At 37.8% G+C, this 64,902-nt stretch overlaps 1 protein-coding gene across 2 annotated transcripts; it reads left to right on the forward strand.

The window, feature by feature from the left end:
• Positions 1-15,155: 15,155 nt before the first annotated feature.
• plppr1 (phospholipid phosphatase related 1) lies at positions 15,156-59,811 on the forward strand. Of its 2 annotated transcripts, XR_008398152.1 has the most exons (9): positions 15,156-15,344; positions 32,160-32,248; positions 48,490-48,678; positions 52,218-52,350; positions 53,905-54,155; positions 56,344-56,520; positions 56,770-56,901; positions 57,650-59,005; positions 59,106-59,811. XR_008398152.1 is itself a non-coding variant. In XM_017488299.3 (8 exons), the coding sequence occupies exons 2-8, from the start codon at positions 32,189-32,191 to the stop codon at positions 59,136-59,138; spliced, it is 975 nt and encodes a 324-aa protein (XP_017343788.1). In that variant the 5' UTR covers positions 15,167-15,344; positions 32,160-32,188; the 3' UTR covers positions 59,139-59,811. The 2 variants fall into 2 exon arrangements, 1 of the variants encoding a protein (XP_017343788.1); XM_017488299.3 differs by lacking the exon at positions 57,650-59,005 and having other exon boundaries at positions 15,167-15,344.
• Positions 59,812-64,902: the final 5,091 nt, after the last annotated feature.

Consider the following 64,902-nt stretch of genomic DNA (forward strand, 5'->3'; position numbering starts at 1 on the left):
AACAAGGACATAAACTGGATTCCTGGGATTTTTTACTTTCAACAACAATAGAGGAAGGCAAAAGGCCACATAGACAATATGGAGCACCAACGGACGGAGATTTAATTATTTGTGAAAAGGGGAAAATTCGGTGTGCATAATTATATCTAGAGTAAACTGGAACAATGGCAACCCCACAGGCCGCTTTGGAATCTTCTTAATGCAATGTTTTTATATGTGGGAGTTTCCTAGGGATTTCTCCAAGGTCAAAAGACATTGCATATGACAACACTAATCTAACTATGCCTTCAGACCTGGTGGAGTTAAACTGTAATATTTGGAAAATTATGTCTCCAATATAAAATATAGAACATGGCCTAGCCCTTTTGGTTTTCCCTCAGCACTTACATGCAACATGTTTAAAACATGGAATGAAACATAACAAGTGATACATAGATAAGTCAAAAACTGAGGGTGCTAAAATCAAATATTTTATTCTGATGATTCAGACGAGAGCTTGTTTGCACGATCCACACAACAGCACATGCCTCATCACACACACTTTGATCACTGTGAGTCATCTATAAGAGGAGATAAAAGGAGGAGAGGAGAAAGCACTGTACATATTGCAAACATGCATCTTGGCACTACAATTTTGTATGAAATGCGTCCTGGGAGACAGCAACTAACAACCCCCCCCTTTCATTACAATATAATGAGTCAATCTGGGGTTGAAATATTTATGTGGTACAGTTCAATGGTTCAGAAATGGTGTAATAAAAAAAAAAAGAGAGAGAAAAGAAAAAGAAAGAGATGTAGTGGCAGGTTTCACACTCACTGAAAGTGGCTGGTGTAGCATCTGTGTTTGTAGCACTGTTACATTTGTGCTATGAGAAAATCAGATACATTAAGAATTTTGGAAATTGGAAATAGTAAAGTAGAATAAGAATTGAAATTTTGTATTAAGTCAATTGTGAGGGACTATCCTATTATTGTCAGTGCTAATAATCCAAGGACATCATATAATCTCTCTCTCTCTCTCTCTCTCTCTCTCTCTCTCTCTCTCTCTCTCTCTCTCTCTGTTTGTGTGTGTGTGTGTGTGTGTGTGTGTGTGTGTGTGTGTGTGTGTGTGTGTGTGTGTGTATGTGTCAAGCTACACATGCTACTCCTGAAATACCAGTGATCCTGATACATACTGATTCCCTGCTTCTAGTTAGTGTTCTCATCACCTGAAAATCACTCGCTGCAGCTGGCCCCACAAGGACAGCCTAAAGATCACCATGAGATTACTGTAGATGGTACCACATAGAACCCATAAAGGTGGCTTTGGATGTTCTTCCTTGGATAGACTGCAATTACTGCTGACAGTTTTGCACTCAAGCCTTCATCACTGAACAGTTAATAACATAGACAGAACTGATTCTGATGCACATATTCATAAATTGCTCTTAAGCTCCTAAATTCCTTGTTAAACAATTGCACTTTTGACTAAACATTATACAGTTATAGAAGGGAAATTATTTACAATCACACGATCCGGTCTCAGGGAGTGTTTCTTTGCCACTGTCGCCTTTGGCTTGCTCATTAGGGATGAATTAAAATATTTAAATCTGTATTTCTGTAAAGCTGCTTTGGGACAATGTCCATTGTTGAATCTTTATTAATACTATCAATGGCTAGAGATATTTAACAGAAGATCAGAATAGATTTTTTTTTATTATTTGCTAAATGAGATTTGCTAAATTCCCAGTCTTAAGTCATATTAAAGTCACAATATTATTTTTTTTATTCATCTTCAGTAACTACTTTATTCTGATTAGGTCCATGGTGGAAGCTAGGGGAAAATGTGGAGTAGCCAATGCATCTATTTGCGTGTCTTTGGGAAAGAAACTGGAGAACCCAGAGAACTGGATCATGCTGCCAAAATATTATTGTAACTTAATATAAACCAGTTCCAATCTTATTTTAAGAAACATAAACTTTCAGAATACAATTAACAAACAAACTACTTTACACTTCCTAAAGGTGTATTACGCTACTGTCCCTGAACCATTCCAGATCAAGCAGCCTTAACTTACACTATAAGCAATAAATTAACAACAGATTTATCATGTAATTACTACATCAACAGATTGCATTGTTTGTCATATACATAATTATCTAATGAAATAAGGAGCAGTGTTAAATATTCGTGTGATTTTATTCAGGCATATAGAATTAGGGATAAAAACCTGAAGCGAATGACCCACTGAGTAATCTCAAGAGAAGAGGGATAAGGCAGCTTTAACACACAAATAGTGTGATACACACTTAATCCCTTGAGGCCAAATGGAAACCTCTAAGAATGAAAGCCCATTAAAGCCTTGTATAAGATTTCTTTTTAAGCCGTGTGGTAATTCTGAAACCAAGACACATTCGCTAATGTAGATCAAAACAGTGGATGGTGAGGAAAGGTGTGCTGAAGGGTAACTGTATCTGCTGTAATGGTCATACAAATAAAGCTCATTGAATCTTCAGGAAGATGATATGGTAAATGAGCTAAGTTTATTTATGAAAATATACACAATATACAATGAGACATCAGTCTACAGGTAAAAACTAGTAAACAGTATGTTGGTGTGAAAATACTGGGCAGTTGTGTCAATTTGGTGAGGTGCTGTAATTGTTCAAAAATACACTTATATTATTATATTATATATACAATTATATTCTGCTCATTTACATAATAAAATGTTGGCTATGGTAATGCTCATATGGTAGCATGATATGTTTTGTCAGTAAACCTGGTACAGAAGTGCCTACTTTCACAGTAAGACAATAATAATGACATGACAGATGACCAGACACTAACTACTTCAAACAAAACTTCCTAATTGCTTTGAAGATGGGATGTCGTTCATTCCAGTGAACATATCTTGCTCCTAAATGTTCATCGTATTTGAACAACCAATTAGAAGAACCAATTAGAAGAAAGCAGTCAACATGATTCTGAAGCACGCAGCCAGAAACGCATCCAAAAAACAAAAGATATTAGATGCTCAGTGAGCTGTGGGTGGAGTGTCTAAAATTCGATTAAACAGGCACCAAACATAAATAATGTAAGTTAAAGTAACTTTCATATAAAGCATTTATATGATACATTATCCACACTTTTTAAGCCTTAACTATCTTTTAAAAACTTGTTCACGATTGCTGCAGTTCCTCTGTATTTGAAATAATGCTTCCATCTTCTTCCATGATACACCCATGTGATACACCACAAGCTACAACAGCAGGACATGCAGTAACGAAGCAGCATGTGTGTGTGTATGTGTGTGTGTGCGTGTGTGTGTGTGCGTGTTTGAGAAACAAAGCTTCACAATTTCCATTCCCCGATTCAGCAGTGTTTTGTGAAGAGCCCCTAGCTGGTTGTGGTGTTACCATGGCTACCTCCTCTCGGTCCAGGTTATTTATAGCATCTGCCAGCATTCGCCACAAGCCGATATTTTCACCTCTTAGAGAGGTGTACTCGTGCCAAAATGGTAGCCAAAAATGGAGGACATGGGAATATAAAGAAGAGCAATGCAAACAACACTGGAGATGAACTGAACTGTGCCCCACTTAACTGAGGTTGTAAAAATATTATACAATAAAGTACTATGTTCATGTCATTAGTGTAGAACCTAGGAATAGTGACTAAAAACTAGGACTAAGGACTAGAAACTAAGAAACAAGGATAAATGAAACTGGGTAATGTATGAAAGCACAAGTTCATTCCCATTCATGTGCCAGTAGGAAAAAGGGGTGGAGCTTATTGCAGATAACAGATAAAGCAGACACAGCTACTTTTAGCTCTGTCACCTAACTTTAGCTGCTAGTGAAGTGCATCCAAGTAAAGACAAAAATGTACATTGCTGCCAGAATTAGCTAGCTAACATCAGATAGCGATAAAAGCAGTCAATTTTAGTCATTTTACTGTCAATACATAATTAGCATATGAATTGAACAAAATTCCCATGAGATAATTCATTTAAAAGTATGTTGTGTGTACTGATCGTTCAGTAAAACATTTTATTAGATCATAGTATGGGATTTGACAGACAAATACAGTATTACAAAACTACACTGATGGAAAAATCCCACAATTTACATGAGATCAGTTTCTCACATGTGATTAATACATAATCACATGTGAAGGTGCATATCTTCAAGTTTTGTATGCATGCACTTGAATTCAAGTAAACATGCATTGTAGGTTGATTGGCATCTCTAAATTGCCCATTGTGTTTGAGTGTATGTACGATTGTACCCTGAGAGGGGTTGGCACCCGGTCCCCTGGGATGGGCTCCAGGCTCCCCCATGACCCTGTGTAGGAAAATGCGATACAGAACATGGATGGATAGATATGTGATATAATGTGAATAACGTGCTCACATGTGAACATGAATGAATCAGACAATTCACATAAGAAAAAAAATCACATGAAAAAAACAAACATATGTAGTGCATATGAAGGTCCATGAAACAAAGAGGGAAGTGTGTAAAAACATGTTTCACAGGTCACTCATGTGATTATTCATGTGTGATGTTCAGTTTTCTGTAAGGGTAAGGGACACAGAAATTAGAAATGACAATACGTAGCTCAAAGTTACTTTTACATATGCAAGACTGTCCAAGAAAGAACAACAAATGAATATAAATACACTGATTAATGAGACTTAACAAGACTAATTATAAGGAACAAGTATAATAATGACTGGAGGTGGAGCTGGAGTAAATCAAACAGGAAATAGGAAATGTTCATCCAAACACATATTATACACATACATATCAGCTTAATGTATATTAAAATTCAATCATAAATAAAATATAAAACATAAATCTAGTCCCAAGGTTTTTTTGTTTGTTTGTTTGTCCTTAAGTCTGGCTTAATGATCGGCAGTAAAAGAAAAAGCTTATGCTGTATATCAGTTACCTCAGAGTAGGCACTGGAGTAATCTTGTTTCAAATTGTCACGTGATGTCTGATGTTTAAAAACCATTAGAGTTACATTGCAGAATTGAGTAGAGTTAATTTGTTTTATTGCCAACATTTATCATGAAGAAACAAAGCCTCTCACAAAACAATAAATCAAATCCTTTTATTGCTCCTGTTGTTGTTTCATTTTTTTTTTAGGAGAAAAGACCTGATTTTGGTGTGAAAATTCACTCAGCCCTGTTACCTGAACAATTCACCCCTATGAAATATTTGGAATATTCATCAAGTCACATGCTCAACAGGAAGTTGCATTGTCCAAATTTCCTTTAGATCATGGGAAGAAGAAAATGAGATTTTCAGTGATATTGGGTTATTGACTAACTATAGCTTGAAAGGAAATTATTAACTCTTTTTTTTTTTTTTTTTTTTTTTTACCAGAAGCCAGAAAATGGAATTTCTGCCTGTTTTAGAGATGCCAGCATTGAGTTTATTTGTGATATCACACTCCACTGTAATGGTTAATGGCTCATTATATGAAAGTAGACACTTAGGGCTGTCCATTTTATGTCTGTACCAATGTTGTTGTGTAGAGGTGTGAATTGTACGCCCAGCAGGGTGCTCACACCCCTCCCCTTTCCCATCGCTCTGCTCACCATAGCTAAACACAGAGTCACGATACTCTACACACAGAAACCCAACAGTGTCCTGACTAATCTTGTAACAGACTCACAGCAAAATAATAATTGATTTGTTTATACTGATTGAAAATGTCCGATAAGTCAATTTCTATTCCACCGGTGCAATGGAACAGCAGTGTGCTGCTAGAAAGGGTTCATTATAATATAATTTACAACTAAATCATTAGAATGTCCTTAATGACCACATGACATTAGAATGGATGCTAGATAACCACATTTTTGCATATTTGCTAGTTATAGCCTGAAAAAACTCCACCTTGTTCATTTCAAGCCCTCTTATTCAGTTAAGACCAGTAGTCATTTTCAGAAAAGAAACCTTGTAAAAATGTGTGAAACACGGTTTGTGTTGTTATGCATGTTATGCGTGTTGTAATGCCTGTTTTCATAGATTTTAATGTTGAAAAACGATCAGGTTGAATTTCAAGGGCTAAGTGGCACCCACTTAGGAATGATGGAATCACCGTCTAGATTAGTGTTTTAATTTGTTTTTATGATTGCAATTTTGTAACAAAATGACAAAAATAATCACTGACAGAAATATGTTTTCTACTGTCTTGTTCTCTTCTTTTTCACTCTTCCTCTAATGAAATTTGGTTTTCTCTTCTTTTCACATGATCTGACTCCTGCAGATGCAGCAGACGCAATATTAGTCACACAGAGGTTTGTTTGTTAGTGGATCATGGGAAAGTTCATTTATTTCCATGGCATGTTTTCTTTCCCATATGGAGACATTTCTTTTGCCATGATCTTTGTTATTATATTATGCTTTTCATTTGTTATCTAATCATTGGAATTATTTATTTATTTATTTATTTATTTATTTATTTATTTAAATTGGATTCATATTGAATTTAAGTCTGACATTCTAGTGTTCAACCAACCAATAAAATAACTTTTTAGCATTGGTGTACATACTAATAATAAAGAATTATTCAGTTTGTTAAATACTATATAATAATACTGTAACACATCCTCAGCAACTATTATATTTTACATATTAGTCTAGGGACAGGTTCAACAGCAAGATAGTACTGAAAAAAAAAATCGAATATACTGCGAATGTTTTGTTCTATTAGCTTGAACACACAGTAAGGCATTATAAAAGACGGACCTTTGCAAAGCTGAAAATTCTTTACAAGCATCAGGACAGCATGTGAAATGTAGCCCTGGTATGAGGGAGAAAATGTGTGTGAAAAAGAATCCTCATTGTCATGGATGACCGGCGTCTCCAGAGTCTCGTTTGCAAAATATTGGCTCAGCCAAACCTGTCTTCACATTGATTTAGAGCCGAGGCCAGAGATCCCTCAGCCCATGCCAGCGTGTATCACCATAGTAACCACTTAGCACCGGGACCGCTGAGATCCACACCATACCCACTCGATAGCTAAATCAACACTAACTACACTGAGTATAGACTGATTATTACTGAGTGCTGGGTTTATTGTGGAAGTGCAAGAGCCATTTGAAAGCAACATAAAAGAGACTACACTATGCGTATAATACAAACAATATTTTTTAGATGGAGCGAAAAATGAAATGGGTTGCACTGGACCCCAGCGTGGGAAAGAAATTTACTCTTGCACTATTGTTCTGTTTCTGTGCAGCTTCTGACTGCCACAATTTACAAAATTCTTAGAGAAAGTAGAGACAATATAGACAGTCTATGGTGGGGTCTGAGAGCAATAATCAAAATGCTTCTATTTTACATTCCTTTATAATTTAATGCAACAATTTTCATAACAAATTATGTTATTGACTACTACTTCAGTGAACAGTAGAATCTTTGAAATGTTTACATGAACTTCAGAGTTTCTTAGTATTTGGTGTGTCCCAAAGACAGTGTGCACCCGAGCTGTCATGGACTCCACAAGTTTGTGCAAAAGCTTATAATCCATTTTTAGATCTAATCTATTGGAGTGTCATCCAAACACACGCTTCAATAGAGAAGATTAGGAAAATCTGACCTTTCTACAAAGCAGGTAACATGGTCAATATCACAGAATTGCTTACATTTTAATAGGGACCTAGGAAAGTACAAAATCTTGAAAATGAAATATTCAAGATATTAAACATTAACTTTATTTGTTTGAGATATTTCAGAATTCTAAAACCTTCTGTTTATTTCCAATTTTATATCCCAGATTTTCAATGTTGTCTCAGACTTTTGCACCAGACTGGATGTGCCACACTGGCAGAAAGCTATATAGTAATTGGACATTCTTCTAATTCATTCTAATCATCAAGCTGTAGACAAAACTGGACAAGTTAGCAATGTGGATTGTGTTTGGAAGATAGATATTGTTAGCTAATATCAATATTACACTTTTAGAAACTGTAGGATTACCATATCAATGTCTTGTTTCTTGAAAAGTCAGTGGGCGATGCCATGACACCATTCTACTTCTACTTTTGCTGGTTTCCTATTTCTGGGATTTCTAGTAATATTTGTCTATAGACGAACTGTACTAAGCAAAGAAGAACATCACATATATATTTCATAAAAGAAGTTTGAACGTGTACTGAAATATGAATGCTTAGTGAAGGCATTAGCATTTTTGATCATTATACATAATATTCATATCATGTGTGGGGTTCTGTTAGTAGTACCTACTGAGATTTTAAAGTAAATCACAAAGTATGCGGTCACATAAGCGGTTGTGATGAAACACAAATGAATAAATAACAACTTCATATTGATTACATGGCTGGGAAGTGTAATGTATTATTTTACTTTTTTATGTTTGCAGGAAAAAGGTCAAGTGTATGAAATATTGAATGTATGGAATACTATGCTGTACTGTGCAGTACAGAAGGGTTCAAATAAACACTATCTGAAATGCTGTCACTTAATTGTAAGCATGTGTTCAAATTGATACAGATGCATACTGAATGAGTCTTTTTTCCTCTTAAAATCCCCACCGTTCCACTAGCCTACTACAAATGACAATGTAAACAATGCTATGACCAGAAAGACAAAACCCCCTTACAAAATGTAGACATGGATAAATATGACATAAAAGTAGCTAATTTCAGCATTTGCTGATATCAATTTAATGAAGGGCGGCTAGCTAGCAAAGATTCCCCTTGCTCTTTAGTTAAGTTTTCTGTTATAAGAACACTTTGCTCTCAGGAATATGAAGCTCTTTTTTTGTACACGTTTTGTTTGGATAATGTTCATTAAATAAATCTGTAAGTAAAGAGCTCTGAGGCTAAAAAAAAGTCTGAGAACCCTTTGCTCGGTTGATGCCAGACCTGTAGGTTATTAGCTTTCTGTCATGGTTTAATTTAGTTTGGCTTTCAGCATTGTACCCTGAGGATCTTTTAACTGTAAATGGACTCAAGTAAATGTACTGCAATGTAATGCTGCCCAAAATGTGTGATTACAGTCAAAAGCACACTCAAGTAATGTAATACAAGCTGCTGTAGCGTAATTTACCATTTAATTAGTCTGATATTATTATATATTATACATCATCATACACATGGATTTTTTGCTTACTACATAATGGAAGCTCAATACTCCAGAGAATGTTTACAACTTTAGAGGCTGGAAAATAACTATGTTTATTAATCACATTATTTAAGGATATGAGTATTGTTACAGTATATAAGCATCCAAAGTGCTTTCTAATATGGTTTTTTAATATAACAAACCTGGACAAATTCACATATTATTTATATTTTCATGAAATATGGACACCACTCAAAAAGTTAACTTAAACTATAAATTACGTTAAGACTATTCCATCATTCCATTACCCATTTGGCCTTGCTGGCCCAGACATTGACAAAGTGATTAATGATACTGGTTCACTGAATTTAGTTAACTTTCAATGGAACAATTTATATTCATTCTGTGCTAAAAGCATGCAGATCATGTGTTGGGATCATTAAAACATAGAAATCGTGAACACATCAATAATAATATTTTTTTTAAAAAAAAGCATGGCTGGCATTAAATAGAACTATCTTTGTTTGTTTTAAATTATTTTCCTCTGTAATATTTGTAACCTTGAACATAGTGCATAAAATTATTTCTTTTGTATTCTGCATACCATCAACAATCATCAACGGGTCTATTCATGTTTCCAGTAAACAATACACTTCTACGGTAACTGTGTGCTAAATTTACTTATTTACTTACACTTTTTTTGCACATTATACAAAAGGATCTGTCCAAAAGTATTTTTTTTCCATCTAAACAAATATCCTTAAATGTTTGACCATCAAAAACTTAACATTTCTCTTTACACTTTACATACATACTTGACTCTCTCCAGTTCTGGAACCAGTACTTTAAAGGGTTATAATACATTCAGACGTATAACTCAAATCAATGTATGTCAGCTGCAAACATTCTGGGATTTATCTCCAAATAGCCATTGGCAGGTTGTTAAAGTAGGCTTCACCACACAAGTTGTATAGTTGGTTTGGTAAAAGTCTCTATGTGTATAATTGTTACTATAGAAATAACAGTGCATCAGAATGAACATGTGATTTGCCTTGGAGCGGGCACTAATGTCAGAAAATTAATAAACAGCTTCTGGCCAATCAAATTTGAGAATCTAATATGGTATTCTAATATGGTACACTGGAGAAGTCTTGATGTTAGAGAATGGCCTGCATGTTAGAGAATGGCCTGTATTTTTTTCTTTACCTTTTGTACCCCCCCCCCCCCCCCCTTTTTAATCTCTACAGAAAGACTCATCAGAATGTATCAGTACATTCACAGCTCACACACAATATTTAATGACTGATTAGAGGGCTCAGCTGACTTCTGTGATACTGATCCAATAATAAAGGCAAAAATATTGCAATAATACGCAAATAAATTATTCTGCAGTGTGATATGGGCATTGTGATGTATGAGTTTATACTATTTAATAAGCATTTATGCAGTATTCAGCATAGCCTTAGGATACAATAAGTCACCAGCACTAGGGTAATGATTAAGCACAAAGGAGGGGAAGCCCCTTTTTAAGAGCCATCGTAAGCAGCCCTGGGGGCGTGGCCAGCTCAAACAACAGCAACACGCGCTAATCTGCATTCCTCCGCTCTTTGTCCTCGCGCCTGCTGCAGCCATGGGCAATCCGACTCACTTTCCTGAGTCGACTCTTTCACGAGTTTGATTCGTTTGAATCACTCAGAAATACTAGTAAAACTAAAGGCATGTACATTTCATAATAAGAAATAGGTTAAGATAAAAGTATTACTCATATGTTTAGAACGGCAAGTAACAATTATTAAAATCGAATAATCAGTCAACTATTAAAAAAAGACTATTCTAGTGATTATACCTATTCCAGTAACAATAAAAAGGGAATTGTGAATTTGACCATTTTAAATAATGACAAATACATTGAAGTTTAAGCTTCAGAGGGATCATTTTGATCTCTTTCACTCTGTCTGTATCTTAACAGAAATCCAAAACAAAACTAAAAACTCAACCACAAAATAAGATACACAGCAGCAAATTCAGAAATATGACAGCAAGATCAAAAACACAAGAGTAAAACCTAAAGCTCAATATCAAGACCAAAAATACAACACCTAAAGCAAAACCCTGTGGTTAAGACATTGGACATCTGATTGCTCCCTGGGATAGGCTCCAGGTTCCCCGTGACCCTGAAAAGGAGTTAGCGGTAGAAGATGGATGGATGGATGGACATCTGATTGCAAGCTCAATTTCCAGCATCACAAAGCTACCACTGCTCGGGAAGTCAGTACAGGATATCATTGGGTTTTTTTGTGATTGCTGTGGTCAAAAATGCTTGATTTTGCTTCTGCTTTTATCAAAATTTGCGATGTAACTTGCAGAGTTTTTTGTGCTCTTTTTTTCTTCAGAAAACTACCTGAATTGGCAAAATTGCAGTTGCATGAAATTGTTTTGTATGGCCTTTCACAGTAATGTTTGTTGGTAAATGAGACCTTTTAGCTGTTCTCATGTTCAACGCACGTCAATCGAAGAGGGCTTTGGTTGAATGCGCGATGTGGTAATTTTGAAAATTTGCAAGCTCCTCCCAATATTGAGGACTTTGCTTGATTTTGGTCTGGATAAGGGAGTCTGGTCTGGTAAGGTGGTCTGGATAAGGGAGTCTGGTCTGGTAAGCTGGTCTGGATAAGTGAGTCTGGTCTGGTAAGTTGGTCTGGATAAGGGAGTCTGGTCTGGTAAGTTGGTCTGGATAAGGGAGTCTGGTCTGGTAAGTTGGTCTGGATAAGGGAGTCTGGTCTGGTAAGTTGGTCTGGATAAGGGAGTCTGGTCTGGTAAGCTGGTCTGGATAAGGGAGTCTGCCAAATGCTGCAACTGCAAAAACTCTACAGCAAAACTCAGAACACATCAGCAAATTTGTAAACACAAAAGCATTTATGGCTTTGGTTTTGTTGTGTTTTTTCTGATTTGCTGATAATTTCTTGGTGTGTTAATGTGTTTTACACTTACAGGCCACCATAAGGTCTCTTTAATTAAACTGAATTAGATCAGTAGCCTACACACAGACACCTTACCTGTTTAAATCAATTAACCAGACTGATCTCATTAACCCACAGTATGAAGTTTCTACACATCACATATTTTAGTACTTTGACAAAGTCATAAAAATATCATGTCCCTTTCATGAAACTTACAATAATGCTAATGACATTAGTCTGTTTCACTTACCAAAATAAGTGTTCATGCATTTGGGGGCACAGTGGCTCAGTTGGTAGAGTGGGTTGTCCACTAATCGTAGGGTTGGCGGTTTGATTCCCAGCCCACATGACTCCACATACTGAAGTGTCCTTGGAATGCACTGAACCCCAAGTTGCTCCTGATAGAAAGTTAATGCCTTGCATGGCAGCTCTGCTACCATTGGTGTGTGTGTGTGTGTTTGTGTGTGTGTGTGTGTGTGTGTGTGTGGGTGAATGAGACACAGTATAAAGTGCAGTGTAAAGTGTATATAAGTGCAGCCCATTTAGTGCAGACCATTCACAGTGGCTTTATAGTTAGCATGTTTGCCTCACACCTCCAGGGCTGGGGGTTTGATTCCCACCTCTGCCCTGTCTGTGCAGAGTTTGCATGTTCTACCTGTGCTTGGAGTGGGGGGTCCTCCCACAGTCCAAAGACATGCATTGTAGGTTGATTGGCATTTCCAAATTGTCCATAGTCTGCAATTGTGCCCTGCAATGGGTTTACACCCTGTGCCCCGAGTCCCCTGGGATAGTCTCCCTGCAGGGAGGATAGGCAGTACAGAAAATGGATGGATGTTCAATCATCTTTAATGTGCTACAATGAAAGGTCACAGCATTGAATCGCACTTGTACCTTTTAAGTTAAAATTTCCCACTCTTTCAACATTCTAGGTTTTACCTTATTTGACTGCCCTCTCACTCAAGTTCCTTTTGTATGTTTTCTTCTGTGGTACTGGACTGGGCATGTGGATATTTTTTCTCTTATGAAGGTGGTAAATGATGATCTTGATGATGATGATGGTCACGTGTTAAGGTTCACCATGATTAACTTTTTCTTCCAACCCGATCGCCTCTGGCTTGTTATAATTTGAGTGAATAGTTTATGTGTTGCAGGTTAAATGAGTTGGTCTGTTCTTAAGTCTATTAAAATGACAAGAAACCAAACTGACTGAATTAAAACAATGATATATAGTGCAAAGGAACAATAGAAACACTACTATCTATAGTAGTCTATTATATTCTGCACAAAAATAGAGGCCTGTGGAATTTTACCTTGTGTATTTTAGTCAATAAGTAAACAACATAACTACTATTAAAAAAAAACACCATCGATAAATCTTCCTAACTGAAAAATTCATTTTTATTGACTAATCGCTAGAGCCCAAGTCTAGACACACACATTTTTTTTTGTAGATGATAAATCTTTTGCTGTGGCTCAAATCGCATTGAACATTTTGTACTGTTAAAACATATTGTTTGAACTGTTAAATGTGTTGAAATGTATGATTTTTGCATAGATTATTCTTAAAGGGCCTTTAAAAAAAAAATAAAATAGATGACTAGGCCTGATTGAAATTCATTCATTCACCAAGGGTGCTAGCTGGACTGTTAATAATTTGGGGACTGAGCCCAGATTCTGTGTTCCAATAAAAACTCTTAAAAACATACTTCTTTTTTTTTCTCCATGCATTGTTTTTTTCTTGTATGTCAAAGCTAATTGCTTAAAAAAAATGGACAAAAAGTTGGATTTATTCTAAAACTTGCCCCGTGTGTTATCACTGTTTGCAGGACTACCAGGCAGATAAAATATAAAACCTTTTAGCTATGCAACATGAGACTAGGCCAGTTTGGTGTCACTAGCCCAGGGGAGGCACACCTAAGTTATCATTGTATGGGTTTAGCTACTACAAAGCCATGCAAAGTACGTTAGCTGTCCTTATGGTCTGCCATATCATATTCATGTAACTTGGAACTCATACAGACATTTACACACCTTGTTTTCCTGTTCAGCATGAGAGGATGTTAGTGTTTCAGTTTCAACCCCTTTAATGGTAAAAATAAAATCGGCATATATCCATTTCCCCCTCACACAAACTGCAGAATTGAGAGCTGTCAGCCAGTAAGACACAAGTGTTTCCACATTTTTTCCTGTAAACTCTGTCTGATTGGTCTCGCCTCTGTTCACTGAAGATATAAAATTACAACACTTCCGTCTTCTTTTACTGACCTTCAGTTACATACTGACAAACCACTCCAAGTGGAGAATTATTCAGGGCTACAGCCCCAGATGCCCAGGCCAGATTACACCCCTATCATTCAATCATTCATTCTTTCATTTATTCATCTTCAGTATCTGCTTTATGCTGGTCGATCTGGTGCTACACTTGGTTTGTAGCAGGAGAATTCACCTCATATGGGACACAGTCCATTGCAGGGTACCATGCACACATACTTTTACACCTAGGAGCAATTTAGTCTGCAAACCTGCATGTTTTTGAGAGGTGGGAGGAAACCAGAGAACCAAAAGGAAACTCATATATATTTTAAAAAAATATCATGTATCAACCAACTTAAAGGCATGCTTTACACCACTATACAGTAATATAGTGTTGGGTCATAGCATGGATGGAATGAGGCACGACAGTTCCTCGCACTGGAATTGAACTGATTCAGAAAGTCGTTCACAAAGAACCGACTCTTTCGCGAATCGAGCAATATTAGTGCAGTATTAGTCTGATGACCAACATTAATCCTGATTAATCCGCATTTATATGCTAAACCGACGCGTGACTTTCGTTTGCAGTCACGAGCTGGTCTCTAAACGACAGCAACCAAACCGGAGAGTCTTTTAAACCAAGCCTTTAATTCACACGTCGTGATCGCGTGCACGGTACCAGCGCGCCAATCAAAAGTAACAATAATAGCACAAAAATTCAGTCGCTGTGTAAACGATTATGCACTGGGAAACGACTGGTCACTTTCAATGCTTTTTCATCAGGGAAGGCATCGCAGGGATGTTCTGGTTGTATGCCTGAGTGAGCAGAGTGCGTGTGTGTGTGTGTGTATGTGTGCGCGCGCCCGCGCCCACCCCCCCACACACACCCTCTCTCCTCGTGCTTGTGGGTGAATATCAGCTCCTCTAGCGTTCACCACGCTCAGACTCTGAGGCAACACTGTGGCACCCAAACCATCATGGAGTAGTTCCTAATTTTTCTTGGATGGATTGTGCATCCTGCTTGGAGTGTAAGGAGACAGCAATAGCGCGGTAAGTTGAAAGAGGATATAAGGCGGGAGCTCGGAGGGACGAAATGATTCGCTGTTGTGGTTCTTGCAACCTGCCATTGTGCGTCGCGTGCTTTGCTTGTTACATCTTATTTCCGTGTTAATGCAATCGGGAGACTTGTTGTGCACGAGACTGTAATTGCAATTGCATCATGTGTGCTATTAGATCTGGGAAGGATGATAAAGCAGGATCTTAAAATCATTTGTTTTAAGGGGATAACTGTAGATTGCATGTTAGAGACAAACATATTTTCCCAGGAAGCTTCCTCTGTATGACTTAGGAAGACACACACACACACACACACACACACACACACACACACACACACACACACACACACCTGTCTCAATAGCATGCAAGAGTTCCATATATCACATGAAACCTTGTATATTTCCCACTTATTTAATCTTCTTTTTTTTTTAACCAGCATGTTTCCCCAAACATTAGATCATACATAGAAGGTTAAATATAACATCCTAAGGAGTTCCTTGGTGTGGCTCAGTGAGGAAACCCTTAAAGGTCTTGTCAGGAACCTGATAATATAAGGTTTCCTTTATACAAAAAGGTTACATGTAGAATATTTACAACGCTAGAAGCATTGATCAGTCTAAAGAACCATTTTCCCCCAAGTGAGTTGTTAAACCAAGCAGTGTGTTGCTGGATGTAAATGTGAAGATTGTAGATAATTTCTGGAAATATTCATCATTCATTCATGCTCAGTCACTGCATTAGTCAGGGTTGCAGTGGATCCAGAACCCATCGGGAGAACATTGGGTGTGAGTCAGGGTGAATGGGATAGGAGGTCCAACACAGGGCACCATACACACACATACCGGCATGTTTTGGGAGGTGGAAGGAGAATCCAGAAGAAACCCGCACGGATGCAAGGTGAATATGTGAAACTCCACTCGGATAGTAACCTGTGCTCGGGCTCGAACCAGGGACACTGGAACTGTGAGGCAATAATTCTCTACTGCACCATCATGCTGGCTTAAAAAAAAAAATCCTCATTTAAAAACATTTGCTCTTTAAATGTCCTTTTGTCAAATGTCGAGATCACTAGTTTCATGTTTAAGCCTTTTAAAGATGGCTGTGTCACATATGATCCATACCTGCCACACTGCGTGGAGTACCGTCAATGCCCACTTTCATGTTTGGATTGCACTTGAAGTAGTGGTGGATACCGTATGTTAATCATTAGTGCTTAGTAATTTTGGGGAAATACACAATTGTCAGAATTGTGTGAGAATGGTTGTGATGAGGCTAATAATTGGTGGGAGGGCATAGCCTGTCTTGTGAATGTTTCCTTCATCGTTCAGAGGGCTAACTAATGCACCAATCCCACTTATTCCATTTTCAGTATTATACCAATATCTGAGTCCTGGAGATTAGCTTGTGTCTCATACTGCCATCCTCTTAGCTACAGAAGCTTGCAGAGACTTGGCACAGTTACTTGGCACAAGTTTGGGAAAACATCATGAGTATGATGCTAGTGTGCGTTAAGACAGTTTATGTCCTCTATGCATGATCTGGTCAAATTTTCATGGCATAACACTGGATTGGATCGAAAGATGCCAATCTAAGCTGATACCAGTCCAGCATTTCAGACCAGTATCGGCCCCAATTCTTGTACTTATCGGATCATAATCATTCATGAAACCTGCAGCACTGTTCTCAGACTGGTGGTTCTGGCAGCAGTGTCAATCCCTGATGATTAAACAGTGGACAACCTTACCAGAATGTCCGGTGTTGGCTGTAAAGGTACTCCCAGAACTTCGTGACCACCTGACTTTGTAAGGCAAGTGTTCTCAGTTTCACTTCTGGGGTCCATTCCAGCACGAGGGCTTGCAAAATCCTAAACTCTATCTGGAATTACTAGTTTACTTAGCCAAATTGAGTGTTTCTGGATTAATTAATTAATTAAAAAACAGATTACAGTTAGTTAACTCAACCCCATATAGGTCAGTATTGTGCATGTTCACAGTGAACTTTTAAAGTCCTTTACCAGTGAAGAAAGATCAACTTTTATTCCCAGCAGGAGACCAGTAGGCTTTGTGATTTCTTACAAAGACTACGTAAGAAATGGTTTACAACATATAGCCTTTTTTTCAACAATTGGCTGGCAATTAATGCATAAGTAAAGTTTTGTCTTCCTGTTTATCTTGCATTCAGTATTTAGGTCGCCTTTATTGCACATATACATGTACAGTACAGTGAAACTATTCATATAGCCCAGCTTGTTTGGAAGGGTTGGAGTAATTTGGCACCCTTGTAGCAGAGAGGGATAAGGGCCTTGCTTAAGGGCCTCAGCAGTGGCAGCTTGCAAGCCAGGGCTTGAATAGCCACCTTCTAATCAGTAGCCCTGAGCCATGTGCATTTTACATTTTGGCCTTCCACCCACACTGAGACGGCATTTTTGTCCAGTAAAAATGGAGCTTTTCAAAAATGCTCTCCCAAGTGGATAAATTTTAAAACACCATTTTTGCGTTTTATTCAAAAACAGTGACGTCCTTTTAAGTAAAGGGATATATACATTTTCAGATGTTTCAGTGTGGACGAGCAATTTTTGGAAAACGTTTGAAAATGCCAGTGTAGACGGACAGCATTTTAAAATGAAAATGCAGTTTTCAGATCTATCCTGATTAATGTACACGTTCAAGTAGACGTAGTAATAAAGTTCTGTAGGTTTTGTTATAACAAAGTAATAATAAAAAAAATATATATCCCGTAAAATCCTGTAAAAAAAACAACAAAACAAACAAACTAGTAGATTTTCTTGATCCTGTAAATGGAATTGAAATGTAGACAATATGTAGACTAAACAATCTTGTCAACACTATGGGGGGAAAAACATTATTTTTAAAAAAGTGTATACCATACCTTTATAAAATAAAAGCTACCACATTGATTAAAGCAAAAATGTGAAGGAAAGCAGAACATTAACATGGACGCTATGTGTTAAAGGTTATTTATTATTATTATTTTATTTATTTTTTTTGGTGTAAATTTCCAGTGCTAATTAAACATATGCTTGGAATATTTTTACCGGTTAATTTCAGAGCATAGACTTTCAAGGTAACTGATCTTGACTTGGTTTATTCCTTGTATCTGGTAGACAAATCTCAGGATTTTGGCTAATCTCAGTATACCTTATCAGGCTAAGTCACAAATCCTGCTTTCTGGAGCAGACCCGTGGAGATTCACTGGCCTATACGGTTTCACTGTTTTCCTACTCAGAGCACATCCAATGTAACCCAATCTAGCTCCAGAATTGAGTTCCAGCCTGAATCTAACACACTTGCTTCAGCAAATCAGGTAGACTGATGATCTGGATTAAGAGTAGTGAAAACATGAAACACTAGTAGGTTCACAGGAATGCAGGTTAGAAACATTGGCTTTTGTAATGGCTTAGTGCAGTAGTGACCAACCTAGAGAGCAGCCATTTTCCAAAATTAAATTTTTAACCCAAATTCACAAGCATATTGAGTAGCCACATATTAAATGTGATGTGTTCAGTTTGGGTTGTAACTAAACTCTTCATGGTTGCCTTGGTGGTCATTGGTTTTCAGATATGACCCTTCAGGGAGGCCCGGCTGTGTGTAGCAAGAGATCAGCACAGTTTATTTTTTCCTTGTCAAACACACCTGCTCTGTGATAATCTGCTAATGATCAAGTTTCTTAACTGTGTTTGAGAAGGGCAGCCACCAAGCTTTTGAACCATGTGGAAAGGATCACTTAAGGATGAAATGTGAACCTGTGGTTGTGGTCAACCATATGTCATACTTCGGTCTAGTGTTGATTGCTTTAAGGCTGAGAGGTTTTTTTTGTATGTTCATGTTTCTAGCTGATGGAATTGTCTTTATTTATCCATCTTTATTTATCCATCTTTTACCAACAAACATTGCGAAAGACCGTGCCAAAATATTGCAGTTTTGCCAATTGAAGTAGTTTTCCCACTAAAAGATGCATCACAAATTTTGAAGAGTGTTGTTCTCCATTCTGATTGGTCAGAAGGTGTTTGATTAAACTCTATAGTAGTTCTGGCTGGAAGGCAAGTCCGAGGTATATATTTATGTACTTGTTCTAATACACTATGGCTTCTGAAGTAACAACGCACTGGAATTTGTATGGTAGGTAGGCCATGTAAATGAATTAGAATGTATGTAATCATTGATATGGTCAAGTTTTATGTGAGGATTTAAAAAAAAGAAAAGTATTTTCGGAAGGTGTCTTCAGGATTGGTGTATTGTTGGACAGAAATGAAGATATAACTTTAAGATTTATCCATATACATGGCTTTGTTTTTTGTTTTTTAGTACCATAAGCTGCATTTTTTTTTGTCTTAGTAACAAGTGACAATAGCAACTAACTTGTTTTGTGGACATTCCATAACATTAAAATGAACTATAATTGGGTTAAAACGTACAAAAATGTTGTCCTTTAACAAATAAAAAAAAATTAGTGTTGACAAATTGCTGTTGTATAAGAGAGATTAGACACTCCAGTATGTGCTGTCATTAGAACTAGCAGTAGGTAACAGTAACTTGGCTTCACATCAGAACTCCTGTTGTTGATGATGTTGATTATTTTCCTATAACAGCATATCCTATTGTGTTTTATTCTTTACATGCTTACATGAGGATGTGCTAATACACAGATGTGTTGCATGCTGACCAACAGGAAGAGTAACACAAACCCAGTCATTCTTACCTATTTTTTGGCCATTCACTCCTACTCATTGATTAGAAATGGGGAATGCCTGTCACCTCCTTTATTATTTCAGAAGAGTAGGCAAGTAAAGCTCTCCCAGACAGCCATCTCGTACAGAATTTCCTTCACTATAGGATTAAGGGTACACTATAGGATCCGAGATGTTCATCTCAGAGGAAATCTCTGACAGGATAGTAGAAATTGGTTGTCCTCAATAATGGGGAGTAGATCAGATAGTGAATAAACATGAGAAATTCTCAGCAGTTGTAAAGGGACATGCATTGGACATGAAAGTACAGGTTCTCAGTGGGTTACATTTCTAGATAGTTCCTCTTAAATAGAGATAAACATGTATTGATTTTTATTTTATTTTATAACTAATACCAATTATTTGCATGTTTATGTGCCTGATAACCGATATGCAGAACCGATATTTATTTGTTTTACTTCAATTTTTTTTTACACAATGATTGCAATACCACTGAACTGACAAACTGTTTTATTAATAACAATTTTGTCAATTTCACTTCCTCCTTGCATACAAAAGAAAACAAAGCTCTTATTTATACACCAAAAAACAGAAGGGTCTGAAAGAGTGCAAAAAATAAAAAATAAACTGCACTGTTACTAAAGTGTCTTAAAAAAAAAAAAAAAAAAAAAAAGTGTTGATGAGGTACACCGATTACGTGACTCCGTGAGATTGTCTCAATTTCTTAGTGCCAGGCTGCTTAAAGTACATATCAAACATTTAACACATCTCATTTGTGCATTAATGGCTGTTATGGTAAATAAAGTTTATTAATTAAAGCAAAACAAGTATACTTGACCCGTGCATACCGTTGTTGACTCCTCTCTCTTTAGATAGAGGGTCGCAATGGCAGTCCTGCACACTTTTCTAAAAACGCCAACAAGATGCCGCCATTTATCGGTGGATCCGATATTACAAAACCGATATCCAATTATGGAAAAATGCTTAAATATCAGGAAAAATATCGGTAAAACTGATTATCGGTCGATCTCTACTCTTAACTATGTATATCAGTCCGTACAGGATTTCGCAGTGTTTATAGTACACAGCCTCTTTTCCAGTGGGTGTATTTGTATACAGTACTTTGTGAAACATGTATCCGAGAATTAAAACATGATCAAGAGCAAGCACACAACAAGAGCAATAAAATAAACTCTAATACATTTCTGACTCAATAGCCTGCCCCATTAGTGTTATTGCTTAACATAGGATTTGTTTGTGTGCTGTACAAATGGTAGGTTGCTGCCATCTCATGCATTTTTAAATAATAAATTGCACTGATCTATTGAACCGTAGGTAATAAGCTGCTGTTCAGGGATATGTTTCAGGTAGGCCACTGAAATGGTTTATTAGTTTTGAGCCAGGTGGTTGTAAAGGTCAGTGATTTGAAGTTGGAATGTACTGGTCCAGTCTACCTGTTTCAATTAATTATGACAAACAGTGTTTGCTTTTTCTTTTCTTGTTGGCTTTTTCATGCCTTTTGATTATAGCTGTGAGGGGTGTTTCCATGACTGGGCTGCCATTTAGCCCTTGTAATTCTTTTTAAAAAATTTAGGTTCAACCGTGAAAGCATGCATTTAACAATTCGAACATGTTTTAACCCGTCCCAGGCAACAATCTAATTAAAAATTAAAAATGTTTTCTAAAATACCAAGATTTCTTGTACATTTTGCTGGTAAGGATCGAGGTTTTTAAAATTTATTTATATTTTTTTAAATATTTATTTATATATTTATATATATATTTTTGCATGGAAATAGAAAATACACAATGTGCTTACCTAGCATCCATGTTAATGGCATGAGAACATATAACACCGTATAATGACTTTCTGAATTTTTTTTTTATCAATCAGTGTATAATTTGAGTAACATGGTTGTGCTTAAAATACTTAAAATAGCAAAAAAAAAAAAGTATTTGAGAATGCATTTTTCTTCTTCCCATTATCTTCAGGATATTCAGGTGATGTAACTTCCTGTTCAAACATGTGACTTGTGGAACATTCCCAAATTTCATAAGTGTGAATGTGCTGTGAGGCATTAAAATGTACATTTGGGGGAAATATATATATATATATATATATATATATATATATATATATATATATATATATATATATATATAATGGAAAACTATGTTTCAAAAATGGGGTGGTCAATGGACTTGTACATTAATGCAACAAATAATAGTTTTGATGATAATAGATTTTGAAGTTAAGGATCATATTTCAAGGTGAAGTGTAGTTATAGTGTGATGGGATGAGCAAAATGCTGTTTTCTGTGTACTGTAGATTTTTTTTAATGCTTTACATTATTTAACTGAAACGTGTAGCTTGCTGTGAAGGACACTTAGGATATTTATATTCACAATGTGTTTTACCTTTACTTTCTATACAGTACATTTACTTTGCAAATGTAGTATCAGTGGGGCTTTTGGAAGACTTTGTTTATGTAATGGCTCAGTCATAATAAAACCCCCAGCTGTATTGGAAATGTGATAAACCGTGCAAGATCTAATGTACCTCAGGTGTGAAGTCCAGTGGAACATTGGCTAGACAGCAGATGATTAATGACACCGAGTCTGCACAATAGCAGGTTTTACATACACACCGAGAACCCTCTGTTTTATCTCGTGCTGTAATTCTCTGGGGCGGTTAATGTAAAACACCTCAGTCAAGTTTTTAATTACCCAACACTTGAACTGCATTCGGGATGCTGAGTTTCCCTGCAGAACCGCTTTACCAGGCACACTCTGACTTCCCTGTGTGAGTCAGTAATGGATTTTCTCCTATTGTTAGATCATGGTGAATGCAAATAGATATATTGAAGTGCAGAGGTCTTGAGGCGTTTTATTTGTGTACGGAGCTTGGCATTTACGCCAGCCAAAAAAGATTTATGCAGAATGTTGCTTGACTACCCGTGTCCCTCATTAATATGCCTTTATTTTATAAACCGGTCAAATGGATACACACAGCATTTCACAATATTTTTTTTCAGTTGTTCTGGAGTAAAATTGCATTTGGTTTTTTAATAAACACGAACAAGATTTTGCATTATTCTTTTCTTAAATACAACTCTAATTCCAATCTTAGATAGATAATTAGGGATTCTAGAACCAAGACCTCTGAAGTAATATAATCTATAGTAGTAATCTATGTTCTGCACTTTATATGCAAAGTAAAGATGATGATCGTTATTACCATATGCACGGGTCGACAAATCAGTTTTTCATTCATGTTGTCTGACAGTTGTTAGTCCTGCAACCAGAGAAAGTAAGAACTCTACTTCCTTTTTGACTTGCACAAAACCCCCCAAAGCAAAACAAACAAAAAATGTTTCATTTGATATGTTAAATTAAACACCCTTAAAGAGTAGTTAAAAAAAACATCAATGTGTTTTTTTTACACCTTGAAATATATTATCCATGTTGTAAAAAAAACCCAACAACAACCTTGATGCTGTTAAAAAAAACAACAACAAAAAAAACAAGCCCTACTCTTTTTACACATGTGAACAGAGAATCTGGTCTGGCTGTTCTTAGGAAACTATTAATTACTATGAATATCAGTCCCTCCAGGAGTTTGCGTTCGCAGAAATCAAGGAATATTCGCATGAATATTCAATATTCACATGAGCTTGCAATTTTTCAAAATTACCGCAGATTTTCTGCAGATTTGGCTGAAGACGCTTCATGTGAAGTCATTACAACGTGCATTCAGCCAAAGCCCCCTTCAATTCATGTGCATCGAACATGAGTACAGCTAAAAGGTCTTATTTACCCACAAACATCACTACGAAAGACTGCAAAACAATTTTGTGCAATTGCAATTCCGCTAATTCAAGTAGTTTTCTGCCAAAAAAACTCTGCAAATTGTTTTCAACCAGCCCAAAAGAAAGCACCCCTCATCATCTCCCTCCATTGGCTTCCTGTAGCCACCCGCATCAAATTCAAGGCCTTGATGATCACGTACAAGACTTTGTCTGGAAGAGCACCTCCCTACCTCAGCACTCTCCTTGAGGTGTATGTTCCCTCACACAACCTGCGATCAGTTAACAACCGACACCTGGTAGTGCCTACACAGAGAGGCACGAGGCCCCTTTCCAGAACCTTCAAACTGACTGTCCCTCAGTGGTGGAATGAACTTCTAACCTCAATCTGGACAGCAGAACCTGTCTTACACAAAAATTCTGACTTTTACACCTCTACTCGGCGCACTTGTATGGTAGCACTAGTATTCTTCTCCACTTGATCTATCACTTTGCTTTCCTCATTTGTAAGTCGCTTTGGATAAACGTGTCTGCTAAATGAATAAATGTAGATATGTAAATGTAAAATTTTGAAGTACAGTGAGTTTCAATGTGCAGTTTCACCATCAAGTTTTGTTACATACTTTAAATAATGGAAAAAAAAAATGATATTAAAATAAATATATGAAGTTGATGGGTGAGAGTGTATGTGAGGTTGACCTAGGATGGTATGTCGGTGACCTGTGCGTATGAATTGGAACAGATTTGAACTGATACTCGACAGCATTTCCAGGAGCAGGAATGCAATGGGAAACAATGACTAAACTGAGCAAATAACAAAAGAGTGCAGTACAAAAACTGTTATATAACTCTAACACGACACACAGTTACCTCGCATTTAAACGCTTCATTGAGCAAAAAATGAAGGCACCATCCAGACTCCAATAATGTATTTATATGCGACAAGCGGACACCACAGCCCATAGCTGAAAGATTAGCCTTTTTGTTGAACATGATGTGTCCTCACCAGACGACATTATCAGGAGAGGATAAAGTCTATGGCTACGTAAAGTCACCCCTACCAGAGATTTAAATTTGTATGTTCCTTATATTCCGTAGTTTTCCATAGTGTGCATCAATGCATATACTCGTCATACTTTTTAGTTAGAATATGTTAGTTACAGATTTCTAGCTTCCAGGCAATCATAATATGGGACTGGGCAGCACATTGGAGCTTTGACTTACCTAGTTAGCTAGCTAACTCATCAAATTTATGATTTCTCCACCCCTGATATGGTAATCACGATGTCATGCTTTCCAGCATAGACTGACGTGTGTGTATATAGTTATTACCCTTATAATGACCTCATTACCTCAGAAATTACCTCAGCAGTTCTTAATGCATTAATACTCATTTACTGATTAGAAGTGTCCTGCTTGACTAATTGGACAAAAAAAGGGCTGTAGTTGTCAATGAACTGTTGAAAAATACCCACCATATGCTTACATTGATACAATTATGTGACTTGAGATATTCTGCTGTTGTTGTTGTTGTTGTTGTTGTTATTATTATTATTATTATTATTATTATTATTATTATTATTATCATCTCTCAGTACATTTACATCCACATGGTTTGTTTTCCCAGCTGTCTCTTCAGACAGCTCATGGACCTCAGTGTCCATGATTGTGTGCTTTACTGCTATCACATTACCCTGATGGCAGTCAGGGAGACTTGCTGATTTGCTGGGTTTAGATGTGATGTGAGTCATGGCTGGTCCCTCAGGAGAAGTTTGATCACAGAGACAGAGATACAGGAATCCTCTAGAGACCGGTGTAGAGATTTGATGCATCAATGAGGAATGGTAAGAGTCAAAGGGTGACTTTACCTCAACGTGCCACACATCGAGAAATTCCAATCTCAGTCCTTATTTGTTATCGATCCTGTGTGGAACTGCTTGGTCATTTACATTTTCGCTGATCCCAACAGTTCCTTTGTGTTTTTTTTTATGGAAATTTGATCTTGTCAAACGTTTCATTGCAGTCGCATTGCTCATGTTCAGCTGTCTTTAAAATAAATAAATAAATAAAAATTTTATAGTCTCTTTCTATTGCTTACTCTTGGGTTTACTCAGCCAATCAGCACAAGCTTGGGGGCAGAAATAATGCTGTGTTCAATTAAATAACTTGGAATTTCTGACTGCTAGGACAGAACAAAGCACACACGAGTTTTTACATTTACAGCATTTGGCAGACACTCTTATCCAAACCCAATTACATTTATCTCATTTTATACAGCTGAGCAGTTGAGGGCCTTGCTCAAGGGCCCAGCCAGTCCCTCCAGGATTTTGCGATTACAGAAATGAATGCAAAAAGAAGGAAACTCTGCAATATTCAGTAGCTTGCGATTTACAAAATTACCGCAGATTTGGGACAAGATGCAGGGTTTAGCATGGCAACCAATAAAAACAGAGATAAAACAAGATAAAGATAAAACAAAGGCAAAGTTTTCTGGGCAGTTAAGGGTTCAGAGCTTTCCAAACATTTCTACTTGGAACGTTCTCTGAAAAGAGAACAGTCCCTTATAGGGTTCCAAGTATCCAATGATTGAAGACTCTAACCCGTTCTTTTTGTAAGATTCTCTGCATATTGACTTCTTATGTGAGATTTGGTATTGTACCAACAATCTCTGATGAGGTATTGTAATATTTATATTTATATCACAATAATATTGTGATTGATTCTACAGAATAGGATATTTATAACATGGACACTTTCTGTCATTCATTCAGCAGTATATAATATTTGTGTTCCCAAGATAGACTGTTTAGCCTGAGGACAGCTGTCTTCAAAGTTCTTTATTTAGGTCAAAATTGATTTCAGCAACACAAATCTGGAGAAGGCAGTGACATAAATAAATTCAAGCAATCTCATGAGGTTAGATACAAGTGAACATGATTTTTAATAAAATACTTTTTAAAATATTGTGATTTTATTATACGCTGAGAAGAAAGGTTAGATAATTATTGCAATGTGAGCATGCAGAGGGAGAATGAAGGATGCTGTTCTTCCTTTACAAGAGCAATGAGGCCTGCTAAATCTGTCCTGAACAGCTGCAACTTCTTTTCCCAAAGGACTGAATACAAAATTATGATTTAAAATTTTTTTTTTTTTTTAAATCTAAATCCAGAATGCCAGCACAATTATTTATTTTTGTTCATTCATTCATTCATTCATTCATTCATTCATTCATTCATTCATTTTTTGACTGTTTTTCTGAACATGAGATTTTAAATCCTTCATAAGATTTCCTGCAAGTCTTGGTCTGATAGAGCTGAAAGGAAAGAGACATGGTGTGTGATTCGGTTAAGGTGCTGACAGAAGGGTGTGTAAATGTGGAGGCAGAAGGTGAATGCTCTGATACTTTACACATTGGAGCTAAGTTTAGATCTGAGTTGACACATACAATGTCACTATTAGGAGATGAAAAGCTTCCTGCTGGAGCTGTGCCAAGGACATGTAAAGAAATCATGATGAGAGTAGGCTTTATGTACGGTGAGTCATATCAGCATTAGACACTGTTACAGTTACTCACTTGGTACACACTTTTATCTGAAGTGACTTACAATTTGCATGCATCATCAATGACCACTTTTTATCAGACCCTTCTTTGTAGGTTTTTCTAGGCATTATTATTATTATTATTATTATTATTATTATTATTATTATTATTATTATTATTATTATTATACAGAAGCAGGTAGTGCTGTAATACATAATGAAGAACACAACAGGGCTATAGGAACATAATCACAAAGAGACTGCTTTATGTTCCTACAGCATCATGATTCTACACAAGTGTTTTATTTCTCTTATACCACAGCAATTTAGTTTTTTAGGCAAAGACACAGGCAACATTTTATTGCATCACACTTTGTTATTCATTACTTATTTTATTTACAGTATTCAACCAAGAGTATCAAGTCCCCATGTTAAAATGACCATCTGAAAAGTTACTGAAGAAAAAGTACTATAATTATTTCAACACATTTTAAATGCAAAATCTTTTTGTCCCATTATTTGAATGATTTATTGCTTTTGCTTAATCATTTTTTAAAAGCTTTTGACTATTCTTCTTCTGAAGTCATTTAAATGAATGGATCACGCTGCATCTCCAGGACGCTTTTAAGGTCACGTGTAATAGCATAATGACATATGTGTGTGTTATAGCTGAACTTGCAAAAAAATGGGTCAAGCCCGTAATGGCAACATATGAAACTTTTTAATGGTCTTAACAGCAAATCATTGGTCGGAAAATAAGCAAGAATTTAACAAATGCAGTCCTAAGACCTCTTGTGTCACCATTTGCTGGTTTACTTTTGCTGCAGTGAACTGTTTGTGGGGAGAAACTTACATCACTTCAATACAATAAAAAAACAGGATCGTTCCTTCAGAAATATAATCTCTTCGCTTAAAATCTGGTAATTGAATTAATTTCACTAGTTTTAGTTGTTTTTTGCTAATCATTTGAGGCATAATAACCATCTTACCAAATTTGGATCTCACTAATGCAGCATCAGAATACGTATGACTATAAGAATGTAAATTGCACGTCATGCTCTTTGTTTGCAACAATACTGATGCGAAGGAAATTGACCAAGAATCACCGCATCTACAAATATACTTCAGTGTATCCATCAATTATGTATTTTAGTCAAGTCCCAGGTGTGGTGATTTATGTAACATCTGGATTCAGTCCAGAATATGAAGATGGATAGTACGTAAGGTACCTTAAGGGCCTCATCTTGTCATGTCTCCATAGTGTTTCTATTTACCAGAGGAACTTCATTGGCTTGTATTTGCAGTACTCCCCTTTCCCAAACAGAAGGACTGATTCAATTTCCAGGCACCTGGGAATTGATGCTATGCAATTACAAACAGAAGAGCTGACAAATATGTGCTCGAACAAATCATTTTTAATGAAGTTGTTTTCATTTACTCTGTTACGTGAAACCACAACAGCTTTTACTTGCATTGTTGTGTAATCATGATCTAGTGTTTTGTGCTTATAACACACATCCTGATTGATTATTGTGGACATTTCTAAATTCCACCGCTCCCTTATGCCTTATTTACTGCAAATCAGTGTTTTCATATTGTAGCTATATTGTTTGTGGTAATAAATATAAAATGTTTAATTTTAAAAGCATTTTATGCAACATTTTAAACAATTATTAAACAATTCTTTTTTTTTTAAACATGTATTTCTTACATTTTAGAACATTTTTTTAAAATAATATTTTTTTTCTAATTTTAGTGGAATAATTAAAGCAGTAATCATGGAAGGAATCAGCAAGTAATTTTATCATCCTTCTCTGAGTTTCTGCTTGTTGTTGACAGAATATGAAGGAGCCTCACAGCTTGATTATTTATTATTTGTGCTATTTTATGTTCTAGAGGAACTGTTTAATGGATGTGAACTAAAAGCCCTAGCAGCCTAAACATTTTCAGCAGCCTATCTATTTGTTGAGTCTGCTTTTGAAATTGTTATTAAGGAGAGATGTTTTTTTTTTCCCCCTCACGAAAGTAAACGGAGAAAGTGAATCTTTTCATTGTAGCTGCACTAAATCACAGCTGTCTTGTAGCATTGTGTATGTGATTTTTGTTCTTGCTTTCATCTAGATAAAAGGTGTTTACAAGATTACTTCAGGCTTAATAGCTTTACTTCAGGTGCAGTATTGAGGAAGCTACTTTGCAGTTAAAAATAACTTGTCAAGCTACAAGCTAATCATGATTTATAGTAGATAAGCTACAGCCAAACTACTCTTTTGATGAAGTAGCTAGCTTCCGTACAGGCTCCTAGGAAAATAGCAAACTACACCGAAGCTTCTTTTTATTTTTTTTTGTACTTGGTCAAACAGGCTTTGTGTCAGATAATGGAGACGAAGGTGGATGCAAGTGCAGATTAGGTTTAATACATAACAAAACATGAACTATAGAACACAAAGGCTAGGAAGCAAACATGGCACAAAGATCTAAATGCAGCAACAGGAAACAATGACAAAATACAACAAACGAAGGACAATGTATGCAGTGCAAACTTGAATACAAGTGATTATTAACCCCAAATCTGAAACAGATTCATATATATATATATATATATATATATATATATATATATATATATATATATATATATATATTAGATAGATAGATAGATAGATAGATAACAATATTTTTTAATGGATGCACAAAAAGCACAGAATTAAACTACAGTCCTAAATTTCTAATAAAAACTCACTTTCACTGCACCTTGTGGTTTCTGTTACTCGCTGTCTTTAGACGTATTATTTTACTTTTGATCATCCATCCATCTTCTGTACCGCTTATCCTTCCTTCAGGGTTACGGGGAAACCTGGAGCCTATCCCAGGGAGCATCGGGCACAAGGCGGGGTACACCCTGGACAGGGTGCCAATCCATCGCAGGGCACAATCACATACACATTCATACACTACGGACACTTTGGACATGCCAATCTGGGGGAGGAAACCGGAGTACCCGGAGGAAACCCCCGCAGCATGGGGAGAACATGCAAACTCCGCACACACAGGGCCACGGTGGGAATCGAACCCCCGACCCTGGAGGTGTGAGGGGAATGTGCTCCCCTTTACTTTTGATCATACTGTTTTAAATAGACATTACAGATCTTACTCGCGCTACACTCTGTATCATCGTGTCTGCATCGTGCGTGATCAGCAGCATGGCCTCGTTACTAACACATCACTCCCATTATAATAAACAACAGAAGTTACACTGCAAGTGTGCAAATACACCATATAATGACAATAAACTTGAATTAAACTAAACCTTTTAAGCAACTCGCAACCGCCTCACTGTCATGCTTCCGTGCTGCAAAAACTCTGCCTTGTAAAGTTTCTAAATCTTCTCTGCGGTGTTTAATATAAAATGCCCCCCTGTCTTAGAGGACTTAGAGGTCGCACACTTTATTCCTTGGTCACGTGACGATTTCGCCTCCGTCTGATGAGGATTGAGGTCATGTTGGGAATAAAAGGTAACACTGACAGAAATAGTAAACTGAAGAACGTCAGTGTCGGTGACTCCGAGGCTAAAGCTAGCGGTGTCGCATTACGTGCGTGTGACGTCAAGCGCTATCGACTAGGAAGTGGATAAACTTCCAGTTATTAAAAACCCGCTAGTGTTCCATTTGAAATGATCTTACCTTTCTAAAACCCACACACTAGATGGTAGAGTACTCCGTGCATAGTGTAAGTGTATAGTATGTTATTTGCGACACAACTTTAGTATTTACTAAAGACGTGTTTTCTGAATAGATGTAATGTAATGAGTAAATCTCCCCCGTGCCGCGCACTAGACCAACTAATCGATAGAGATTCATTGACAACGATTTTCATAATCGATTTTATCGATTAGTTCTTGCAGCTCTGGTTTGGTTGCAGTTATTGCTGCTAAAGGTGGTACAACCAGTTTTTAAGTTTAAGGAGGCAATTAGTTTTTCATGTGGATGACAGGTGTTGGATAATTTTATTTATTTATTTTTTTTGTGTGTGTGTTTTACTCAGGTTGTCTTTATTTTATGTTGCATTTCATTTTAAAATCTAAAACTATTTAGTATAGAGAGACATACACAAAAACAGAAGAAATCAGGATGGAAACAGACTTTTACAGCACTGTACAGTGTGTGTGTATATATAGTAATAAAACAAAAATGTCAAAACGCTGCCACATAATGTGACTTGTCTGTTGTTCCCAGTTTACTGTTTAGTCCCCATCAGTGATGTAGTCCTAAAAAATGTGGTTTACTATTACCCAGTCCCTCCACCCCCAACACCACCAGCGGCCAAAAAATGACTGTCAATGTCTTTGTTTGGTCTAACTAGGTATCAATAGCCTGACTAAGACGACACATTACTAATGTCCCCATTGAGAAAATTTTTCATGGCTGATGCTGTACGGTATAATTTTTTTCTGTTAGTCAGTATTTAGGTTTTTAAACTATTGTCTGTGGTCTCTAAGCTTGGAAACAGTTAACATTAATTGCTTTTTCATTCAGTGAATGTAGCAGTGGTGCTTATATAAATTCCTTATTTAATGAAATGGTGTTTCCCATTGACAAATTCCTGCAGTCATTTTCTCCGTTTCCCTCCATTCATCATTCTCTTCTGTCTCTTGGCATTTTGTGGAATATCAATCATGGTCAGATCATCTTGTGATAGTTTTAGTTTATCTGATTTGTGCATTAATTTAACTGCATTCCCTCTTCTGTCCTTTAGACCATCATCAACGTTACCGTGTTGGGAAAATGGCCTCGGACAACTTGCAGCGCAGTTACTCCATCATACCATGCTTCATATTCGTGGAGGTAAGGTTTTGGTTTTGGTAAAGTATAACATGTCACCATTGCATTAGTTCTGTTTGCATTCTCAGTTGTGATATTCAGGTCTTGCTGTTCCTTTTTATCCTATGTACAGTGAAAACTTTTTTTTTTTTTTTTTTTTTTTTTTGTAATCTTGAGACTGTTCGTTGCACTGGCTGGGTGTTTTTAATTAAAATTTGTGTTGAATCCCCTTGATCGCTGAGGACCGTCGACACTTCAAAGCTGCCTTCTCATCGAGAGACTCTCTCTGCATATATCACTTCTAGCAGGTTTTCTGGTGTCTGATATCCATGCAGAAAACTCAAAGCTGTACAATACTGATATAGTGCCATGCTTAGACCCATGCAAGGTTATGTTTAGCTCCCACTGAGAGTTGCAGGAATGCATTTGGCAGTCCTTTGGATGTCTTTACACACAAACACATGGAGACACCCTTGTCCCTTTTCTGCCATTTCAGTTCATCCTTGTTCGTCTCAGATTTTTGCCACCTAAATAACTCCCCAGCTGACAGATAGTATTGATTTTTGTCTCTCTTATCACCCTGGAGGAAAACTGAGCTGCTTCACATTAGTAGCCTTGCCAAACTGTCCTAGTGACAACCTAAATAAATGATGATGGTATGGAGTAAGAAACAGCTTGAGATATTGCGTATATATGTGTGATTCCATGCACTATATAGCCAAATGTTTGTGGAAACCTGACCATTACACTAATAATGTGCTTGCTGAACACCCCTTTCCAGAATGATTTCCCCTTTTGATGTTATAATCTCCATTTTTCTTCGAAGGCTTTCTACTAGATTTTGGAGTGTGGCTGTGGGGATTTGTGATCATTCAGCCACAAGAGCATTAGCGAGGCCATGTCAGGCGAGGAGGCCTGGGGTGCAGTCGTCGTTCCAGTTTATCCCAAAGGTGTTCAGTGGGGTTGAGGTCAGGGCTCTGCACAGGCCACTTGAGTTCTTCCACTCCAGCCTTGGCAAACCATGTCTTCATAGAGCTCACTTTGTGCACAGGGGCATTGTTATGCTGGAACATGTTTGGGCCTCTTATTTCCAGTGAAGGGAAATCGTAATTTTACAGAATACAAAGACATTCTATGCAAGTGTGTACTTCCAACTTTGTGGAAACAGTTTGGTTCACATATGGGTGTGTGCCACCCATATGTGAGCCAATATATAGTGTAGGTAGCATGTCCTTGATGTCATATGTGCATATTTCAGATAAATAGCAGGAAACTTGGAAAACAACATCTCAGCCCACTATAACAAGACTTAACCTTGTAATATAATCATTCAAATACTTCACAACTTTTTGCATTAATGTGTGTCCATCAGACATTAGCTGTTCCATAAGTCATCCATTACTGTTTAAATGTGCATAAATATTCCCTCAACACTGTTGTCTGAACACCTTCACCCCTATGAAATATTTGGAATGTTCCACAAGTCCACATGTTGACCAGGAAGTTCCTTTAACTGAATTTCATGAGGATCATGGGAAGAAGAAATGCACAGCCCTTTTGTCTAAACTATAGAATGAAAGTAAATTGTTAATATAGAAAATACATTTTACGTAGGTTATACTGTAAGCAGGGATGCACCGATACCACTTTTTTTCAGACCAAGTACAAGTACTTACATTTGGGTACTCGCCGATACCAAGTACCGATATGAGTACTTCACACTTTTCGGAATGCCCCACGTCTGAAGCATGTCATCAAACGCACCTGCTATGGCTTGGTGTGAATCCCTAAACTGCGTTGCTTGTAAAACGACTCTCTGGGGAGTAAAATCCTCATCAATCCACTGTGCTGTTAAACTTATAAGAGACATTGGGCTGACACTGCTAGTCCAAACATCAGTGGTGAAGCTGAAGGCCGAAATGTCCCGCAACAGGTTCCTGATGTGCTTTTTCACCAAGTCATGCAGCTGTGGTAATACGGTATCTGTAATGTGCTGACGGCTGGGAATCTCTTACCTCGGCTCAAGTACACCAAGAAGACGATGAAATCCTGTATTATCTACAACTGACAACGGTTGGTCATCAAGAGCAATGAACGGGGTAAGAGCTTCTGTTATTTTCACTGCCCGTGGGTTGTCTCTGGACATTTTCTCTCGCTTCTCCTGCATTTGCTGCAAAGTTGGTTGTTGCTGTTTCCCGCTGCTAGCATTAGCAAACTCTTTGCACGCTCTTTGCTTGTGTTAAATGAGCTATTTTTTTTTACCCCTCCTCTTGACAGTTTAGCAGAGCAGGCTACTTTTATCATCACTTATCTTAAAATATCTCCAAATTGCCGACATTGCTCCTTTTCCGATTACCTGCTCAACTGACAAGAGGTTAAGCTATGTCACGTTGTCATAAAGTGGTATCGGTTTGGTTGTACCGAGGTGGTTTTACAAATACGAGTACATGAGCACAGTATCGGGCTGACACCCGAGTACTGGTATCGGTATCGGTGCATCCCTAGTTATCAGTGTTCTTAATGTCGTCATGTCATTAGTATAGATGTAGTTAACCACATTTCGTGTATTCGCTAATTCTATACTAAAACTCAACTATGTTGCTTTCAACCCTGTTACTCATTTAAGAGCAAAATTCCACCAAGTAACCTTGTAAAACATGACATTGTCTGAGATGGGTTAAGCCATTTTCTGAACATGCATTTTTTAAAATGCATGTTTTCTTATATTCAGTGTTTGAAAATAAGAAAAAAAAGAAATAAAATAAAGATGTTAAGTTACAAGGAATAAACCCATGTGATAAACTCGTGTGATGCTATGCAAGGCGGTTTCATTTGGAGACTGTCACAGATGTAATTAACACACACTGATGCATCTTGAAGTGGCTCTAACGCTATGAAAGCTAGAGCTGTGTTTTGCTTTCAAAAGCTCTGACAAAACGGTTGCGCATTTCTTCATCCGCTCATCTTCATCTGTCTGTTCTATTCCCCCAGCTGCCTACATACTAAAGCTCTGAAAGCAAAAGAGAATTGATAATGCCGTAGCTAGTACTGACACAAATATTCCTAATATGTCCTTATATTTGTTCTGTCCCAGCAATTATTTAGTTTTTAGTGTAAAATGTAGAAAAACATGCTCATATGGCTTTAAGATGCACAAAATGTAATTTACCATACAGCTTTATGATACACTTCCGTCATTTGATATCACTGCTAACACCGTGTCAGCTAGCTAAACTGAAAGAGCTTGATGTGCACATAATTACAGTCATCGAACAAAACCACAAACTTTAATGTAACGTTGATGTATGACTTTCAACATTACATCTCTTATTAAATTCCTCGTAATGGTATACTAATTAACTTTTAATTAGCCTTGTTGATTAGAGTGGTCAGAGGAGAATGGAGGCCAGACTGGTTTGAGCTGACGGAAAAGCTGCATTGGATACAGTCCAGGCAGTGTTTCTCCAAATGTCTAGTTTTGGTGATCCTGTGCCCACTGTATGCTCACATTCCTGTTGGCTGTCACAGGTGGCATGAGTGGTCTTCTGCTGTGTTTTAAGTTTAACGAGGGGTTATTTGAGATATTGTAACCTTCCTGTCAGCTTGAACCAGTCTGGCCATTCTCCTCTGGCCTCTACAATAACAAGGTTGTATCCACCTTCAGAACTGGCACACACTGGATGCTTTTTTGTTTTTCAGCAGTTTCAGAAATACTCAAACCAGCTCATGACATCAATAACTATGCCATGACAAAGTGACTGGGATCACCCCCCCCCATTTTGATGATTGACGTGAACAGTAATTGAATCTCTTGCCCTGTATCTGAATGATGTTTTTTTTTTTTGCATTGTGCTCCTGATCGGATAATTGCATGAATGAGCAGGTGTACATGTGTTCCTATTAAAGTGCCTGGTGAGTGTATGTTTAGATAGTGTTCGTCTGAAGCATGCTGACCAAAGTTTCAGCGCATTCCGTATATGGTATATGTATGATCTGTATCTGTGTGTCTTGTATTCTGAAGTTACTGTGTTATCCCGTACATGGAAAAAGAATTTGTAAAGAAATATAAGGGCCAAATCAGCCAAAATTTAAGGGCCAAAATATAATTACCAATCAGCCATATCATTAAAACCACTGACAGGTGACGTGAATAACATAGGTTCCACTGTAATGAGAATCATTCAACGGGTGGGATATATTAGGCAGCAAGCGAACAGTCAGTTCTTGAAGCTGCTGTGTTGGAAGCAGTAAAAATGGGCAAGCATAAGGATCTGAGTGACTTTGACAAGGACCAAATTGTGATGGCTAGACCAGGGGTTCCCAAACTTTTCCAGGGCAAGGCCCCCCAAATGGCATTAACATTTGACCGAGGCCCCCCTTTTGCAAGATGTCTTTAAAACACATTAAAAATACAGACTTCTAGACTTCTGAATATATCCCCCTTATTTTTTTTTTATGAATAATTACATATTACATCTTTACATTAGGAATTGATTGTGTGTGTGTGTGGTTGTCTGAGAGTGAGAAAGAGAAAACATACTTGTGGGAGAGATGGGCTTGGTGGCTCCGACCACATTGTTGAGGTCCCCCGGGCGGCCTCCACTTTGAAAACCACTGGGCTAGACAACTGGGTGAGAACATCTCCTGTGTCTTGTGTTCCCAATATGTAGTGGGTAGTACCTACCAAAAGTGGTGCAAGGATGGACGATCGCTGAATCAGCAACAGGGTCACGGGTGCTCAAAGCTCATTGATGCACATGGGGAGCTATGGCTAGCCTGTCTAGTCCAATCACACAGAAGAGCTACTCTAACATAAATTGCTGAAAAAGTTTATGCTGGCTGTGATAGAAAGGTGTCAGAACACACAGTGCATTGCAGCTTGCTGCTTATGTGGATGGACAGGTGCGTGAGCATCGCTTACCTGGTGAAAAGATGGCACCAGGATGCACTAAGGTAAGACTGCAAGCCGGTGGAAGGAGTGTTATGCTCTGGGCATTATTCTATTGAGAAAACCTTGGGTCCTGGCATTCATGTGGATGTTACTTTGACATGTAACACCTACCTAAACATTGTTGCAGACCAAATACACCCCTTCATGGCAACGGTATTCCCTAATGTCAGTGGGCTCTTTCAACATAATTTAGGATATTCAGTATAATGTGCCCAGCCACACTGCAAAAATTGTTCAGGATTTTTTGGAGGAACATGGAAAAAGACTTCAAGGCGTTGACTTCCCCGGATCTCAATCCGATCGAGCATCTGTAGAATGTGCTGAACAAACAAGTCCCATCCATGGAGACACCAGTCACAACTTACAGGACTTAAAAGATCTACTATTAACGTCTTGATGCCAGATACCACAGCACACCTTCAGAGGTCTTGTGGAGTCCATGCCTTGATGGGTCAGAGCTTTTTTGGAGGCACAAAGGGGACCTACACAATCTTAGGCAGGTGGTTTTAATGTTATGGCTGATTGCTGTGTAGTTTACATAACACTTATGATAAATAAAGAGAGGGCTCTGGCCTGGAACACAATCTTGGCGCGTCAGACCCTGGCTGGTCATGACAATAACGATAATTCAGGTGTTCTGTGTTGGCACGTACATGGGCAAAAAGTTAAGACCTACACAACCCTACAATTATCAATGAATGATTAACAAAGCAAAGATGTACCAAACATGGTAATGCAGTTTGGGTTTATACGTTGCATTCCAGTGCCTCAACTAAAAATAGAGGTCAAAAAGTACCATGTCAAATATTATGCGGACATTTTAATTTGTATGATTCAGAATTGCCCTCCTGATGAAATGGCTTCCTCACTGAAGCCTGAGCAATATGGTGACATATGTTCGCTCCATTCCCCTCCTGAGATTCTACTGAGCCAGAGCTGGAGGCTGTCCATTTTCGTGTGCTGGTCTTTCTAATTCTGCAGTTCAGGGCTAAAATGAGAGGAGCTCAGCAGTGTATGTGCATTCTTCAGAAAATCCACAAATTGTTAATCACACATGGTTGTGTATATTCTTTGTTTCATTGTAACAAGTAACACTGGCTCAGTGGATTAGTCCTCTCTTGACAGAGTTCAATCCCAGAGCTTAGAGTGGACATTGTGAATGCTGATTTAGTGCTTGAGTGTTTGCTAGTTGAAGTGTCTTTCCTTAGATCACTGCTTGTATGTGTGTGAGCAAGGGATTTTATCCCTTGTTGCCCCTGAGGGCACTGGATGATGACACCTCTATCCACCAGCCCTGGCTTTTCAGCCCCGACTTTTAAAAGAGCATTGACTAAACAGTGGATTTCTATAAATAAATGTAAAATAAATAAATAAATACACGCAGCAAACTGCTGACTGCTCTTGCCAGCATTTACAGCCTCTGTCACCAGCCTACCTGAGCCATCTGTTATTGCCTGCCTTTCAGACAGCTTGGAGTGGAGCAGAACTGTAGCACAAAACATGGCTAGATTTTTTTTTAAATGAGGAATTGATTTCATTACTCCCTTGCTACTTCCTCTTGAGGCTCCCTGTTGCTGTTTCAAGGCATCTTTATCAGCTAAAGGCATTTGAACCATAGCATTGTTGAATACTTAATTCTAATTTGTCTGATGATGATGAATTTTCCATTACAGCATAACTCATACATAAACAGGTTTAAAAATGTGCATATTGTTCATATGGTGAGGAGACATTTATTTAAGGTAATTAGAAGGAGTCTGGGGGCTTAGCAGTTAGCACACCTTACACCTCCGGGGTTGGGGGTTCGAATTCCATCTTGCATGTTCTCCCTGTACTTTAGGGTTTTCCTCTGGGTACTACTTGTTTCCTCCCCCTAGTCCAAAGACATGTTTTGTAGGCTGATTGGCCAAATTGTTGTGTGTGTGTGTGTGTGTGTGTGTGTGTGTGTGTGTGGGGCGCCCGCCACCATCATTTTTTGTTGTTGTTTTTCCGCAGAGATAACAACTTTAAGTTTTCTGATATGGGAAAGTCTTGAGCATGAAGCACTTTGCGGAAGACTTTAACATGGAGCACCATGTGTCTTTCTTTAATGAATTAAACATTGTAATCATTGGCAAGTTGCTTTTGGTATTTAAGAGGAATAAAACACTTCTGGGTGTGCTGTTTTGGGGAAAATTATCAACATTAACTGCTTTACATTGGGTTGTATCTCGCTACTCCATCGTTGTTTGTTTCCCTATAATAGCAGGCCTTTGTTGTGTGTGTTTTTTTTTCGTATTTAGCAGAAAATGTCAGAAACAGAATTTGCTCAAATTCCATCGTGATTCAACAGAATTTAGATTTTAAAGTAGCACTGGGCATAAAAGCCTTAGTTAGATAAGAGCTTTAGTAATTAAAATATGAAGCTACTATATCACTGGGAGAGTTTGTTTACTTTGCCTTTACTGCATTGTTCACTACATGGAGAAACATTTAACCCTAGCTGTCATTCACACACACCCATCCTTTAAAATCTAAGCCCATTATCCAACATTACATACAAATGTATAAAGGTGGTTTATCCAGCGTTTATCCACTGGCTGCTTTATGTGCAGTATGTCATTTTGGAAGGAAGGACACACACACGCCCTTACTTACTGTAGTTAAATAACTGCAGCAAGTTGATTGATGGTGTAGTTTATAGAAGCCCTGTTCAGCACTCCCAAATGCCTGTGTTTCAGTATACTCGGAGGTGTTTGACTGACAGCTGCCCTGATACTGCGCCTGTTGTTACAAATGATATATTTTATAGAGAATCCCAGTGATTTTTTTTAAAAACATAGTGGGGTACTGTAAAATTATTCACAGCTTCTTTTGCAAGCCTTTGTGTCGTATTTAGAAAAGTAAGCCTGTATCAGCCTACGCACCGTTTATTATTTAACCAAATAATATTTGAAAATTTGAAAAACACAGCACATGATAGAAAGGGAACAGGCCTAAATCTTGTAGAGAATGAAGACAAACTGCACATTATATGTTTAACATCCGGACCAAATGGGCGACACGGTGGTTTCGTTGTCACCTCACAGCTCCAGGGTCCACGGTTCAGTCCTGAGCTTGAGTTACTGTCTGTGCTGAGATTTACAGGTTGTACCTGTGTATGTTTGGGTTTCCTCAGGGTTCTCCAGTTACCTCCCACCTCCCAACACCTTGCCAGTAGGTCAGCTGGGTACTCTAAATGGCCCCCTAGGTGTGAACGTCTCATGGATACCTGGCATCGTCAGGACTCTATATCATTGTTGTGAACAGATCTTAGCTGGGAATAGACAGACTGTGAATTGATTTTAATAAAAGAAGAAACTATCAGCTTTTGTATCTACGGTCTATGCAGCTTCTACAATATAGACTACATCTCTTTAGTGTTTCTGATGCCCTGTCAGTGTTGTTTATCTGAGAGAGCCTTTATCAAGAAGCTACAGATGTTATTGCTGTTGTCGGACAAATATACCGATATGAAAACTCTTGAATACACCCAAGGCAAGTTTAGATTTGAATTTATTATGTATTAGATTTGAATATATTTACCCCTTCATCTGCTGAACTCCTTGAACAGCTGAACTCTGGACCAGGGACTCTAGAGATGTGCTGCCATGTTGGCGTTTCTAACATAATTAGCTTCTAATGCAAATAATGGTCTGATTTTGGTGATAACCAGGTGACCTCTTTTTTTTTATTTTTTTTATGGTCCCCGAATCTTCTTGTAATCTGTTCATATCTCCGATAATTAAACTTCAAGCAGTTTGATCACAGCTTTATCCAAAATGTTCTCAGTATGTAAACGTTACCTCTGTAGGTCTGATCCTGTCTTCGCTTCAAGAACAGACTTTTTTTTGTTCAAGGTGTGGGAAGCGTGTTTTTCGTGCTCACACTGCTGCAGTTCTCTTCATTGCTTGTTACAGTCGAGCTGTTTGCCCCAGAACAGCTGCGCTCCAGCGCACCAAGTGAATTATTTATCTCTGAACCTGCATTCAGCCCTACATAGCCCTGAGCGGTGCTGTTTACTCTCCAAAGTCGTTGTACAGATGTGAGTGGTGTGTATGACAAGCACAGATCAAGAAATGAGGAAATGAAATCGTGTGATTGATTGATTGATTTTAAGGAGAGAGGTGCATTACGATGTCATTTTTAGATGCTGGCACTGTTGTTAATGTTAAACTAGGTTTTAACTGAGAATATCCTCTACTGAGGTTTTGTCATAAAATGATTATTTATATTAATGTTTTAAGTCATCTGTTATCTCTACTTTTTGGTGCTCTATCCTTTTATTCTTTTTCAGTTATCGTCTTTAGTCAAGTACTGACCCCTACTGGAAGAAAATGAGCTACATGGTTGCTCTGTCTGTCTCTCTCTGTCTCACACACCCAAACACACACACCTCACATTACATTGGCAAGTGAGGCTCTGGATGCATAGAATTCTCTGCCATAATGCTGCCTGTGTAAAACACCATCCCTGTTTTCATTCCACACCATCTGCTGGTCATAACTCTGTATACAGCAAGATAATGAGATAGCAATGGTGTGAATAGCAGGAGCTGTGATAAACAATTATTACTAACAAATGTTTTTCAGATTAATTAATACAGTAGAGTATTAAGCAAGCTATATTTGAGTGGTTAAGTAAGAAATAAACACAAATAAAAACGTAGTTAATGTTACCACGCTGAGGTTGATGATTTTATATATATAACAGCACATCCTGATGTGTTTTATTCCCTTTATACCACAGCAATTAACCAACATTTTTGCATACTTCTTTTTAAATTGATTAATTAATGACAAGAGTTTCATTTACTGCACATAGAGCTGCTTTCATGAGCTAAACCGAGACGGGAAATATAAGCACATATTGTAAGGTTTGCTTTCTGGTCACATGACACAAGACCAGATTAAAAACACCCCTAGGCAACTGGCAATCATCAGCTCTCCATCTGCAGTTGTGCTTGGGGTATGCATAATACTTTGAGTGCTTAATTTCAGAGAAGTTTTAGTTTATGACCCTACATCTTCCATCTGGCATTTCATGCGTCATCAGTAGATATTAATCACATGCATCTACGCTTGTGTCTCTGGTTAGTTGGATTGAAATCTGATTGCTGTATCGTGAATAATATGCAAATTGCTTCATAATGCTCGAACTATACTGTCCTGTGCTGTTCCTCATTTCCAGCTGTTTGAAACAAAAAATGTTTGCTGCATCAATAATTTTGCATAACTTGGGCAGTCTTAGAACGTGTCTTATGTTTAGACCCGTCACAATCATTACATCTTCGTAGAATTGCAATTAATTGGGATGATCAACATTATATGAGGTGATTGTAATTACTTATTAGATTCCATGATCATGTTTCCAGATAAAGTTTGCTGTTGGATATTTCCCATTAACTTCTAGAAATAATAATTTGTTATAACCATATCTGTAAAACATGATTTAGATGACACAGGTTTATTGCATTAATACTGAACAGTTCAATATAATTTTTTCATAGTTTTCTTGCTATACTACATAGATTATGTGTGTAAGGAATAAAATATGACTGGATGTATTGTTAAAGGATAATTAATCAATGTGATGTGACAAGGCCTGACGAGAACCGGAGTCACTGTTGATTATTTTCCAATAAGAGTACATCCTAAACTATTATATTATATCATAGCAATTAGCCAAGAATCGAGAATTCAGCAGTGATGTGGGATTCGGTAATAGGTTTTTATGTATGTATGTATGCATGCTGTCTTCCCTTTGCGTATTGTCTGAAAAGCAGACAAATGTAATTTGTTTACACAATGTAGTCAAAGGTTTGTGAACACCTGACCATCACACCCATATGTGGGTCTTCCCCAACCTGTTGGCATAAAATCAGAAGCACACCTTTGATTAGGATGTCTTTGTGTGTTTTAGCTTTAAGATTTCCCTTTGCTCAAACAGATTTTTTATATATAAAAATATAACAATGGAGGCCAGAATAATCATATTAAGCATATAGCACATATCAGTGATGTAATCCATCTTAGTTAAGCAGAAACAATATTAAATACTGTGAGAATCCAACACTGAGAGACAACAGGAGGTTAGACAATCACTCAAGCTACACATACAAATATTACTTGATTTCCTGCATGTTCCAGCATGACAATGTCCCTGTACACAAAGCAAGGTCCATGATTTGCCAAGGTTAGTGTGGAAAAACTTGAATGGCCAGCACAGAGCCCTGAACTAAACCCCACTGAACACCTTTGGGATTAATCGAAACACCAACTATGTGCCAAGCCGCCTCTCCAAACATCAGTGCCTGACCTCACTAATGCTCTTGTGGCTGAATGGACAAATCCCCACAGCCATGCTCCAAAATCTAGTGGCGGTTATTATAACAGCAAAAGAGGACTAAACCTGTATGTTCAACAATCGCACATGAATGTGATGGGCAGGTGTTCACAACCTCTTGGCCATATAGTGTTCCCTTCCATTTATCCATCTATTCATCCATCCATCTCAAATGTTGAGTAATCACATTTAAATCTGCATTTCTATGTGGATTATACTGATTCTCAAGCACATAAAATAAAGTCTCTTACTCAAAAGCCAACACATTGTTGGATATTGTAACCTGGTTCACTGTTTCTGTAGCACAGAATGTCCTCTCTGCTCTATTAGATGAGTGCTGTGCAACCCTTGGGCTTTAAAGAAGCTGCCTGCATGTTCCTATGACTAATGGACCTCTGGTTATTCACGGACGAATGCTTTAAGCATTTTAGAATGGTAACATCAAAAATGGCAAGTTTGCAGACTCCAGTTACAAAGCAGGGACTGGGGAAGTTGCCCCTATCCTAAAGGGGTCCAATGATATAGAATTAGTGTGTTTAGACAAAAAATATTGGTCCAAATGATAAAAAATATAGTTTTTTTACACCTGAGAATTGGTACCAAATGTTTAGAGCTTATTCTAGGTACACACTACCTGGATAAAAAAAAAAAGGTTGCTGTTTGGATTTAAACAAGAAAACACTTAAGAACCTTTGATTGGATCATTATTGCAGTGATGATTATGTTTCAGGTGGCAACAATTGTTTTAATCCTAACTGACACAGTACGTAGCTTCTCATTTCTTAAACAACCATGTCGGAAGACGTATACCCTGACTAAGGCTATACAACAACTAAGGAGATTGCTGAAATCCCTGGAATCGGGTTAAGAACTGTCCAACACATTATTAAAACCTGGAAGGAGAGTGGTGAACTGTGAACTTTGAGAAAGAAATGTGGTCGGAAAATGAACGTTCAAAATCTTGAATGATTGTGATTGGAGATCTTATAAAAACGCTTGGTGAAGTCACGTCATAAAAAATCTACATTTCAACTCACAGCTGTGTTTAGTCATGGTAATAAAAGCATTTCAAGATGCACAATGTGATGAGAACTTAGAAGATTGGGACTAAACAGCTGTGTGGCGACAAGAAATCCACTTGTTAGTGACGCTAATCGGAAGAAATAAGATTAGACTGTGTGGAGCAATGCAAAAACGTCATGTGGTCTGATGAGTCCAGATTTTCCCTATTGTAAAGTGATGGGTGCATCGGGGTAAGAAGGAAAGCACATGAAGCAATGCATTGGTCATGCATAGTGCCTACTGTAAAAGCCTCTGGAGGCAGTGTTATGATCTAGGGTTGCTTCGATTGGTCAAGTCTAGACTCTGCAACATTATGCAGCAATAAAATGAAGTCAATTGAGTGATTTGGTTTGTATTTTGGGTGTTGGTTAGCTATTTCCAGAACTAATATAAATGAACTCTTGTAGCCACCACAGCATCCCAGAGGCGGGGCTTCGAGAACATGACCATGGATGGGGGTTACAAGGAGTTACCAGATCTATACAATGTTTTGTAGTAACCACTGGAGCTCCATTTCCACCCATTGCACCTTTTAATATGGCCTTCTTTATGTTATGCATCATCCTCATTACAGCTTTCAGTCAATAACAATGCATTTTCCAAATGATTTTAAAAAAAGATAATGATTTAATTGTGTTAAATTAAACCACACTGTGGTGGACTCGGATATATTGTGGTGCAGTTTTGAAGAACAGACAAACGCTCAGCACAGCACATTTTTCCCCTCGTCCGCCAAGTTGCATTGTCGACGAGGTGGGAAATCATGTCATGGCCATCACCTACACAAATGAGAGAACACTTCCTGTCAGCCTATTTCATCAGCCATGCTTCGCTGGACACATTGCTGAGGATGAAAGTGCTAAAAGTGATCAGCACATTTTAGTTTCTGTGTAGGAATCCAGCACTGTTTGAAATAATGTGTGAAACTCACTGGATCCACTCACTACCCTGCACAGTTTAAGGCAAAGTGAACTCCTCCTTTTTTGGCTGGTGATTTACAAATTAGTTTGACTGCCATTGGTTTAGATGACTTGATACGTTCAGTTAAAGTCCAGTATTTACACTTGATCATTTCATGCAGTTTGAGTATCAGGATTATTTTCAGATAAGGATTATCCATATAAAATGGAAATGTAAAAGCACCAAAGATACTTTTGCACTAAATTTAAATCTGATAGCTCAATATACTTCAGGAGGTCTGAGACTCATTTTAGCCACGTCATACTGTATGATATTTGCTTGCTTTTTTTTTTTTTTTATGCCTCCGTAGGTAGTGTTTTCTGGTTGTCTGTCTGGGTATGCTTTCCGAGTTTCTAGTTGTGCAATATCTCAAGACCGATTGGTCGAATGTTTGTAGGATTTATATGGAATTGTAATCAGTAGATGAACTGATTTAGATTTTGGAATTCAAATGTTCAAATTAAAATTTTATTGGTCACACACACAACCATACACATGGAGCCTATCCCATGGAGGCAGGGGACACCCTGTATGGGGTGCCAACCCATTTCAGGGCACAATTGCACACGTTCACAAACTATGGACAATTTGGAAATGCCAATCAGCCTACAACATATGGCTTTGGACTGGGGGAGGAAACCAGAGTACCCGGAGGAAACCCCTGAAGCACAGGGAGAACATGCAAACTCCATGCACACACAGGGCAGAGGTGGGATTCGAACCCACAACCCTGGAGGTGCGAGGTAAGGGCGCTTACCACTAAGCAATCATGCCCCCGAAAAGAAAAGGAAAAAAAATAATCTAAAAGATAGATGGCAGAAAAAGTATGGACTATATGTGGAATAAAATTCACATATGTGTAGTTGTATGTACAATACAATGCTGTGCAACATCAGGCTGAGGTAGTTGCAGTGAACTAGCTAACATATTTAAATAAATATGTAAAAATGAGGTATAATACGTGGATATTAACAGGAACATAGGGGGTGTGGGTGTTGTGCAAACAAGTCCATGGTCTAGTTCTTGGGGTTATCCTGGTTCTGGGCCTGAATGGCCTGTGGGGAAGAAGCTCTTTGTCCAGCACGGCTTGCTGTAGATAGAATGCGCGTCTAGCTACAGGTCTGAATTGATCCAAACAAGGTGAATCGGGTTGATCACACCAGACGACTAGATGATGTGATGGTGGAGGCATTCTTGTTGACATTGTTAGAATTGAGTTTTACTTGCTTGTTTTTAGCAGGAGGGTTGTTTAAAAAATAATTTAAAAAAAGGCAAGTATAACTGACAGTAGATATGCAGCATTACATTCAGGGATTACTGAACCGGGATTATATAAAGAAATGTGATGATGAGGTGCTTCCCCCCCCCCCCCCCCCCCCCCCCCCACTGAAAGAAAAAGTGTGCCGATGGACAGATGAAGTCAGTTATCTAACTAGGCTCATTGATTTATGTCTAGATTGTTGCTTGGGCAGTTTGCACTAATGTTGCAGTGCTCAGCTGCCAGTGATGAAATATTACTTGTCCATTGAGACACAAGTAGTGAGCAGTAGGGCTGGGTGATATCAATATATCATGATAAATGATTACTGATTACATGATACACTTTTCTGAGATATCATTGGTATGGTGATGCATTTTATTTATTTCTTTTACATTGTTAACAATGACAAATTAAATCATACTGAATGGATGCCATTGATTTGACATAAAAAACAAACACCTAAGCGTAATCTTTGCCTTTGTAGGCATTTAAAAAAAGCATTGTGAACCTCGGTAGTAAAATAAACAAAAAAAAAAGGACCTGAAACTGTTTTGTAGACAGTTTATTAGCTAAATGATCTCGTGATGCACATCGTGTATCGTAGAAATGTCCTCAAGCATCATGATATGCTATTTTTGTCATATCGCCCAGCCCTAGTGAGCAGAATACGGTGGGAAGTTTTCAAACTGTGTTTCCTCCACTATTGAGCAGAAGTACATAGGCAACCTATGAATTTGCTTCACGACTGGCACTTATAGCAGTAGAATTCTATTACTTACTTACTTTGTTATAACGTAATTTCATATTGCGTCGAGTTTAAACATAGCTACTGTACATACCGAATTAACTTTTGTTATTTGTGAAAGTCAGTAAGGAGTTTTCTGGTTGTTGAAAATCCTCATCAAATATGAAAGCCCTGACACAAAATCTGTGTCCCCCAGTCTAGTCTACTACAAGACTTCAAGGCTAGTTTAATAATTGGTAGCTTTGATTTCTAATGACGTCATTAAAACACTGTTTGGAAGAGTGTGATATAAATTACACAGTGATCCATTTGAACAACGCATTAAACACCAGATGCTATTAGGAAAGCATCACAACACAGGCGTTAATTACTCCAGTCACACAGCTGATGTTCTGGACATGGAGGAAGCCAAGTGCTGCGCTAAAAAATGCATTGGAACAGAAATGGAACTTGATGAGGCTTGATCTGTGTCCAGAAAATTCACCTGAGAGTAAAATTGATTCATTACTACACTACACTACATTACACTATGCTTATGCTCTAGTGGAAAGGAACACATGAATATATTTAATGTGACCTGTATTTTAGCCAAAACAAGGTGTGTACCTGCCCTTATTTAGAAATACAGTGTCATTATTGTGTAACTGCAGCACCCCTGGACAAAAATGACCTTGTTTTACCATGCTTTATGCTTTGGGCCTTTTTTTATACAGTGACCTCCTTTAGCAGCCTGCAGACAAAGCTTTTATGTAACACCTTAAAAAAAAATTAAAGCAAAGAAGGGGAAGGGAGGGGGAATAAAACAAAAAAAGGAGTGCTGCAGTAATTGACAAGACTGATGGATTACTGCAGGTGAAATCCAGCTGATTTAATATGATGATCTGAAGGTAATGGACATGTCTGGTGCTGTGTTTTCTCTCCAGCTGGTCATCATGGCAGGCACGGTGATGTTGGCTTACTACTTTGAGTGCACCGATATATTTGGCATCCACATCCAGGGCTTCTTCTGCAATGACACCGAACTCATGAAGCCCTACCCTGGAGGCGAGGAGAACAGCTTCATCCCTCCGCTCATCCTCTACTGTGTGGTGGCTGCAGCTCCCACTGCCGTCGTGAGTAAAATCCTTCTGTTTAGATTTTTATTCAACATGCATTAAATTACATGGGGAGTCGAGTCTGAAACATGTGTAAGGGTTTCTGGAAAGGTTTCACATATGTGCTACAGGATTTCATCACAAGAGGGCGCTCAGTGATCAGTTTTTGCAGATGTAAGCATGCCGGAACAGCATGCACCTCACACCGAAGGCCAGAATCCTGATCCATATGGTAATGCTGGATATTAGCCAAAATTGCAAGGACATGTTGCACTTTTCCTTTTGGTTTTTAATCTTTGTAGCTCAAGGTGAATCTCATTAACGTGAAATTACATCCGTTGGTTAATCACTGGACAGTCAAGATCAGTTTTAATAAATCACATTAAGCATATTACTGACTAAGTGATTTAGGAGGCTATAAATAATATGGATTGATACATTTTTGTATTGGATTATTTTAAGGTATTGTAATCGATTCATACATTTGTAAATGATTAGATCCTGGTCTTTATAACTTTTTGACTATAGCTGTAACTACGGCTGATGTATCTGTGTATATACTACAGCGCCGTTGAATTCTCAAATTTGATTGGTCAGATGTTCATTCATTTTCTATAACAGTGGTTAATACATATAGTGGCAACTAATTCACAAGGACAAGCACTCAGATAATCTAAGCCTAAAAAAAAAACAGTATAAAGAAAAGATATATAATTGTTGACATGGTGACGCTTTCTATAAGGAAATGTTTATTTAACATTTATGGAAGGAGTGTCCAGTGTCAGTGCTTTGTAACCGTCAGTAAGTCTTTTCCACCACAGAAAAGTCTTTAGAGCACTGGTCACCAACTCTCTTCCTCGAGAGCTATCTTCCTGCAGGTTTCATCTCCAAGCAAAATCTAACACACCTGTTTCTTAAGGTAATGATTAGATGGTCAGGTGGGTACTATTAAGGTTGGAGCTAAAGTCTTCAGGAAGGTAGAGCTCCAGGAACAGAGTTGGTGACCACTGTTTCAGACAACTTTCCAGTTTCTCTGTAACATAAAAATCTGAGACAGGGTGTTTTAATGAAGGAACAACTGTTTATAGCTGTTACAACATGAAATGTAAAAATAAGTAGATAAAAAGTATGATTTCATTCTTTAATAAATCAAATAATTGTACTCATTAGCAGATTGTTGGAGAATGAGAGTAACAAAACATTCACACCACCTCATTGATTATTTTTCTATAACAACATGCCCTGTTGTGTTTACTTACCTAACTAATACCCATATCTTGTCCTTGTCACCCCTTGTCAGCACAAAGGCCTGGCTAAAGGGATGTACTGTGTGCCCCATCATCTGAGCTGTGAGAGACTGGAGGCTTTTTTATTTTACTATGATAAGCTTATAGCTGATGAAACAAGCTTTCATTAGGAGCTCAGTGTGCAGCCCTCAGGAATGAAAAATGCATTAAAGCCAAACTGACCCGCAGAGCCCGCAGGTGTTTCCTACACAAGCTTGGACTTACTTTCTGCTCCATTCCTCTTGGCATAAATTCACGTAAGAAGTGGCCACTTACAGCATGATGACTGTAAAATCTTTTCCTTTTTATCAGCCAACATAACTTTCAGATAAACTGCTGTTCATTTCCAGAGAGAGGCTTTTCATGTGGTGAACAATTCTGAGAATACAGTCAGATGAAATATTTGGTTTGTGGAAATCCAATATATGAGGAAATGCTGGGGCTAGTATTTCATAAGTGTAAGTAGTGCCAAAAGTGTAAGAAAAAAAAAAAACAACAACAGAACTTTAGTTTCAGTTAGTGAACATAGACACATACAAAAAAAATTCTTTTAATATTTTTAAATTAGTATTATTTATTGTTTATTATCTAGTTAAATTTATTCTTTAATGTATTTGTTTTATTTTTGTAGTGGAAAAGTCCTTGTGTGAAACAGGTTAAAGTTTCCAGTGTAAATTTTTAACCAAAAACAAATCTTTCATCGTTGGACATTTTCAGTGAAGACTATTTGGTAGCCAATATCCTAGAATGACTTTTTAGTTTTTGTTTAAAAAAGAAAGAAATAATAATAGTAAAAAAAAAAAAGCTATAACAGAATATAATAAATTCTGATGACGTTAGAGGAAATGGCAGTGCACACTAACTGTACAGAACACGTCAAGTCAAGTGGGTTTTTATTGTCATTCCTCTATTTAGCTTGTATACACTGGAACGAAATGACGTTTCTTCAGGACCATAGTGCAACACACAACACTATGCAAGACTACATAAAGTGCAAATACATAACCGTGTGAGACGAGTTCAATACAATAAATACACAGAACAAAACAATAACTACACAGGAAAATAGATCCACAGAACATGGACTGCAAATTGTAAACTTGAACTAAGTTATCGTGTAATGTAGCAGCACAGGTATAGCAGCAATACTGGAAGCAAAAACGAGTTCCAGAGTAAAGTGACTGATCCAGCTGTGTAAAGTGCAGTAGTACAACAGAATAAGCTAGATGGCGTAATATTGTTGAGAAGCTGTCATGCCTCCACTTCTAAAATAAATAATATATGATTCATTTTGTTTTATTGTTGTCGCTGCTGTTGTATTATCTTCCCTCCAATCTCCATTTGCCATTTACACAAGTAATGTTTCCAGAAACCTGCTTACTCAAAACTCACCTAAATGAAATGGGAATGAAAGTGTAAGGACAGACTTTTGAATAAAAATCTAAAATATGCAACTATATTCTGACAAGTTTCAAATGTTCAATTTAGGATTAGACAGACCTGAGAGACCTTAGGGTAATTCTGTTTACTTTTCTGAGGCAGTCAAACCTACAAATTCATTCCTCTGAAAAAGTAGTCCAATCACTGAAAGGACACATTATACAGGTTTACAGCTTATTTGGCAGAAAAAAAAATCATTCGAGTGTTGTTTAAAAAAAAATTATTTGCTGACTGTGTTAATTTTCTATAACAGCAGCTCTGAAGGTAGTTCCATCTGCAATGTAAATCACAAGTTTATATTAATGCTGTCATTTTATTGTTATTGTTTCTATAGTAACATCCTCGGATGAATGTGTATCTCACAAAAGCGAGTACACCCCTCACATTTTTGTAAATATTTGATTATATCTTTTCATGTGACAACACTGAAGAAATGACACTTTGCTGCAATGTAAAGTAGTGAGTGTACAGCTTGTGTAACAGTGTAAATTTGCTGTCCCCTCAAAATAACTCAACACACAGCCATTAATGTCTAAACCGCTAGCAACAAAAGTGAATACACCCCTAAGTGAAAATGTCCAAATTGGGCCCAGTTAGCCATTTTCCCTCCCCGGTGTTATGTGACTTGTTAGTGTTACAAGGTCTCAGGTGTGAATGGGGAGCAGGTGAGTTGAATCTTGTCTGTGGGAATTGCCAATGCTCTACAGATAAGGTACTTAGAGATGAGGACGTACACTATTTCAGTATTCAATATAAGCACATATATATTTAAATACTGTAAAAAAAATTTTTTTACTGATTACCCATGTTGTTATTCTTACTGGTGTGCAGATCTTCATTGGTGAGATCTCCATGTACATGATGAAATCCACAAGAGAGGCTCTCATTGCACAGGAGAAGATGATTGTTACTGGAGAATGCTGCTACCTGAATCCACTCATTCGCAGGATCATCAGGTTTATCGGTGAGCCTCTTCTTTTGTGGAAGTGTTTGATGAGCTCCTATTGAAAAAGCGCCCTGAGGCAGAGAAGCACTGGTCATCCTGATGACAGGAAGACATGACCTTTCCTAGTTGCTCTGGTTTATAATCCTGAGTAGGAGAGTGTGTTTCTGACAGTTTACAGAACAAGTGGATGTTACACTGGTGCCATTTACAAAACATCGCTCTGATTCCCAACATCAAGTTTTGAAAATATCAATATTAATAAGAACTTAATGGCCCCCCATAATACACCAGTCAGTCATAACATTAAACCCACCCGCCTAATATTGTGTGGGTCCATCTTGTGCCGCCAAAACAGCTCTTAGCTGTCGAGACATGGACTCCACCAAGATGTTAGCAGCAGATCCTTTAAGTCCTGTAAATTTTCTTTCTATCGTAGTCAGCATGAACTTTTTCAGCAATTTGTGCTACAGTACCGTAGCTCTTCTGTTGGATCGGACCAGATAGGCTAGCCTTCACTCCCCATACGCATCAGTAAGGCATGACCCTGTCGCTGCCTCACCGGTTGTCCTTCCTTGGACCGCTTTCGGTAGGCACTAACCACTGGATACCTGGATACCCCACAAGACCTGCCATTTTGGAGATGTTCTGAACCAGTGGTTTAGCCATCACAATTTGGCCCTTGTCAAAGTCGGTCAGATCCTTACGCTTACCTGTTTTTCTGCTTTCAACACATCAACTGTTCAGTTTCTGCCTAATATATCCCACCCTATAAAAGGTGTCACTAAAATGGGCTAATCAATGATATTCACTTCACCTGTTTTTTATTGTTATGACTGATTGGTGTAATCCTGGTAAGATATTCTGGCATGTCTATTTTTCTCCTACTTGAGGAATATTGATTGGGCGTTTTTGATGTGGCTTCACCTCCTTAAAAAATCCATCTCAGGTCTGGCTGAGAGAGCTTAGTCCTACAATATTACTTGACCATGATGCATATTTCAGAAGAGACTCTGGTAATCATGTCCACTGAGGCCTGGTATTGCAATGATGTGGACCATTGTATTCAATTCTTTTCGCCCTGTGCGCATAGATACGGGGAATGTGTGAGCGTTTCGTTCTCCCCCTCCACATATCTCTTTTTCTCTGGTGGTCGTAGTCATCAGTCGTCTATCTTCTAGCACGTTGGGAGCCTGTAGACAGAGAGAAGCTCCACCAATTATATCACATCTACCGTTTCATGCTGGAGTGAAGTCATATAATGTCATATATCACAAGGTCAAAAAATAATGTAAATGGTAGAGAATAAGTTTGTTGACAGTCCTGCTTACATTGGTCGCTTGTATAAATTTGGTCAGTGGGACAATGGCAACTGATTGGAAACTATAAAATCCAAAATCTAGTTACAATGGAAACAAGAAAATCCAGGGAGGGTTTGGGGGGGTGTGTGGGGGGGGGGACACGCTAGATCTGCATATGTGCTTCCAAGAATCTCTAATCTGTTTGGCTGTGTTGGTCAAGTCCTGATTGATAGCAGCAAGACTAAATGAATGTGCTGGCATTTTCCCACCACAGGCGTGTTCGCGTTTGGCCTGTTTGCGACAGACATCTTTGTGAACGCTGGGCAGGTGGTGACGGGCAGCCTGGCACCGTATTTCCTCACCGTCTGTCAGCCCAATTACACAGGCACAGAGTGCCGCCTCAACCACCAGTTCATCTCCAATGGCAACATCTGCACAGGGAACCGGGTGGTGGTGGAGCGAGCCAGGAGATCCTTCCCGTCCAAAGACGCCTCACTTAGCGTCTACTCGGCCGTCTATGTCACTGTAAGAATCTCACGTTTCCTCCTTGTAGTGTGTGGCTCATTAGTCATACTTTTATTTATAGCACAGTGCTATTGAATTCTGAAATCTGTTTCATCAGAAGGTTTTGATTAATTTTCTCTAACAGCAGCTCTGACAGTAGTTTCCACTGCTATAGTAACAACTTATCATGATGAATGAACTGGTTTAAAAAGTGTCGTTATTTAACATGTTGGTTTGGTTGCATTTTTGGAAGGAGACATTTATCTAACATTCATGGTAGGATTCTACACTGGCAGCGCTTTTTAACGGTCAGGACGTTTGCTGCATTTGACTTAGTGCAGAAGTGGGAAGTCGGAGTTCCTTCCCTGTTTACATCAAATCAGCATGGCTGCGCACATCACTAGAAATAAATAAACCGAAACTTCTTACCTTTAAATGTGTTATACTAGGATTAATTAATCAACATGCAGACATTGTTAAATCTAAAACACTGACTGTACAGTTTGCAGTTTGAGAGAAAAAATATACCTCACTCATCTGAGATAGCTGTCAAGCTGGTTGATAACTAAATACGTACATGAGGGCGTCTGTATTCCCAATTCATCTGTCTAACGTGCCACGGTCAAAAAAGACGTCATTCCGAACTGCAAATTGCCATTTAGGATATAATGCAGGATTATATTTGATATAATCTTGCTCATCTGACAATTCCATATCTCTGAAGTGATATTTGAACCTTTCCTTGCTAGAAGCTCAATCCTCTGTGAAGTGTTGCCTGTTTATCTTGGCATTTTTTGTTTGTTTGTTTTTTGTTTTTTCCCTGCAAGCATCAGTGCTGTCCCATACGGAAATGTGATATATAGACATATATGAATTTCCAATACATGCAATATATTTGCATATAAGAATTTCACTTATACACAGTATATAACACATTTACATATGTACCAAATATAGAAACATATTTGAAATGGGTCCTTTTCAAATATGGAACATGTAGGTAGTTTTATTTATTTTTATATATAAAACATATATTGTTAATGCATATATGCCAACATATGGCAGGAGGAAAGAGGTGCATATATGGATGTCATAAACAGTAAATGATTGATGTATGTTTTATTCATATATATATATATGGATGGATGGATGGATGGATGGATGGATATTATATATAATGTAGTTTGTGTATATACAAAAGACATTATTTATTTTGCAGTTATTTATTGGAAACATACAATTAATTCAGTACGACTCAAAAATATTAGTTACTGCATCATAAAGTAGGGAACAAACAGTTATCTTCAACAGGCACATTAGATACTGGATCAAAGAACAAAAGCAATCAAATTTTAATCAATAGTATTGACTAAAACTATTGACTTTACTATTGTTTGGCAATTAATTGCTATGCCAAGTTGACCATGGGTGGTTGCAGGGAATCGTTTAATAACGGCATCTATAAAGAGAAAAGAGAGACACACTGAGCTTATTGTGCGTGCACATAAATTAACCAATACAGAGGTGTTTGCAGTTAATGTTGTTTATGCAGTAACTACTTTGTCTTTTGTGTTGTCTTACTTTCAGGAATTTCATAAAAACCTTTATTACAGTAAGACTGTTTAAACATCTAACAGCATGTTTTTATCAAAGCTTGAAAAACAAGACATGATGATAATTGCTTCTTTAGCCCAACCTGCAGAGAGCTTAAAGGCCCTGTTTACACATGGCATTAAGATGCTTCCTGGGTCATCTGTAATTGCACAGCACCAAGTACAGGTATAAACAGGGTATAAACAGGTATAAACATCCATAGGTGGTCTAGGATGCATGACAACATCGCATTTGTAGTGTACCACCTCCAAGATCATCCAGGAAGTCCCAAAAGAACCAAGGACAACATCAAAGGACCTGTAACATGTATGAAAACCTTTCTCGGATATATGGACATATGTTCATAGATCAGATTTCTGTATGGGGTGGAAATCCATAGCAATCTTAATTTACAATTCATAGAAGAAATGACTCTGCAAGACCTGGATTAAAATGCTGTGCTGTGAATCTCCATCTGGAAATACAAATTTGTTTTATTTGCTCTCACATAATTGAACATAATCTCTTCAGGCTGTATGCACTTACACAGCGAGAGAATCCTCCATGGTGCATGTGTCTTCGTGTCTGTGTTTCTGTACGTGAATGTGTGTTTCAGATGTACATCACGAGCACGATCAGGACGAAGAGCAGTCGTCTGGCAAAGCCTGTGCTGTGTTTAGGGACGCTGTGTGCTGCGTTCCTCACCGGACTGAAGCGGGTGTCCGAATACCGTAATCACTGCTCGGATGTGGTTGCTGGCTTCATCCTGGGAGCCTCCATCGCTCTGTTTTTGGTCAGTTTTGGTGTTTTTGGTGCACACTTAATTCATGACTAGCCTTTTCACAATTCTGCATAGTTGGCTGATGATTTATGTAATACAAACAGTCCTGATGAACTTTTGATGTGTTTTATGTATCTGCTTATACTATAATGCTGCACGTAGTGACGGAGAATAGTCATTTATCATTGTTGTTGAAAACAAATGTCCCAAATAGCTAAATATGAATAAGGCATCACGTTCAATCAATGTTTTGCATTGCAGGGACTGTGTGTGGTAAATAACTTTAAAGGTGTTCACTCGACTCCTACCAAACGGAAGACGGAGGAATATCGTGGCCTCCCGCTCATGACGTTCCCCCGTGTGGAGAGCCCACTGGAGACCCTCAGTGCACAGGTAGAACCTTCACCGCCATCATCACCATCTTCATACGAATAGAGGTGTAATTGATGTTTGTAACAATACAAACATTTGTCTTAGCTATTGCTGCATGGGTGAACCTTGCGTTGATTCCTCCACATTCATCTTCTATGCATGATTCATGATTGATACGCAGGCTCAGTATGAAGCAGGGAGCGTGCCGGAGGCATTTTTTGACATGCTCATTACGAGGTTATATTTCATATGTCACGTTATGAAGGATTTATATGCAATAAATGGCTCTAGGTTGCAAGATTCATCTGGCTAAATTCATGCCAGAGTGAAAGTAAATCGATATTTGGCTCTATGTCAAAATATATTATGTAAAATGTATTTTATTTCACGTGACACTTATTCTACCTGTTAAACAGCACTCCAGGCTGCTATTTGTTATGGTCTAGTTTAGGTTTCTTTTTTTTCTTTTTTTGCAGGAAGTGTTATGGGTCAGCGCTGTATTTTTTCCTGAGCTGACAGTGCTGCTATCAATCCCTGTCAGACTCGGTTAATATATTGCTGTATACACACTTAAGAAGACACAGAGCGACATTTAATTTGAACATTTTGTAATTCACCTGTGTTTTTACTCCAGTAGATTTCATTTGTTCACTGTTATGGGATTTTATAGGATTCTTGGCACGAAGCTACCCTTAACTCCTGGGATAGCACATCCATCATCCATCCATCAATCCATTCATCAAATTCCCATTCCACTTATCCTACATAGGGTCACAGGGAGCCTGGAGTCCACCTCAGGGAACTCTGGACACAAGGTGGGGGGCACCCTGGAGGGGGTGTCGTACCATCACAGCACACAATCGCATATGCATTCACTGACGATTTGGAAATGCCAATCAGCCTACAACACATGTGTTTGGACTGGGAGAGGAAACTGGAGTACCCGGAGGAAACCCCTAAAGCACGAGGGAAACATGCAAACTCTGGGCACACAGGGCAGAGGCTGGATTAGAACCCCCAACCCCAGGAGGTGCGAGGCAAACGTGCATTAATATTACAATGGGCGTATTATGAGTAGGGTATTGCAAAATGCACAACAAATAATGTTGTGCTGCTTAAGTCTCAGCATTCTGCTGTAGATGGGATGAGTGATGTCAATATATAATATTTGTATTGTGATAAATATGTAAGAAATTAGACATTTTGGGACAAACCACAATACTCTAAAGTGCTTGATTCTGATTTGTTAGATGGTGTTGATTAATTTTCTATAACAGCAGCTCAGAAAGTAACTATGGCTGTAAAACTGTAGCTATTGTTTTTTTTATATTAGTGTTTTACTCAGGGATTTGTATGGTGGATTTTTCATTACATTAACAGAAAACTTCACCATTTCAACAACTACAGGTGTTTTTAATGCGTTTATGTGGCGTGTCAGCCATACAAATCTGTGAAGATGTTACTACTATGGAAACAATAATATATTAGAATGAGGACATTAACATCAACCTTACAGCCAGATCTACTCTCCGAGCTGTTGTTATAGAAAATTAATCAATACTTTCTGACCAATCAGAATCAAGAGTTCAGTAGCGTTGCAGTTTAAATCACAATATATGATATTAATCATGCTGCTGTAAAGCACAGCTACCCCAGTGTGTATCTGCTAAATTGCTAAACTACAGCAGTTTACAACACTCATGGGGCCATTTTTATGATCTACAACCAGGAAATATAATCCTTCTTCTCTGAATTGATGCAGTAGAGGAAATCCAAGCAGATAGCTGTGCTGAGAGTGAGCGAGCAAAACAGCCACGCTGTTCTGACACAAAGTGAGATTTCTTCGCACTTTTGTCAAATGCTGAAGGACACAAGCTCATCATCCTTGCGCACTTTGGGACCAGCCGTTACGGGAAATGCCCAGTGAAATGAAATTGGACATGTGCGGTAAGCACTGTGTGGGACGGTCCACCATGCTGTCAGTGGCTCTTATCAGGACAAGCAAGATGGATGAAATGTGTGATTCAAGAAGAAATGGGGATGCAGACGACGACATATCGCTTTCTCTTCTCATTACATATTCCTTTTCTTCTGATTGATGTTTTATCAAGGATAGAAGGAGAATGTAAGAGACATTTAGTCGAATGTTCTACACCAAATGAAACTTTGTCCTTGATGTGTCTCACTCTATCATTTTTTTTTCTTTTTTTCCTTTTTTCTTTCAGAACCATTCAGCGTCCATGACTGAAGTGACTTGACTACGGGGCCGACACAGAGTCACCTTCACTTCACCTCAACACTTCTAGGCACCAGATGTTTTGTACTGTTGCATACTGTAAAAAAAAATAAAATACTACCAATAATTAAAAAAATCAAAGAAAATAGTATTATGTTGGACCAAGTTAGAGGCAAATGTTTTGTACATTTTGTAAAACACAGTGCTGTAGCTTATCCTTATGTCCTATGTTATTTCTGACTCAACATCAGGAGTACACCTTCCTCATCATGTTCTACATCACAAAGTCAAATCGAGTCTATATATGATGTTACTCAACTATCAATGTTATGTGGTATTTGTACAAAGAATTATTTTATGCTTATTTTTTTTCCATGTCGATTTTTTGACAAAGATCATCTTTTTTGTATTATTTTTATCTGTATAAAGCATTCTTGATCAACATTGCCTGCTGTTTCTCCAGGAATGTTTTTGGTATTCTTATTTTTTTGATGTAATATAAAGATACACAATGAGTTGTGAAAAAGCAGTCCCCCCCCAGTGGCATCTTTAAAATGTCATTACCACTGCATGAAAGTACACAGACATTTGATGACATGTTTCATTCTTGTGTATTGCTTTCCTTTTAAGGTTTCTTTTGAAATGCCAAATATATTTTTTGATTTGTCTGTCAAATAAATAGTCTGTAGTTGAAATCTTGGACTACTTGAGTTTTGAAGATCATTTTTGAAGTAGATATCGGTGCATAAATCGGTTTGATATTAGTGTTGGCCCTCTTCATTTTTATTGCCTTTTGTTAGGTAAATGTTTGCCCTCAATATGACAAAATTGTCTGAGTTACAAATTGCAATAACAACTCTAATCTTATGGATCTGATATGGGGGGAAAAAAAACCCAACAAAATATACTGCTTCACAAAATTTTTGTACTTGAGTATACTGTATAACATTCCTCTTTCCTGAGATGAGAGCATGGTTTTCTTTCACAAGAAGAGATGAGTAATTCTACTGAAGGATATTTGAATAAGTTACAGTAATGATTAGGGCTGTACAGTGCTGTGGAAAAAGTATTTGCTTGATTTCTTCTGTTTTTGTGTGTATCTCCTGCTAATTTGTTTAAGAAATTAAAATCTCAACAAAGGCAACCTGAGTAAATACAAAATACAGTTTTTAAATGATAATGTAATTTATTGAAGCAAAACGTTATCCAATACCAACTGGGCCTGTGTGAAAATGTATTTGCCCCCATAGTTACTAATTCCCACATCTATGAAACTGCATTCATAATGGGGTTCAGCTGGACTAGCTGCAACCTGATTACTGCAAACCCTTTTCAATCAAATCAACACTTAAATAGAAATTTTTCAACAGCATGGAGTTGTTTGAAAGGTCTTAACCAGTAACACACTATGCCACAATTGAAAGAAATTCAAGAAATGATGAGGAAGAAGGTGATTGAAATACATCAGTCTGGGAAGGGTTATAAAGCTGTTTTAAAGGCTCTGGGACTCCAAAGAGCCACAGCGAGAGCCATTATCTCCAAATGGAAAAACTCGTCACAGTAGTGAACCTTCCCAGAAGTGGCCGACATTCCAAAATTCCTCCAAGAGAACAGCGACGATTCATCCGGGAAGTCACAAAACAGCCAAGGACAACATCAAAGGACCTACAGGCTTCTCTTGCATCAATAAAGGTCACTGTTCATGACTCCACTATTAGAAAGACACTGGGCAAAAATTGCATCCATGGGAGAGTGGCAAGGCGAAAACCACTGCTAACCCAGAAGAACATTAAGTCTCGTCTGAATTTTGAGAAAACACACCTTGATGATCCTCAGACCTTTTGGAAGAATGTTCTGTGGACTGATGAGTCGATGGTGGAACTGTTTGGAAGACGTTACATCTGACGACAAACTTTTTTTTCAGGTGGCTGAGTTCCTTAATTCTAGTAATTCTCCGACTGTGAGGTAACAAACGATCTAATTTCGGGTAGAAAGTAGATACACGCAGCTACATCGGGTATGGACCTGCTGCAAGTACACCTGCTTTCAGCCGAGACTGGCCCACATAGGAAAAACCGTCTGTCAACTAGAAATGGTGTGAACAGTTGGCAGGGCTCTGTCCAATTATCTTTTTGCAGATGCCAGCATTGAGCTGACAGTGGTGCATTTCTACTGTAATCGGCCCAAACGTGCTTGCTAACAGCTGGAGCTGTGAGGCATGTGTGCTAAACACTTAGACTTATACACCATTTATAATAGACTGCTATTAAAAATTTATTCATATTTTAAAACTGACAGACTAGCAAGGAGATTTGCCCGCGACACTCATACTTCAAATACACCTTCTCTACGTCATCATCATCATTTGTGTATTAACAGTAAGCCCAAAACGAAGTTGCTCACATACTGATCGGAGGCTAATTGTATTGTATCCTATCATATCATACATTAGAAGATTCAGTGGTATTGTGAAACATCAGTTGGTTGCCTTAAGAATCTAAATGGTATCGTATCGTATGGAAGCCTGTAATCAGTGTGGACTAATAATCAGCATGGCCTGTAAGTGTATTAACACTCAGTGTCAGTTGTGTAAACAAGCTAGCTGTTGTTGCTTTACCAAACACTTGCACAATTAATAAAGGCAAAGGTACCTATTAACAAATTTTAGGTTTGCTTTTAGAAACAGCTGCCACCACTGTGTGACTAATTGCTTACTGCTAACTGTGGAAGCGTGGACAATGACATTATCCAACCCTTACATTACAGCATTTAACCACTCAAGTACTTCCTTCCACATTGTAGAATTAGACAATGAAAGCCAAATAAATATACTACATAATAATAATAATAATAAAAATTATTTTATGCCTAATCCATCACAACTTTACATTTAGATGAGACTTTTTTTCCCTTAAGAAATATTGCATTAATTTGTGTTAACGTTGATATATGGTTTTCCCAGTTATGTAGAGATCCAATAGGATATGTGTAATTTCATCATGTGATTTAGAAGTTAGTAATGGCTGGTCCAATTGCATCACTTTGCTTATTTGCTTAAGTTATTTGGTTCAGTGAAGAAGCCTATTTAGCAAACATATCAGAATGCCTTTTTGATAATAAACATAAAAGTGGAGCCTGAAAGTGAAGTGAGAGAAAAGAGAAGGAATTGTACAGGGCCAAGATTCCACTATTAGATATAGTTTTAATATTCGATCCTTCTGGCACCTTGTCTCCTTCCCCAACAACAATCTCTGGTAAGAGGCAAGCTATCATTAATGGGTCAGCCAAGGCTAATGGTTCAGAATGTTTAAATAGTTAGCATGCTAATGAAACTTGGTTGCTAGACAGATTAATTTAAACTAAAATTAACTGATGGTAGTTGCATTTATATGCTTTATAAGTACCATAAGAACACTGTTTTCCAGTGTGTGCCAAAATATTGCAGTGGGTTAACATTATTTCTGTCTGTGTGAATGACTAGCCATGCTAGTTTTCTGCTTGGCTATGATAGTGTTGGATCAGATGTAGACAGTACCACCGGCCATAACAAGGCTATTAGGTTGCTCACTGTTTACGAGATGTTCAAATGTGGGAGTATATACGTGCAAATACGTTACTTGGAAAGGCAATGTAAGTAGGGCCCAAATGTAATGATTCCATATAAGTGCCACATAGTTGAAAAGTCATGAATATAACCAGTAGAAACTGAGCAAAACATTGTGGGATGAGCACAGGTATCAGTGACTCACTAGATTCTATAGACTTTATGCTCTCTCTCTCTCTCTCTCTTGCACTTGTTTACTGCAAACACTACATGCTGACAGATGGCCCAGCAATAAAGAATAAAGACAAACATTTTTATGCAGTTAGACAATATTTAAACCTCCAGTGTGTTTACTCTGAGTCTGATGACTCAAAGCTCAGTGTAGTCCAAAGGCTTTACCTCTGATTTCAGTTCTTATTATACTGTTGACTGCACTCTTTCGCAAAGTGACACTCTGACATATGAAATATAAGCATCTGCTAACTCTGGAACCTGAGTTCACTTTAGAAAAAATAATGAAAAATACAGATCTAACCTTTTGTTGAACAAGCGTCCTCCTTTCAAAATGTGGCATTTAAAGTGATGGATCCAGACAGACTATATTCCATACACTCCATACTACTACAGTATACAGCAGTCTCTGCTTTCAAGCTTGATCTTTCACACCATACCCAAGGGGACTGGTTCAGTCTGATGTCTGTTTAACTACAGGGGTTATCATGGAAAGTGTGTATAGATAGAGTAGATTGTTATGGCATTGCAAATCTATGCAGTGTCTATTGCACAGATGCTGGAATATGTCTTAGCTACACTATATAGGGAAAAGTATGTGGACACCTGACCATCACACCTATATGTACCAATTCGAAAAATCAAGGACAGTACAACAGATTTAGTCCCCTATTGCTGTTATAACAACCTCCACTTTAGGTTTTCATGGGTGATAGGTGATATGGGTGATAGGTGTTGGATTTTTTTTTTTGCCTTAATTAAAAAAATAAAAATAAATAAAAACTGTATGTGTTTACTCAGGTTACCTTTGTTTTATGTTGTATTTCGTTTGACGATCTAAAACTATTTAGTATAAGATGTACACAAAAACAGAAGATATACACATACTTTTTCACAATAATGTAAGTACGTCGTGTAACGGAAGAGAACGTTGCCCAGAAGAGGCCACTGTCACCATAAACAAACTCCTCGTTGCATTTCAGCATTTCTTCATTCATAATTTTGTTTATATACTTTATACTATATCATTTAATTGAACATTCACTTGATTTATTTTTACACATTTCATTCACACCTCTCTAAAATGCATGCATGAATTCCGCGAAGTTTTGTCACCAAACTCCTCCCTTGCGCAAGAAGTTTAGCTGAAAAAGTGTCCTGGATCTACTGGAAATAGTAGACCATCCTGGTACCTTTGGGATACACATTTCAACATACTACCGTTTGGGATATACTAATTCTCATCTCGGATACTATTTAGCAGGGATAGCATGCCAATTGGGACACAGGGGACATCTTTATGGACCTTGATTTGTGTGCAGGGGCAATATCATGCTGGAACAGGTTTCGACCCGTTAGTTCCAGTGAAGGGAAATTTTAAAGCTACAGCTTACAAAGAAATTCTATATAATTGTAATACATTTGTAGCAACAGTTTGGAGAACAAATGGGCTTTATGAGGACTGTGATCCTATGTATGCAACCATAATCTAGATTATATTCTGAATAAGATATTAACTACAACCATTAATTTCCTCTTCTTGTCTCTGGATGGATTGAAATCCCATGCAAATCAGCTAATAACACTTGACTTCCTGTGTTGTTCCATATTTCCAGTTATTTGATGCAAAGTACTTTCTGCATCAGAATATAACCAATTTTTGTTGGACCACATGTTATTATGTAATGCACAGGCTCCCAACAGTGATCCTGGAGTACTCCTTTTCCTATATCAACACACCTGATTCAAGTAATCAGCTAATTAACAGTGCTTCCTGAGTTAAAGAGTGTCTGTTAGAGCAGGAAAGCACTAAAATGTGCTGGACAGTGGATACTCCAGGACCGGGGTTGGGAACCTGTAATTTAATCTAATGACAGCAGTTTGGTTGTTATATGTGGCTTGGAGTGGTGGATGTATTTATTCTAGCAATGCACTGAAATTTAGACCACTTCAGTCAAAAATGGCATTTCTGAAAGAAGGGGAAAAAAGGCTGAAACCTTTTGACTAAAAA

Source organism: Ictalurus punctatus, chromosome 16 (genome assembly GCF_001660625.3).
Source record: "Ictalurus punctatus breed USDA103 chromosome 16, Coco_2.0, whole genome shotgun sequence".
In the NCBI taxonomy this organism is placed as follows: Eukaryota; Metazoa; Chordata; class Actinopteri; order Siluriformes; family Ictaluridae; genus Ictalurus; species Ictalurus punctatus.

Coding starts and splice junctions, on each gene's coding strand:
- plppr1 (XM_017488299.3), top strand. CDS start 32,189: ATGGCCTCGGACAACTTGCAGCGCAGTTACTCCATCATACCATGCTTC. Junction 48,679..52,217: donor CTGCAGCTCCCACTGCCGTC/GTGAGTAAAATC, acceptor ACTGGTGTGCAG/ATCTTCATTGGTGAGATCTC. Junction 52,351..53,904: donor CAGGATCATCAGGTTTATCG/GTGAGCCTCTTC, acceptor TTCCCACCACAG/GCGTGTTCGCGTTTGGCCTG.